This window comes from Helianthus annuus, chromosome 14 (assembly GCF_002127325.2).
Source record: "Helianthus annuus cultivar XRQ/B chromosome 14, HanXRQr2.0-SUNRISE, whole genome shotgun sequence".
NCBI classification, from domain to species: Eukaryota; Viridiplantae; Streptophyta; class Magnoliopsida; order Asterales; family Asteraceae; genus Helianthus; species Helianthus annuus.
The window spans coordinates 14,504,122-14,576,210 of record NC_035446.2 but is presented as its reverse complement, the minus strand read 5'-3'; the positions used below and the strand labels follow the sequence as shown (position 1 = coordinate 14,576,210).

Genomic DNA, 72,089 nt, shown 5'->3' with positions numbered 1-72,089 from the left:
AAGAGTTTGCCCAGCTGCAGCTACACCAAATCAAGCTGGCGACAATCCTGCTCAAGCTCGTTTTTCACCGGGGTCTTGCCACAACTGTGGCAAGATGGGCCATTTCCGAAGGAATTGCCCAAAGCTAGTTGTTGCAAATCTGACCCACAACTGAGCAGTTGGTTGATTTAAAGATGTTGCTAGTTTGAATAGTTTGTATCTATTGCTTTTGTGTCTTTTGTTGAACCCTGAAACAATTTGTTTTGTTTATAAATAAATTGTTGTTCACAATTCTGAAATACAAGTGTAGTTACATATGTGTATGGCATTTCCCTATAATACCTACCTCAAGGAACTATGTTCTTTACAAACTACTCTTGTGATTCTCCCTTTCAAGTGATCGCTCATGATTTCCTCGAAAATTTTAGGTACTTGTTTCATTCTAGGAGACGAAGTACAGAAAATAAAGTGACATTATGAGAAATCCTGCTGTTTACACATTTGTATCTTTAAATCCTTGATTAGATAACTAAGGGTAAAAGTTTCCCCGATCTCATACCCATTACATTCTGTTTTTTTTTCATAACAACATACATAGTATAAGTTTTCAAAACAACCTTCATGATTTCAAAATATTCCATATAGTTTGAAAACATTTTTAACATAGTATATTTACTTAATATATATCAAGTGCATGATTTCAAAAACATCATTCATGTTTTCAAAAACCTTATACATAATTTCAAAATTCATCTCGCATGATTTTAAAACATTTTTATACTTATCTAATACACCTACTTTATGATTTCAAAAGTATTATGTAAGGTTTCAAAAACATTAAACACGTTTCAAAAAGAACCCCATGCATAGATTTCAAAAACATTTTTCCCATACATTGATTTAACCTTCAAAATCTGCTTCATATGTCACATTGACATATCTAGCAACTCAACTTCATAAGCATTCTACCTCGTGTATCGACTTAAGCACGTCTAGTGCAAGGTTTTGAAACGCCTCCCGCTTTTCAAATCCCAAAATCCATATAGGATCTTCTTACCTTCACAATTAGATCCTTGTGGATGCTTTTTCGTTCAAATCGGAGTCCTTAATTGGATTCTTTATCTACCTTAATTCGAATATTACGATTCCTTGTAATCGAAATCAAATTTTCTTTTTAAGATCTTCCTATCAGATTCTTAAAATTTTTAAAGTGCCAATCGAAATCCACGGATTTGATACCTGGTGTGCTTTAAATACATGTGCACAATTAACAAACAAATTAACAAAATGATAACAAATTAACGGTTAAGATAAACAATGTTGTGATCATGTGATTATGTGTTATGTGTTTTCTTTTGTGTTTTTGTTTTCATTATCCAAATCCTCGTAGAATCTTCCATATCTTCATGTGAGAAATTCACAGTAGGATATCCAAAGGTACTACACTAAATCCTTAATGGGCTTCTACCTAATCATTAAGACCCTTCGATTATATAGTACCGTTCCATGATTCAAAAAGACCCTTTGAGTGATCTGGTCAAAAAGATTGATTCAGGAAGAGGTATATGTCTGCCAACCTCCTGGTTTTGAAGATCCCTTTTATCCTGGTCATGTCTATAAGCTCAATAAAGCTTTGTATGGCTTGAAACAAGCACCAAGGGCCTTGTATGAAACTTTCTCCAATTTTCTAATATCCATAGGCTTTACAAGAGGTAAAAGTGATGAAACACTGTTTTTAAATTGGAGAGTAAAAGATTTAATGATTACCCAAATTTATGTTGATGACATCATTTTTGGAAGCACATGTAATTCCATGTGTGAAGAGTTTGGACAACTCATGACAGCAGAGTTTGAAATGAGTGTTATGGGTGAACTTCAATGCTTTCTTGGTCTCCAAGTTAAGCAATTGCAAAATGGAACTTTCATTCATCAAAGCAAATATGTAAAAGATCTTTTAACAAATTTGACATAAATGATTGCAAACCATGTAGTACACCCATGGCAACCACAAAGCTTATAACTGATGATGAAAAAGATGTCTTGGTTGATCAAATGTTATGCAGAAGTATGATTAGGTCTTTATCGTACCTAACTGCATCTAGGCTAGACATCATGTTTGCAACATGTTTCTGTGCCAGATCCCAATCAGCACCTAGGAAGTCTAATCTCATTGATGTGAAAAGAATATTCAGATACATAAAAGGTGCTCCCACACTTGGTATCTGGTATCCTGCTAATGGGAATGTCAAGCTTTCAGGTTATTCAGACAATCACTTTGCTGGATGTAACACCACAAGGAAGTCTACATCAGGAGGGTGTCAATTCCTAGGCAATTGCTTAGTGTCTTGGCAAAGAAAAAAGAAATTAGTTGTTTCAACATCCACTGCTGAAGCTGAATACGTTGTTGCTGCAAGTTGTACAACCCAACTGTTGTGGCTTCAAGACCAGTTACTGTATTTTGGTATAACTGCTCTAAAGACTCTCTCATGTTGGATAGTCAAGCAGCTGAAAATATCATCAAAATCCAGTATCCCATTCAACCACCAAGGACATTGACATCAGACATCACTTTCTGAGGATTGCTATGAAAAAGGTTTGATTTCTCTGCATCATGTTCCAACTAAAGATCAATTGGCAGATGTGCTAACAAAAGCATTAGACACATCTACCTTTGAAAGTTTGATCTCAAGAATTGGCATGCTTAACTTGGATTAGAAGGCAAAAACTTCTTTTCCCTGAATAAAAAGCATTAAAATGTTTTCAGAAAATCAAAAATTCATTCTTAGCTTAAAATGAAAAATTTTCATGAATCCTTAAAAGTTTGTCCATAACCACTGCTTGTTTTAAACCTCTGATTGGTTGCAATTTCACCCACTGCTGAAAGACAACCTCTGTTTTCATTTCCTTTGCTGACCACTATTGACCAAACAATTGATGGTTTCAAACTCTGATGTCTATCAACTGATATACTAAAATCAACCACTATTCTCATATACATTGTACCCAACCACTGTTGTTGCCCAACAGTGGTTTCCAAACAACTGTCACCCACTTTTTCATCAGAGGTTACCACGTGGGCAGATGTTAACCGTCTGATCTTTGAAATGGCTGCCACGTCAGCATTCACTTTTTCCCTTTTATAAAACCCTATTAAATCCCCAAACAGAGCTTTTACTCGCCGTATCGAATTCAAAATTCTTCAAAGCGGTTACCATCTTCTTCACTTCTTCTTCAACCTCTCAAAAATTCTAAACTCCGATCATGGCTCTGATCATCAAACACCCTAATAACTACCTTCCCACTTTCGAGAAAACTGATAAAAACACCAACTTTCACTCAATAATTGACATCATGTCATCTTCAAAATACAAAACACTTCTCACTGCTGATGCACCAATTTACCAAGACACACTCCGCGATTTTTGGGCAAATGCCGAACTACAAGAACAAAAGAAGGAGGTCTATGGTATAACATCAAAAGTTGGAGGTGTATTGGTTACCATAACCCCCACTACTGTATCAGAAACATTTCAGATGAATGACTTGGTAGGTAAAACTTCTTTCCCAAAAAATGAATTTGAAACAGATTTGATTAAGAGGGGTTATGATGGATAGTTGGATAAAGCTACAATGTTTAAACCAAATTTTCCACCACCAATTAAATTCCTATTCCGTACCCTTTTAACATGTCTCTCAAATAAAATCACTGCTTTTAATGAAATACCTCTGAAAATTCAGTACTTGGGGTATACAATTATGACAAACACTGATTTTAACTACTCCCAAGCACTATTTACTGACTTGGTTAATAATTTGAAAAATATAAAAAAATGGGAAAAATGCTGCCTTTCTCATGTTTCCAAGATTTTTAAGCTACTACCTGCAAACACATGTTCCTCAAAAAGCTTATGAGCAAGGTACAACTTTTAAAATGAATAGTCTATCCTCTGAAACTTTTACTCGCCTTATGGCCAAAGGGTCAAATGTTTCCAAAGCAAAAGCAAAGGGGTCTGAGCAAATTTTAGATGAGTCCACATCTGCTCCTCAAACCTCTGTTGCTGAGCCCACTGCTCATGGTGATCACAGCAGCACAACCATTGCTGTGAAAACCCCACCGTTAAAACCCAAAAAGACCAAATCTAAATCCAAAAAGCCCTCCAAACCCACAAAAATGGGTCCTCTGGAAGATGAGATCCCAGAGGTTAACCCTGTGACAACACAAGTGTCCCTAGAAACCATTGTTGCTACTTCCTCACAACAAGTGGAAAGATCTCAAACCTTTAAACCAAACTCCTCATGATTCCTCACAAAAGGAACATGTTGTATTCACAGGGACACCACAATATGATGCCATACCCTCATTTGAGAGTATGCTTAAAAGCCCTTCTCCCGAGGTAATGTCTCTTTCAACACCACTCCCTTCATCTCCTATTCCACCAACCCAAGTACCACTGTTTGAAGCTATTGACATTCAGACTCATAGCAGCCCCTCTCACCAACACATTACTAAGAGTATCACTTCAACAACGGCTGTGTCTGAACCTGTTTAATTAGCTAACCCACAAACAGTTAAGGAGGTTACAGCACTTGAATTTCATGAAATTCTTGTTGGTAGTTCAAGTGGAGCAGCTACTACAAATGTTGAATCCACTGATTTACATTTGGACAATAGTTTCCTTTCTAGGATTCCCTTGAAGTCAACCACTATTGTGGCTACTAAGCTAACCACTGCTGCTGAGGGAAGTCTCTAGTACTGAGAAAAAGGGGAATCTGCTTATGATGATTTGGAGTCTACTCCTATCACCAAGGCAGATACAACCACCTCTGGTGGGAATTCAGATGATCCTATTAAGTTAGGTGATGAATTAAGATACAGAAAATTGATGGCTAGAATGTCATCCTTTGAAAACATTGTTGGCGAAATGAAGGATATATTGAAACAAGTGTTGGAGGCTTCTAAAAGTCAGCCTAGTCATCAGCAAATCATCGTAGAGTTGTGGAATTCTATGCAACCAATCTTAGTAGCTCAAAGGGAATTAGCTAAACTTCAACATAACTCACAGATGGAACTGATTAGAGTTATGGTGGAGGCTAGGTACAAGGATACTCAGGCAGATATAAGGGGTATCAAAGAATCCCTTGCAAAACTAACTGGCACCTCCCCTACACCTGTGTTTGAAAAAGAAGATCAAGATGATGCCAAAAAGGGGGAGAAAGATTCTACGAGAAAACTTGATGTTGACCCAAAGCAAAACCAAATGGTCAGCCAAAACAAAAGCCAGAGTTTGCCAAATACACTTCTGCACAATCTTCTGAAAAAATTGATATTGGAAAGAAAAAGGGAGTTGATGAGACCCTTAATAAACAAACAGATGAAGAGATTTCCGCAAAGCAGAAGAAAAAAGATATAGCAGAAAGCAAAGCAGATGTTTGGAAGAAGGAACAGGAGGATAAGATGAATATGGAAAACCAAACATAAAATATTGGTAATTCTGATAGAAGAAAATCTTTCAGAAACAACATACCACCATTGGCCACATTTCCCAAAAGGCCTCTATCCACTGTTGTTTCTAAAAAGCAAACAACCACTGCTACAACCAAACCCAAACCATCACCACAAAAATAACCTCAAAAGAAGCAGAAAACAACTTCACCACCACCATCTTCCACAAAGCCAACAGATGTTGATGCTACAAAAGCATCAGCAGATGTTAGACCATCAGTTGTTGAGACCCCAATGGTTTCAACAGCTGTTAGCCAATCCACTGCTCCCATTCATTTTGATCCTCCACAACCAACACAACCAACACCAACACCCCAAAGATTCCCTTCACAATCAACCTTCTCACCAAACCACCTTCTCCATTAAAAACTCATCCTCCTCCCAAATTTGCCTATACAAGAAAAAGGAAATTTGTAGTACTTGAAGAAAAAAAAAGAAATTCCATCACCAATTCCTTTATCATATGTTCCAATCTTTCCACCCTCATCATCCCCACAAACAAACCCACTCAATCATCTTACATGCCACGTGACATTCCTTTGGCAACTCAATATCCTCTGGAACTGCTTGCAGTCCAAGATGAAATGATACAATTTTATAAGGAAGAGGATCCATCGAAAAGAACCTTCCCATCTCTATTAGGCTTTGGAACACCTCGGAATCTGGATGAATACTTAAAATTGAAAGCCAAGCAAGCAGAGGTTCTAGCTAAAGAAGAGAGTAAAGGGCTAGGGGACAGGAGATACCAAAGTTTGTTTTAACATGGGCTTAGCAAACTCAGGAAACCTGAAGACTTTTCTAGAGACTTGAGCCAATCCATGTCAGAGTTATCACCAAATGCTGGTCTTTAAGAGGAATTAAGGGTTGACTACTTGATCTCATCATGAAAACCAAGCCCTACAAAGCTAACAAATCTCAATTCAAAGTTTGGTCTCTAGATGATCTCAAAGAAGAAATTAACAGAATTACAATGATGAATAAAGATCCTAAGATGAAGAAAATTGCACCAAATTGGAACAAGTACAAGCAGGTTGATCAAGATGAGGTATTAAGGTATAAAAGAAGGAGAGTAGTGGTTGAACTGTAGGATATGGGTCTGCAAGTTCAATTGCAAGATGGTCAAAGCAGAATGTTGATGAGACCTATAAAAGGCTAGAAGAGCTCAGAAAAAAAGACCCAAATGTTCCTAAGAAGCCAGTGTATACTGAAACCACTGCTGATAGGCCTAAACAGACCCATGCCCCTAAAAAGTTGTTCTCATCCTTTGCTTTACCCATAAGTGCCTTAAATCAATTAAAACGGAAAATGCAGATGGATGAGGAAGATGAGAAGATGCATGCTGAACATAGAAAAGAGGCAATCAAAAACCAACTTCAATTTGGAATAGATGATGTTGCTAACCAATTTGTTGCTCAGATAACTGAAACAATCAAAAAGTTGGCAAGTAGACCTCCATCCCCAAACGCATCTCACCATCTGATCCAAAAAATACTAAAGTGGAAGTCTGACAAAGACACCCACTTATTGACTCTGCTCAGATCAGATGGTAAAGTTGAAAAGCTATCAAGGAAGGATGCGTATGGTCTGAATGTAGATTACCTTCAAGATTAATTGAACCTTCAACAAAAAAGGGATGAAGAAGACACAGATTCCTTGGATTTTGAACTTTAATTCAAAGGGCAAATCCAGGAAATGTTGATGAGGAAATAAAGATCAGAGAATAATAAAGGGTTTTGGCATCATCTGTTCTAGGGGGAGATTGTTGGCTCATGTGACCCTTCCTGAAGAACAGATGATACAAAGTCAAAACCACTTTGCAACAACTGATCCTGAATAATAGTGTTTTGATCTCTATTCCCTCCAATGGCAGTGGCATCCAACATCTGATGATCTCTAAAGTCTGCTAAAATTTAAAGTCTATTATGTACAAAGCTCTGCTGAAGATTAAAGTCTGTTGAAGACCAATCCTCTGATAAAGTAAAAAAATCTGCTGGAAGTCAAAGGACTGATCAGCCTTTTTGGAAAGCTCTGCTAAAGCTCCATCAGTGGTTAAGCCCATCAACGGATAACATCATCAGTAGTTTGTTAATCAGTGTTTAATGTAACAGTGTATTGTAATGGCAATGTTCACAGATTGTTAAGATTGTTAGCTTTCTATTGGGATTCAACCCTACAAAGGAACAGCTGACTAAAGCCAAAACCGGATCAGAGCAGTGGATCCAAAATAAGCAGTGTTTGCACTAAAGCTTTCCCCTTGACAGTGACTCTAACAGTTGATGCACTAAAGTACTGCTCTTACAACAACTGCTGATCTTAAAGACTGATGCTGCTAAAGTATTGAAGCTCTATTTACTGATGTCTCCTAAGTACTGCTGAAGACCAAAGTGCTGCTTATTCAAGGACTGGTCACCTTTGAAGAAAGCACTAATGTTCAACATCAGTGCTTAGACTACAATAGTGAAAAGTGAAGCAGTAGTTTACCTATGTTTTGTAATTTACTTATAATCAGTTGTTTAGTCATCAGTAGTTGTATGTAACAGTCTTTAGAGGTTGTTAGGTTGTTAGAGGTCACTTTCATGGTGACGTCAGCTAAGATGCTTCAGTGTTTTGATTTGTACTATAAATAGAACATTTTGTACTATTCTATTCAAGGAGTTTTCTCCTTCAACCCAGTCATCTTGTACGATCAACCATTGAGCTCATGCTGAGGGGGAGTTTAGTATGTAAACATGTATGTAATCTTTTGATTTGAATCTTTTGACTAATGAGAAGCATTTGTGTACGAAAAACTATTTTCCTTTGATTGTGTTTACAAAGTTTGTTTCCATTTCCGCTGCATCTAATCTCATTTTACCTTCAATTATGACAATTGGTATCAGAGCTTGGAAAGTAAAATTCGATCTTACCGATGAGAACCCAGAGCAACTGCCAGTGACAACACAAAAGTCACCAGAAGCCACTGCCACTGCTGCTACTTCCTCACAGCAGTTGGTAGAAAGATCTCAACCTATGCCTCAAACTCCTCTTGCTTCTTCTCAAAAAGAACAGGTTGTAAGCCAAGGGACACCACAATATGAAACATATGATTCACTTGAACATATGTTCAATAGCCCAGCTCCCGGGACAAATTCTCTTTCAACCCCCATCCTCACTTCACAAATTCCACCATAAACAAAGCTTTTGTTGGATGCTCTTGATTTAAACCAGACACAAACCAGTCCTTCTCAATCACCTGTAAATGAGAATATACCCCCACAAATGACTGGGCCTAGTGTTTCAATCATTGCTAACCCACCAACAACACTTGAGGAAGTTATACTGCAGGATGTACAAGTACTTCCTGTCAGTAATTCAAGTGAAGCAGCTACTACAAGTGTTGAACCCTTTGGTTTACACTTGGACAGTAGTTTCATTAATCAGACTTCCTTGAAGGCAATTTCTTCATTGGGAACCAAGGTGTATCCAGTATTCACTGGTTCACTAAAATTAGTTTCCAGGCCTGAAGAAAGAAGTCCCCAGTACCAAGAACAAGGGGCATCAGTGGATGACTTTTGGAATACATTCCCTAAGTCAACCATTGTTACAACCACAGAAAGTGGGAAATCAGATGATCCCATTAAGTTGGGTGATGGTTTAATGTACCGAGAATTGACGGATAGAGTTGACAAGCTTGATACATATGTTGCAGAAATCAAAGAGATGCTGCAACAGTTGTTGAAATCACAAAAGGTACCATCCACTGCTGCACCAACTCCAACAGCTGCTCCATCATCTGTTACTACTCCAAATGAGCTTTGGAGTTTGTTTCAACCTTTGCTCATCCAACAAAGACAATTCGCTGATCAACAACATGAGATCCAAGTTCAAAAGATCAGAAATATTATGGAAGCAAGGTTTAAAGATACTAAGGTAGATATCAAGGCAATCAAGGCCCATTTATTAAACACCACTGGCACTGCTCCTCCCTCTATCATCTTTGTGGACAACCCACCACCAGCTGATGCCAAAAAGGGGGAGAAAATGAAGTAGTTGAAGAAAAAGGGATATGAAGATGGTCTGTGCATTGCACCAGATAATTCAAGTATGCTTGCAGACGTCCCTTTGCTAGATGGTTCCAAAAAGATTGATGCAACCACAAATGCCATTGCTGATGCAAAAGCAAGGGTAAAAAGGGATATGGAGGCAAAGGATAAAGCTAGGTTTGACCAAGAGAAGAGAGTTTTTATGGAGTGAATGAGCAAGGTACTTCAAAGCCATAGGATGAAGAAAGTCCTAACGTTAAAAGAAAGCAGCCCACTAGACAAGTGAGGCAACCCAAACACATACCATCCAGACCCACAAAACATACTCCTAAACCTACCAAAAGCTCCACACATCAATCTTCCAAACCAACAGATGTTAAAACTTCTGTTGTATCAATAGTTGTTGGTACTTCAGTGGTTTCAACATCTGTTACCCAAACAACTGCCACCATCACTTCAACACACACATCAACCACTGCTCCCACTTCAACCACACCACCACCAAAAACATCATCATTACCACATTCACCACCTACTAAAAAGCAGAAGACATCAGGTGATACATCATCTGTTGTAATGACAACAGTGGTTGAAACACCAGTTGTTTCAACAACTGTTAGTCAGCCACCTACCACTCAAATCACCACCACTCAACCCACCAAAACACCACCAACCTCACCTAAACTCAAAAGGAGAAGGGTAACCAATGTTGTCCTAGATGTTGACTCTTCACCATCACAAACATCCACTGGCCCTTGTCACTATTCCAAACCCTGTTCCACTCTCTTCAGCACAAGTCTCAAATCCAAACACTGCTATTGTTCCTGCAGGAGTCCAGTACCCATTAGATCTTCCAGCAGTTAGAAAGGAGATCAAATCCTTTTACTTTGAAGGTGACCCTGCTAAAAGGAACCTGCCATCTGTTCAGGAATATCCAAGGCCTAATAACATTGAAGAATACTTGAAGTTAAAAGCTCAACAAGCAGAGGATATCTCCAAAAGAAATATAGAAGGAAAGTCTGGCAGAGAAATTCAAAGATACTACCAATATCTGCTAACCCAAGTCAAAACTTTGGAGCAGTTTTCAAAAACTCTTTGTCAGCAATTATCAGAAAGAGGTGATGAAACCTTGAGGAAAGATTATCTTGATAATATCATGGCTTACAAAAAGTACAAGGGTGAAAGGTACCAGTACAAAGATTGGACCACTAGTGAACTAGAAAGTGAAGCAGCCAGAATTTAAAATATGATAAAAAACAAGGTGAAACAGACTCCACCTGTCTGGTCAAAATACATGAAAAATTTACCAGACAAGGTGTTAAGGCTGAAGAGAATAAAAGAAGAACTCATTACTGTTGATTTTGGATCAAGGAATCAGGTGACAAGGTGGAAAGAAGAAAAGGTCATAGCCAGCTACAAAAAGTTGGAAGAACTAAGGAAGAAAAATCCTAATGTTCCACAAAAGCCTATTTACCCTGAAGCAGTGGTTCCAGCTGAGCCACAAAAGCTGCAAATCAAGAAATCCACTGCTCCACCTGCTGCCATCCTTTATCAAAGAAGGAAACAAAAGCAGATGGATAAAGAAACAGTAGCTGATAAAGCAGCAGGGGATTATCTTGTAAAATAGGCCTTAAATAGATGATAGCAGAAAAGCTTCAATTGGCACAAACTTCAAACACTGCTCAACCTGTCATTACCAGGCCACAATCTCCAAATTCCTCATCAAATAAGAATCTCCCAAGAAACCCACTGGATTCAAAAATACTAAAGTAGAAAACTGACAAACAGACCCACGTATTGATTCTGATCAAATCCAGTGGTGAAGTGAAGAAAATATCAAGGGAACAAGCACTGGGCCTAAGTGTTGAAGATCTGCAAGATATCCTTGATCTTACACTGTGCAGGGATGAGGATGATACAGATGTCTTAGACTTTGAATTACAACTCAAAGGACAAATAAGGGAACTGTTGATGAGGCAATAAAGATTCACAATAATGAAGGGTTTTGACATCATCTGTTCCAAGGGAGATTGTTGGGATTGAACCCTACAAAGGAACAGTTGATTAAAGCCAAAACCGGATCAGACCAGTGGATCCAGAATAAGCAGTGTTTGCACTAAAGCTTTCCCCTTGACAGTGACTCTAACAGTTGATGCACTAAAGTACTGCTCTTACAACAACTGCTGCTCTTAAAGACTGATGCTGCTAAAGTACTGAAGTTCTACCTACTGATGTCTCCTAAGTACTGCTGAAGACCAAAGTGTTGCTTAATCAAGGACTGATCACCTTTAAAGAAAGCACTAATGTTCAACATCAGTGCTTAGACTACAATAGTGGAAAATGAAGCAGTAGTTTACCTATGTTTTGTAATTTACTTATAATCAGTTGTAGTCATCAGTAGTTGTATGTAACAGTCTTTAGAGGTTGTTAGGTTGTTAGATGTCACTTTCATGGTGACGTCAGCTAAGATGCTTCAGTGTTTTGATATGTACTATAAATAGAACATTTTGTACTGTTCTATTCAAGGAGTTTTCTCCTTCAGCCCAGTCATCTTGTACGATCAACCATTGAGCTCATGCGGAGGGGGAGTTTAGTATGTAAACATGTATGTAATCTTTTGATTTGAATCTTTTGACTAATGAGAAGCATTTGTGTACGAAAAACTATTTTCCTTTGTTGTGTTTACAAAGTTTGTTTCCATTTCCGCTGCATCTAATCTCATTTTACCTTCACTCATTTGTTCAATTATGACAAACAAACACAATCATCACAGTCTCCGATCCTAACACTGTCACTGTCTAGGTGACGTCAACCAAGATGCCATAGTGGTTAGGATAGTACTATAGATAGACAATGCCTATACTGTTCTATTAGCTCTTTCACACACACTTACATTTTGTACGAACTAGCACTTGTCAACTCAGGCTGAGGAGAGATAATATTCATGCATGCATATCAATCATTGTGTAAAACAATCTTTTGATTAAAAGCATATATGATGAAAGTTGTTCTTTCCTTGTTTGAGTTATAAACTTTTTCTTTCATTTCATCTACAATTACCTATCTGTTTATCTTCTTTCATTGATCATTTTATAAAACCAACACAACCAAGTAAACTCAGATCCTAACACCATGCCACATCCACACAAAGTGCATCAACAAACTCCCCTTAGATGTTGCTGGTGATGGTTCATTTTTCACGCTGTAGGATCTTCAAAAGTCTTCATGTGTCACAATCAGGAGGTGCATCAACAAACTCCCCCTTGAATGTTGCTCAATGGTCAACTACAACTTGATCATCTTGATGCTCGGATTGCATTCATTTCGTGTCGTCACTCTATAGCTTGTCATCTGACATGTTCTCTTTGCCTTTAGCTGGTCTGAATGCCACATCTGCATACACAATAGAGCTAAACGCATAATGAGAACAGCCGCTAGGTATTTAATCAATCTTAGAGAATTTTCAAATGAAAACCTCATTTAGAGTTGATTTCAAACAATATGAACTGACGACACACATGAGACCAACTCTCAATCAACTATTAACCGACAACATTTTGAAATTTTCAAAATTGTTCAATTTTAGATCTTTAACTTTCAAAACTTGTTAACTTCGACCATTTATGAAGATGCAATTGTTTTCTGGCTTTTAATCAAGTTTTAGGTGGGATAGATTCAAGTTCCAATATCAGTCAATCAAAAATAAGATAGAATCAAAATCTTTTTGGCTTTTATAAAATTAATATTAAAACACACCTAAAAACTTTTTGGTATTTTTTAATTTTCCAAATGTAAAGACGGAAAGCAATCAATGAATAATTACAGACATTCTTCTTGCGAGTTTTGAGGGTTAGAGAATAATATTAGGGTTATGAATTAAGTAGTAAGAACCAATTACAATGATGTAAAATCTGGTTGTTTGTTTGTTGGATTTAATTAATGAATTACTAAATTGAGTTGTAAATAGTTGGTGAAAACATTGGTTCCTCCATATTTTAGATTCAAAGAAAACGTTAATTACGTGTTTAATCGTGACGATCACATAGACTTGATTGTTTAATTTGATGAACAAGTTGTGATTACCTAAAGACTACTTACTTGGATTGTAAAACAACGGAAGGTTATCATATAAGCAATCAACTGAATTTACCAACCCTATTCCCTATCAAATATATCCCAATTACTAGCACTCTCGGGAGTTGAATAAATCAGAAACAAAGTTTAAATAAAATCGATCATTACATCATTCAATCAAATCAAATGGTAACAAGCATCAAATGCTTACATTACTGTGTTCGCAAACAAGTTTAAACACATAAAAAACTGTTTTCTTGCAAGAATCCCCACCCGGAGGAAACCACTAACAACTTAGCCGCTCATCTCGTTCGATTGATTATCAAAAGCTTGATTAATGGCTAAGTTCATCTTGATTCTCGTTGATTGAATAAAAGGAATAATGAAGATTGAGAGATGTGTCTTATGCGACCAAATTCGTCCCACCACTCAACCCACCAAAACACCACCAACCTCACCTAAACTCAAAAGGAGAAGGGTAACCAATGTTGTCCTAGATGTTGACTCTTCACCATCACAAACATCCACTGGCCCTTGTCACTATTCCAAACCCTGTTCCACTCTCTTCAGCACAAGTCTCAAATCCAAACACTGCTATTGTTCCTGCAGGAGTCCAGTACCCATTAGATCTTCCAGCAGTTAGAAAGGAGATCAAATCCTTTTACTTTGAAGGTGACCCTGCTAAAAGGAACCTGCCATCTGTTCAGGAATATCCAAGGCCTAATAACATTGAAGAATACTTGAAGTTAAAAGCTCAACAAGCAGAGGATATCTCCAAAAGAAATATAGAAGGAAAGTCTGGCAGAGAAATTCAAAGATACTACCAATATCTGCTAACCCAAGTCAAAACTTTGGAGCAGTTTTCAAAAACTCTTTGTCAGCAATTATCAGAAAGAGGTGATGAAACCTTGAGGAAAGATTATCTTGATAATATCATGGCTTACAAAAAGTACAAGGGTGAAAGGTACCAGTACAAAGATTGGACCACTAGTGAACTAGAAAGTGAAGCAGCCAGAATTTAAGATATGATAAAAAACAAGGTGAAACAGACGCCACATGTCTGGTCAAAATACATGAAAAATTTACCAGACAAGGTGTTAAGGCTGAAGAGAATGAAAGAAGAACTCATTACTGCTGATTTTGGGTCAAGGAATCAGGTGACAAGGTGGAAAGAAGAAAAGGTCATAGCCAGCTACAAAAAGTTGGAAGAACTAAGGAAGAAAAATCCTAATGTTCCACAAAAGCCTATTTACCCTGAAGCAGTGGTTCCAGCTGAGCCACAAAAGCTGCAAATCAAGAAATCCACTGCTCCACCTGCTGCCATCCTTTATCAAAGAAGGAAACAAAAGCAGATGGATAAAGAAACAGTAGCTGATAAAGCAGCAGGGGATTATCTTGTAAAAATAGGCCTTAAATAGATGATAGCAGAAAAGATTCAATTGGCACAAACTTCAAACACTGCTCAACCTGTCATTACCAGGCCACAATCTCCAAATTCCTCATCAAATAAGAATCTCCCAAGAAACCCACTGGATTCAAAAATACTAAAGTGGAAAACTGACAAACAGACCCACATATTGATTCTGATCAAATCCAGTGGTGAAGTGAAGAAAATATCAAGGGAACAAGCACTGGGCCTAAGTGTTGAAGATCTGCAAGATATCCTTGATCTTACACTGTGCAGGGATGAGGATGATACAGATGTCTTAGACTTTGAATTACAACTCAAAGGACAAATAAGGGAACTGTTGATGAGGCAATAAAGATTCACAATAATGAAGGGTTTTGACATCATCTGTTCCAAGGGAGATTGTTGGGATTGAACCCTACAAAGGAACAGTTGATTAAAGCCAAAACCGGATCAGACCAGTGGATCCAGAATAAGTAGTGTTTGCACTAAAGCTTTCCCCTTGACAGTGACTCTAACAGTTGATGCACTAAAGTACTGCTCTTACAACAACTACTGCTCTTAAAGACTGATGCTACTAAAGTACTGAAGCTCTATCTACTGATGTCTCCTAAGTACTGCTGAAGACCAAAGTGTTGCTTATTCAAGGACTGATCACCTTTGAAGAAAGCACTAATGTTCAACATCAGTGCTTAGACTACAACAGTGGAAAATGAAGCAGTAGTTTACCTATGTTTTGTAATTTACTTATAATCAGTTGTTTAGTCATCAGTAGTTGTATGTAACAGTCTTTAGAGGTTGTTAGGTTGTTAGATGTCACTTTCATGGTGACGTCAGCTAAGATGCTTCAGTATTTTGATATGTACTATAAATAGAACATTTTGTACTGTTCTATTCAAGGAGTTTTCTCCTTCAGCCCAGTCATCTTGTACGATCAACCATTGAGCTCATGCGGAGGGGGAGTTTAGTATGTAAACATGTATGTAATCTTTTGATTTGAATCTTTTGACTAATGAGAAGCATTTGTGTACAAAAAACTATTTTCCTTTGATTGTGTTTACAAAGTTTGTTTCCATTTCCGCTGCATCTAATCTCATTTTACCTTCACTCATTTGTTCAATTATGACAAACAAACACAATCATCACAGTCTCCGATCCTAACACTGTCACTGTCTAGGTGACGTCAACCAAGATGCCATAGTGGTTAGGATAGTACTATAGATAGATAATGCCTATACTGTTCTGTTAGCTCTTTCACACACACTTACATTTTGTACGAACTAGCACTTGTCAGCTCAGGCTGAGGAGAGATAATGTTCATGCATGCATATCAATCATTGTGTAAAACAATCTTTTGATTAAAAGCATATATGATGAAAGTTGTTCTTTCCTTGTTTGTGTTATAAACTTTTTCTTTCATTTCCGCTACAATTACCTATCTGTTTATCTTCTTTCATTGATCATTTTATAAAACCAACACAACCAAGTAAACTCAGATCCTAACACCATGCCACATCCACACAAAGTGCATCAACAAACTCCCCTTAGATGTTGCTGGTGATGGTTCATTTTTCACGTTGTAGGATCTTCAAAAGTCTTCACGTGTCACAATCAGGAGGTGCATCAACAAACTCCCCCTTGAATGTTGCTCAATGGTCAACTACAACTTGATCATCTTGATGCTCGGATTGCATTCATGTCGTGTCGTCACTCTATAGCTTGTCATCTAACATGTTCTCTTTGCCTTTAGCTGGTCTGAATGCCACATCTGCATACACAACAGAGCTAAACGCATAATGAGAACAACCGCTAGGTATTTAATCAATCTTAGAGAATTTTCAAATGAAAACCTCATTTAGAGTTGATTTCAAACAATATGAACTGACGACACACATGAGACCAACTCTCAATCAACTATTAACCGACAACATTTTGAAATTTTCAAAATTGTTCAATTTTAGATCTTTAACTTTCAAAACTTGTTAACTTCGACCGTTTATGAAGATGCAATTGTTTTCTGGCTTTTAATCAAGTTTTAGGTGGGATAGATTCAAGTTCCAATATCAGTCAATCAAAAATAAGATAGAATCAAAATCTTTTTGGCTTTTATAAAATTAATATTAAAACACACCTAAAAACTTTTTGGTATTTTTTAATTTTCCAAATGTAAAGACGGAAAGCAATCAATGAATAATTACAGACATTCTTCTTGCGAGTTTTGAGGGTTAGAGAATAATATCAGGGTTATGAATTAAGTAGTAAGAACCAATTACAATGATGTAAAATCTGGTTGTTTGTTTGTTGGATTTAATTAACGAATTACTAATTTGAGTTGTAAATAGTTGGTGAAAACATTGGTTCCTCCATATTTTAGATTCAAAGAAAACGTTAATTACGTGTTTAATCGTGACGATCACATAGACTTGATTGTTTAATTTGATGAACAAGTTGTGATTACCAAAAGACTACTTACTTGGATTGTAAAACAACGGAAGGTTATCATATAAGCAATCAACTGAATTTACCAACCCTATTCCCTATCAAATATATCCCAATTACTAGCACTCTCGGGAGTTGAATGAATCAGAAACAAAGTTTAAATAAAATCAATCATTACATCATTCAATCAAATCAAATGGTAACAAGCATCAAATGCTTACATTACTGTGTTCGCAAACAAGTTTAAACACATAAAAAACTGTTTTCTTGCAAGAATCCCCACCCGGAGGAAACCACTAACAACTTAGCCGCTCATCTCGTTCGATTGATTATCAAAAGCTTGATTAATGGCTAAGTTCATCTTGATTCTCGTTGATTGAATAAAAGGAATGATGAAGATTGAGAGATGTGTCTTATGCGACCAAATTCGTCCCCAAGATGTACTTAACCAAGTTAGGGTTTTAAAATCTATTAATACCCTTACACACCCAATCTGCGTGTGCCCTTGTCGTCTACACCCTAGGCTACGGTTCTAAGACTGTAGCTTACAGTCTATATATGCTGTTGAAAATCAACATCGCTACCGTACATGTGACATTCGTGCTTTTGTAAACATTGTACGATTCAAAACAACTTCATTATCAATAAAATATTGTGTTTTGTTTTCAAGATTTTGTATATTCATGAGATTATTGCACGTTTTAAGTTCTTGTTCGATTTCAAGCTCTTAAACTTTTTCTAGAAAGTTATACGTAAACTATTATGTAAACATAATCCGTTTAACGCAACGAACACTCCGGAATAGTGACATAAGCTAAACATACTCTAAATACCCTTAACATAACTTACAAATAAGTTTTGGAGGGTTCGGTATGTGGAAAACCTGCTTATTTGATCACATGGACTAAATGCGTCAAACTGCAAAAGTATGCCAATTCGCGTATTTCTTAATACGTGTTACGTGCGCACATCCAAAAATTTTTGTAATCATTAAAATATTGTATTTTAGTGATAAGAATGCAAATATATCTATCGTTACGCAATTTGGATCGTTTTCACGTTCGTTTGAGCGTTCGTCGTAATCAAGCGAAAAATGCGACCGTACAGCTGAACAAACCGACATCCATGATATTTACGAGCATATTTCAAGTCCCTTATGCTTTAACGTCCTTGTAAAGCCTGAAAAATGGGTTAACAAGTGTTAAATGCGTCAAAAATAAGTTTAAAAGGCTGCAGGGACCATTTCTGCCAAGAACTAAAATTCAGCCTGAGCTGGCTAGCGGGGCACGACAGGGGACCCCTCCTGGGTCGCGGGGCACCAGTGACAATTCTGGATAGATTGTTAAATTCAGCTGCAGCCTTGGTTTTCATTCATTGTTTATGCAATCTTGTGGGCGTTTTGATTGATCATCAAGACTCTAAATCCTGTCCAAAGACTTGTTTTGACCTCATAAAGTCTTGGGCAACACTCTAGCCACTTAGCACCATCCTACACATCCTAGATTGCTATAAATAGCATGGCCCTCAAGCATTTAAACTTGCTAATTTGCTTTCTTCTTCTCTAATCACTCTAAGTTAGAGTTGCTACCAATTTGGAGGCCTCCCATCTGAGTTTTCTAGTCTTCTTTCATCCTAAGAACACAAGTAAGTGTTCTATCCAGTCTTGTTTATTTTTTTTTCAGCTATTATAAAGCTGAAAGTCAAACAGTTTGACTATCGTATTGTAACAGCCCATATTTTGGTTGTACCCCTTTGACAGTTATTTCATTTCGTAAACACTTGTACTCCGAGGTTCGATTACCGCTAATGGGTTAAACTATATTTTAAAACGCAATTTACATCGCTTATTTATCTCAGTTATTGCAGTTAAATGCTTATTACATAAACGCTTATCGCAACACAAACTCGAAGCATGGACTTATTTGTATTATTTGTGTGTCTACTTGTTTAGTATGTTATATGTGTGGGACATTCGCTTAAAACGCTCAAACGCTCACTCACTCAAAACACTCCGGTGTGGTAAATCGAGACACCGAAATGCAATGCAACACAACGTTTAATATCTCGCTAAAATATTTAACATACTAGTACTAACTAACGCACCAAAACGCACCAAACAAGCATCCTACATGCGAAACGGAAGCGAAACATGCCAAACAGGCGGCTTCGTACGAAGGCACCTGCCCTCGTACGAAGGCACTTAGCCTCGTACTAAGGCAGGCCTTCGCACGAAGGCACCTGCGCGCATGCTCCTCTCCTATAAATACCCAAGCCCTCCTCATTCATTCTAACTTGCTGCCTTTTGCTCCGAAAAACTGCCAAATTGTTTTCCAATTGTTTTCAAGTAAGATTTATCATTTTTACATGATTACACAACGTTTTACAATATGTTTTTACACAAGATTCACTTCGATTTCATCCAAACTCTTCTATTTTCATTCAAACTTCATCTTTTTCACTTTATTCATAAAGAACTTCATTCTTTTACAAAACCCTTCATCTTTTTCATCAAATCTTCTCATTTTATCACGGATCTACAGATTTCACACTCACCAAGTGTTATATTGAAGTGAAAACCCTTTAAAACCACTTTTAAACTTGATTTTTACACAAAAACGGACCAAGCCGACAGATATTTCGTTCACTGGATAGTGGGACGAAGTGGTGTTGTAACCGTCTCGAATAGGACTCGAAAATACATCTGATTCAGGCGAAAACACAGCTCCGAACATCAAAAACAACCACATACGCGAAACAGACTGGTCGGTACAAAGTCAGGCTTCGTACGAAGGCACTGCCTTTGTACGGAGGCACCAAGGCACCAGCTTCATACAACCCAGCCTATTTTCCCTCCTGTGACTTGAACCAAGACCTCTCCGGCTTTATGTTTAATCAGTAGCTTAAGGCTGGAGGGATGCACACTCGATTTCCCGAAGAAAGACGTGAAGAACACTCGATTTTGGACAACGGAAGCATCACTTGTGCGAAGACTTGCTTCGTACGAAGGCACGCCTTCGTAAGGCGCAGCTTCGTACAAAGCCTCTGTTTCCCACCACACACTTCGATTTCGACCGTTTCAGCACTTTGGAAGACTTATTCTATCCTCATACGCAAGCTGATCCGGCGCTCCCTTCAATCCATTTCAGATCATGTTTACCTGCTAAGCGCGCACAGTGAGTATACTCAAACCCTTTTTCGCTTAACGCACTTTTGGATGTTACATACGTTCTTTATCAAAATACATAACACTTAAACACTTTACAACCGCTAACCGCACTCGCATGATATACGTGATTAGTTAAATACTTGTTGTTATTTTACACGGTGATGACTTGCCCTACCGCCCTTAGCAACGAAAGTACTATAGTTTGGACTTAGCACCTATTGTGCCAGCACCTGTTGTGACAACCGGTGATTTACGGCTCCCTAATTTCACGATCAACAAACATTAGGGCGATAATAAATAGTGTTTAAGACGCAAATTAACTTAATTAGGGCTTTGGAATGTCTAGGAACATCCAACCGGCTCTACAATTCGTATTTGTCGGCGTTGTTAGTATTTCGTACGGTTTCAGTTCATTACCGTTTAATATTCCGCAGATTTCCCGTAGACCGTCATACACGTATTGTAGAGCGCTATTTATATACGACTCCATGATGTCGTTTCCAAGACGTGACTCGCTAGCTTTGCACATTGAAATCCAGGTGAGTTCATAACCCTACTTTTTTTACAGTTTTACATTTTTCTAAATGTTTTCGGGGTGGAAAGACATGCACGTTTTGCAAAAACAAATAAGGTTTTCGGTGATCAAGAAATACATATTTTCTAGACGTACACGTTTTGCTAAGACATAAAGTTTTTGATGAACAAAGGTTTCATATTTCTAAACCATTCTACAAACAAGTTGTAACTAACGCAAATGGTATACGAGAAACTTATGCAAAACACACCAGTTTTTTACAAAAACATAAACAGTTACGAAACATGCATGAGCTACAGATACTAGTGACGAGGTTGGTCCTAGTTACAAAGGGGACTGGAGGTCCCATATACAAACAAGAGGACTGGTTAGTCTTGTACAAGAACAACGGAGACTGTGTGTCCCACATACAACAACCCAAAACTTGCATGCACCTAAGGCCTTCATCTTAAGGACTGACGAGTCCAACACACAGACTCATGCTGGCATGTTTGTCATTGTCATGCGTTGACATTGACAGCCACACAAGTGTTACAAACATGAAACTTTATAGATACAAGGTTATCCAAACATAACGTTTTACACATACAAGGTTTCACAAATACAAAGTTTTCATTTAAATGCTAAAGAAAATGAATTTTTATTTCATTTTCTAAAACAATACTTTAAAAACCGGTTATTCAAAAAGATTTATTTCAAATCTTTTACATATGAACTATGAACTCGCTCAACTTTATGTTGATTTTTCGCATGTTTCTTTCTCAGGTTACTTTTTCAAATTATGGCACGGTTGGAATAGGAGAACCATGTGAATTCGAGTACTTAGTGGGCGTTCATTTATAGATGTCTTAGCTTATTTGCTTCCGCTGTGCAATGAAGATACTGGTCCAGTCACACCAAGCTCTGATATTTCGGGGTGTGACACCTGTTTAGTCAGGGGCTGTTAAGGATCACATACTTTATTTCACTTGTTCGCTTCGGTGAACATGTGTCGTGCATACTCTACTCACAGTCATGTGGTTAGCTTGTATCATTGTGATAGTTACTTGATTTGCCTGTTACGTGTTACATGTTTGTTATGTGTAAACACTTTTATGCTATACTTATACTAAACTTGTGTACTCACCTTTACATTATTGTATTGACTTTATTTTAACGTCTGTGACAGTTTGATGGATTATTTGCTGCAAATGGATAGGAAGTCTAGAAACCCACAATAAAAATCTTGGTTGTCGGATTGGATTATGTTTGAGAGACTGAAATCCGTATGACTTTTTGTGGAATATTTGTTTGATAGTATGGGATATTAAACTTGTTAAATATTATCGCTAAATTAGTCGTTATGGATTATCTTGAGCAATCTAGTTCGCCTAGTGTCGCGCCCTGATGATTCCGCCATCGGTTGGGGTGTGACACGTATGACTTTCGGTTTTGACCTTGAATTGGTCAAGTCAAAGTTCAATCAAACTTTGAAACATGATCGTAATCACGATGGTTATAATCCCTTGCGATTATACCTACTGATTACCACGTTTACTAGTCGAAGTGACGACTCAAAATTTCGGTCAGAACACACAATTTTTATTACGTGCATTTACGAAGGAACTATTTTTAGGTGTCAAAACCCTTTGTTTTGATACTAAATCAGATTTTCAACTTAGTTAAACATGTTTTGACATGTTTAACTCGTCACTTCGATTATTATATGCCAAAAAATGACCAAAATACCCTTTTTGCTCATAAATCCGTTTTAAACATATGCAACCAACTTATTGACATATAGACTGATTTTGCAACTTAATTAAACATATTTTGGCATATAATACTTATCATAACTCATACTTAACCATCTGAACACATATTTGCGCAAATAACACGTTAAAATAGCGTAAACTACCTTAACGGGTCATAACGGGTCAAAAGCACTTAGGATTTCATTCAAAATCAGAATGTAGACCTTGTTAAACCATTTCATATGAGTTTCAACACTCATTTGGTTTACAAGATCGCATTCTATCCGATTCCCCAATTTATGTCCCGACTTATTAACATAGTTATTCAATATTAGGTGCCACTTGATTCCTTGATTCCCCGAGCTTTGTTAGTTCACTTGATTTAAGGATACTTTGCATTCTCAAATGAGCACATAGCTCCCCTCTTTTATGTTATGCTGAATGTTTTGGTGTGACTCATATGTGCTAAACCGTTTTCAAGTTTTCAAAATAAAGCCTATGGTTTATATAAAACACGGCGATTTTAATAATGTGAACGAACTTGTTGGTGCGTTAATTCATAACACGAATGACATTCATTAACATTGATCAAGCCGACTAGTAGTATGTTATGGTACCATAGGACTGACAATCCCGTTATCGGGCTATCCACTGGATTTGGTGGATAGTTTGGGGTAACGACAGAATCTGTTATTTTAACAAACCCTTTGGTGGTTTGTTAGTCGATTTAAAGATACCTCATGGGTGGTATAGACGAGTCACACAGGTTTGAGTGTATTCAATAAGAAAGACCAAAAGTTTTCACAATTAAAACAGGGACGATTCACTATTGATTTATAACACGGACGATTGACGAATGGTTTTATAACACGGACGAATAACGATTGGTTTATAACAAAGACGAATGACGATTGGTTTATAACACGGCCGAATAACGAATCACACGGACGATTTGCGCGATTGGTTTATATTAAGTGATTAGATAACGAGACGTGTGTAATGTGATAAAAGCATGGTGGATACGCCGCTGGTACTTCCTATATATAAGTGCTTTTATCATATTACATGTCGTAGCGTTATCTAGATCACTTGGACAAATGTTTTCAAATGATGACATGCAACGATGTTTACTTAAAGATATAAACCATACAAGTTTTCTTACAAGACGATTTACTACTTGGTTTTACAAAAACAAATGTTTAGTCAAGAATCATGGCAACGAGGTTTTCATAAACTTTAACCAACATGTTTTATTTGGTTAGTTATTGTCACACACCGACCACGTAAAACAACAGAACGTGGCGGAAACGTCGGGGAGTGTTGTAACAGAATCATTGTTTCACAACCATGGATAAAATAATTTTATTTTATTGAATAAATGAACTCATTGTTTTAATACAATCAAATAAGTACAACTATTATCTTTCAAGTTTTAAAGTCGCTAAGGCACGAGTCCATCCTAAGTGTAGCATATATCATTAATCATCACAGAGCAGTACCTGAAACATGTGTAAAAATAGGTACGTCAGCATAAAAATGCCTGTGAGATACATAGGTTTTATTGATTTAGGATTCATAACTTATAAGTTTAAAGAAAAGGTTTTAATAAAAGTAGTCATGATCCTTGAAAAAGGTTTTCTTTTATAAATCATTTATAAGAAATCAGATGATATAAAATAATAATACATAGGAAATTAAATAAGTAGAATAAGTTTGTATAAAAATATATTGTTTGAAAAACAATATTTTGATAAAAAGATTTATAGTATATATAAAAATATACTTTGATTTAAGAAAGTCGAATAAATAATATATTAGAATATATTTCAGTTCCAAAAACCGTTAACCCAAGTGTACTAATTAACGCCACGGTATGTAATGTGATGAAAACACTTATATATAAGAAGTACCAGCGGTGTATCTACCATGTTTTCATCATATTACACCCGTCCCGTTATCTAAACACTAACCAAAACCCAATTGTAAACAAATAGTATATTAAATATATTTTAGTTGTTAAAAATAATAATTTTCAGTAGTATATTAAAAGTATACTTTGGATTTATAAATAACATATTAAATTATGTTTTTGGTTTGAAAATAACATATTAAAACTATGCTTTGGATTATGAAAATAACATATCAAACTATGTTTTAATGATTAACAAAATATATGTTGGATTTTGTACAATATCCCATATGAGAGCATATCAAACTATACTTTTGGGAGTATAACTTAATATACAAAAATAATGTGATTTAAGAATTCATTCAGACCTAGTGCATCAAAATACACCTTTGAGACTATAGAAATACCACAAAGGCAATCCCTATTTGGATGGAGCAACAAATTGGTTTTAGATATTCCATGACAACAGGAATGGGGTGTCAAATCCTATAGCGCTATATCATACTACCAACCGGCCTGATGAACCAAATAAGTACTATTCCAAACATTTATTTTATAATCTTTAAGAAAATTTTAGAGTTTAAACCATAAATAATCATTTAGTTTGTACAAAGATAAGTACTAGTATGTATAATCAATTATCCTTTTGAAAACAGGAACATAACAAATAGGTACACATGTTTCACCCCAAAACAGTTGAACACAGTAAAAGAGGGGACTATGTACTCACTTGAGAGTGCTTAGGAGTCTTGAACAACTACCAAGCAAAGCTAGAGGAGCACGTAATCAAACGGCACCTAATATTGATAACTACTTAAATAAACCGAACCTAAATCGGGAGATCAGATAGTATGAGGTCTCGTGAACCAAATGAGCGTGGAAACTCATATGATATGGTTTAACAAGGCCTTCATACTAAAATGAAACCTATCCTAAGTGCTTACGACCCATTACGACTCGTTTAGGTAGCTCACGCTACTTTAACGCGTCGTTCGCGTAAAACGCATTCGGAACGCGTAACTAGTCCTATGACAAGTATTATATGCCCATATATGTTTAAGTATGTTACATAATCAGTTACGTGACAAAAATTTAGGTTACATATGCTTAATTACCAATTATGTATGAAAAGGGTATTTTGGTAACTTACCAATGGCATATAAACTACATATCATACAACTACCTAAGCTAGGTGACCATAAGGTATAACCTCGGAAGGTTATTCCCTATGCTACTACGGTCACTAAACATGTTTGGTCGGATCCTAATGATCGACCAAATCGGTCATGTTCGAAAGTCTAAGCGGGTGTTTAATCCGCTTGACTTTCGACTCTACACAAGCACTAAACTAAAAAGTGACGAGCTAAACATGCTAAAACATGTTTAGTTAAGTTAGAAAACAGGTTTAGTATCAAAACAAACGGTTTTGATACCTAAAAGTAGCTTGGTTACACAATACGCGAGAATACGCATTCTGGCCGAAGCTACGACTCGTCACTGAGCCTAGATAACGTGGTAATCAGTAGGTATAGTCACTAGGGACTATAACCATCGTGATTACGCTCACGTTATGAAGTTCAAACGAACTTCACGTTGATCATAAACTGGTCAACCCAGAAAGTCAAACGCAGTTTGACTTTAACGACAGAAACGAATGAAAAGAACGAAAGAATACTTACAGAAGGTCCCTGCAAGCTCTTGACCCGATTTACCCTCAGGTATGAAGTGTTCACTCCAACTTAGAGGGCCAAAATCAGATCAAGTGTGCTTTGGGAGTGAAATGAGAGGGGGTATTTATAGATTTCCATGAACCGTTAAGACCGTTTATCGAAAACCGAGCTTCAATCTCAACCATCCATGTGGGCACATGGTTTACAAATACAAGGGGCACTTGAAAACCATCAAAATTGGCCCATAGATTGATCAAAAACCATTTGCAAGAGCTGGAATGAGCTGGAAATAGCTGGAAACACATTCTGCTGGTCTGGGGATGGCTTACGGACCGTAAGCAAAGGTCCATACGGACCGTAAGGACCTTGCAGGTCAGCAACTTTCAAAATTGGCAATTTTAGTCCCTGCAGACCCAAAACTTGGTTTTTGATGCATTTTTGACACGTTTAAGCCCCGTTAACCCCATTTCAAAGATCTAAAATGAAGTTAAAGTATAGGGAACTTAAAATGTGCTCAAAAATATCTCAGATTTCGGTTCGTTTGGTCGTATGGTTACGTTGTTCGGTTAATTACGACGGGAGTCGTAACGGACGCATAAACGATCCAAATTAAGCGACGAATGAAATTTTATCATGCCAATCACTAAAACATAATATTTTAATGATTAAATAAATTTTTGGATGTCCGGGTGTATTCAGAACGTAAGATATGAGCGAAAATGCAAACTTGTGCACTTTTTGACGCTTTTAGTCCCTGAATGACCAAAAGTTTACACCAAACACCTCAAAGCCTATTTCTAAGCTATGTAAAGGATATTTAGGGCATATTAAACTTATGATCAAGTTCCGGAAGGTTCGTTACTATACAAATCGGTATAGTTTCGTAGTTTGACATAATTAGTCCCTGGGATCGAACAAACTTGATTTCAACACACCAAACCCTCCAAAACTTGTTTCTAAGTTATATAAACGTTATTTAAGGTATGTTAAGCCTATTTCACTATTCCGGAGTGTTTGTTGCATTAAACTGGTTATATTTACGCATCAAAGCGCGTATAACCTTCAAGAAAGCGATTTAAAGCTTGAAATCAGACAAGAAATGATATGTGCAAACGATACACATATTTTTACAAATCCCAAGTATGAAGTACAATATTTCATTGGTTTGACATTTGTTTGATGGTTGAAGTGACACAGGTGTCACAGTTATATTGCAATACCAAACACTTTTGATACAAGATTTTTTACTTATCGACTCTAGTAGTTGTACGAGGTATTGCAATGTGTATACAAGTCATGAATTTGACACACTCACAAAACCTGTGTACTCGCTAGCTTTTTATGTTGACTCTCTTTTTACATATGTTTCAGGAGCTGTTGTTTGATATGATGCATGCTTAACATAGGATGGACGTGGGCTTTAGTGACTTAAAATCCGAAAGACTTAATGTTTAAACTTGTTTCTTTTACTTCAAGACAATGTTAAAAACTTATTAATTCAATAAAACATAACTTCAATTACCATGTGTTGTGAAACAATTTATCCTGTGACGTGACTCCCCGACGTTTCGCCGCGGTTTGTTGTTTTACGCGGTCGGGGTATTACAGTACACTACACATGCAGTCCGTATACTACGTTGTGAAGCTGCTGGAACAACTTGTTTTGCTGATGTATCCCAACCGTAGCTTACGGTGCTATTTGCGTCTCCATTTTGGCTACAATGTCAACTTTTAAAAAATTACACACAGGCCCCTGGACTTTGTTATTTCGCGTCTTTGAGCTTCAAAACTATCTCTCGGCCCGAATCAAGTCCCAAAAAACGTGAAGTGTCTTGATTATCATATTTTCTTGTTCTGTTTCATCACTAAGCGTTCCAAACTTCACCGATTTACGCAATTAACCTGTGAAACCATAAAAACTCGTAGTTAACACATTCAATGTGCATAGTCGCTTAAAACACAATAAAACACCTATTATAACATACTTAAGGCTCGTGTTTTACTCTCCATCAATAATATTGGCTTGTCATATCTACCAGTGACTCATTTTCCATACACATGAAGCTGTCAAATTCCTTTTTAAGCAGAACATGTCTCAGTTTTCCTGATGCCGCATTTCCTTGACCTCTCACCTTTAACGCATCCCATAAGCTCTTAGTTGTTTTGAAGCTCTGATGTGTATAAAATGCAATATATAAATTACATCAAATGAGGCATAAAACTAACCCTTTTTTAGTACTAATGTTGGAAAAAGTGTGCTTTCGTCTTCCTTTTGTATTTTCAGGATTAAAAGAGCTTAATTCAACAAAAGAAGCAAAAACACAGCAAAATCTAACATAAATACAAGAAAACGAATAAACGTGGCATGCCTGACCCCTCGACAGCATCTTCGCAAGCAAAACAAGACTTCAGAAGGCTGAACACGCGGCGTGCCCATTGGACACGGGGGCGTGCCCAAGTATCCGCAGAAAAGAGAAAGTTGTAGAAGCTTCTATTTCCTGACATGGGGGCGTGCCCAGCGGACACGGGGCCGTGGTCAGCGCTAAGATTCTCAGAATCCAAGAAAATCTTGATATTACAGATACGCTTCTGTACACGGGGCCGTGCCTAGTGGACACGGGGGCGTGGTCAACTAATGCAGACAAACTGCAATTAATGAAGAAAGAGAAAGTGGGTGGACAGGGGGTCATGCCCAATGGACACGGGGCCGTGTCCGGGCTTCTGTGCAGGATATAAATAGGGGTGCTTGGTTCACTTCAAAGGCATCCCTTGACAAACCACCTCTCTCCCACTTCACCCACACTCCACCACCACCACAACACCATCATCCACCACCATCATTCATCATAGAGTGTGTGTAGTAGTCTCGGGATCCAATATTGATAGTAGAGTTCTTGACAATCAAAGGCCATGTTTGCCTAAGTCTCTTACATCACTTTGTGAAGACAAGCATTTAGTGTAATACTTTTTATTTTTAATCTTTTCGCACTTTTTATTTGGTTATGTATTAATGACTTTAATAACTAGTTTCTTATGTTGAAGGTGAAACTTCCTTATCATTTGTCCGTGGTGTCTTGGCGTTATTTTACTGTCTATATAAAATAAAAGATTTACACCATTCATATCTCCACGGTCTATATGGAGATATGTTGGCTACCTGGTCAGGGGTTAAGGGAATGGTTTGGTAAGGTTCTTGCCTTGTTTAGTGTATAGATCCTGCAAGGACCTAGGTCAATCTTACTAGGACCTCCTTCAATACCCACTGGTATTGGATGGCGGGGATGTGAATGGCTTGATCGTCTCATATGTAAACTACTATTAATACATTAACCCGGCTACTTGGGATTGTATCCCTGTTGACTCAAACCACTTAGCCGAGGGTAACGTCACCTTCAAAAGAGGGGCCTACCACATTACGCATTAATAACTTAATTAATTATCTTTCAATAATCCAACCCTTTAGGATTGTATCCTTGCTGACTCAAACTACTGGGTTGAGGGTAACGTCACCTTCAAAAATGTCATACCCCAACCACGTAAAACAACAAAACGTGGCGGAAACGTCGGAGAGTGTTGTAACAGAATCATTGTTTCACAACCATGGAATAAATAATTTTATTTTATTGAATAAATGAACTCATTTTTTTAATACAATCAAAAAAGTACAACTATTATCTTTCATGTTTTAAAGTCACTAAGGCACGAGTCCATCCTAAGTGTAGCATATATCATCAATCATCACAAAGCAGCACCTGAAACATGTGTAAAAATAGGTACGTCAGCATAAAAATGCCTGTGAGATACATAGGTTTTATTGTAATTAGGATTCATGACTTATGAGTTTAAAGAAAAATTTTTAATAAAAGAAGTCATGATCCTTGTAAAAAGGTTTTCTTTTATAAAATAATAATACATAGGAAATTAAATAAGTAAGTAGAATAAGTTTGTATAAAAATATATTGTTTGAAAAACAATATTTTGATTAAAAGATTCATAGTATATATAAAAATATACTTCGGTTTTAAGAAAGTTGAATAAGTAATATATTAAAATATATTTCAGTTTCAAAATCGTTAACCCAAGTGTACTAAATAACGCCACGGTATGGAATGTGATGAAAACAATAATATATAAGAAGTACTAGCGGTGTATCTACCAAGTTTTCATCATATTACACCTGTCCCGTTATCTAAACACTAACCAAAATCCAATTGTAAAACAAATAGTATATTAAATTTACTTTAGTTGTTAAAAATATTAATTTTCAGTAGTATATTAAAAGTATACTTTGGATTTATAAATAACATATTAAATTATGTTTTTCGTTTGAAAATAACATATTAAAACTATGCTTTGGATTATGAAAATAACATATCAAACTATGTTTTAATGATTAACATAATATATGTTGGTTTTTGTACAATATCCCATATGAGAGCATATCAAACTATTCTTTTGGGAGCATAACTTAATATACAAAAATAATGTGATTTAAGAATTCATTCAGACCTAGTGCATCAAAATACACCTTTGAGACTATAGGAATACCACAAAGGCAATCCCTATTTGGATGGAGCAACAAATTGGTTTCAGACATTCCATGACAACAGGAATGGGGTGTCAAATCCTATAGCGCTATATGTGACACCTGTGTCACTTCCATCATCAAACAAATACCAAACCAATGAAATATTGTATTTCATACTTGGGATTTGTAAAAATACGTGTATCGTTTGCACATATCAATTCTTGTCCGATTTGAAGCTCTAAATCGCTTTCTGGAAGGTTATACGCGCTCTGATGCGTAAATATAACCAGTTTAATGCAAAAAACACTCCGGAATAGTGAAATAAGCTTAACATGACTTAAATAACCTCCACATAACTTAGAAATAAGTTTTGGATGGTTTGGTGTGTTGAAATCAAGTTTGTTCGATCGCAGGGACTAATTGTGTCAAACTACAAAACTATACCGATTTGTATAGTAACGAACCTTCCGGAACTTGATCATAAGTTAAATATGCCCTAAATATCCCTTAAATAGCTTAGAAATAGGCTTTGAGGTGTTTAGTGCGCAAAAATAAACTTTTGGTCATTCAGGGACTAAAAGCGTCAAAAAGTGCACAAGTTTGCATTTTCGCTCATATCTTTGGTTCTGAATACAACCGGACATCCAAATATTTATGTAATCATTAAAATATTATTTTTTATTGTTTGGCATGATAAAATTCCATTCGTCGCTTAATTGGGATCGTTTTTGCGTTTGTTGCGACTTCCGTTGTAATTAACCGAACAACGCAACCGTACGACCAAACGAGCCGACATCCGAGATATTTTTGAGCACATTTTAAGTTCCCTATACGTTAACTTCATTTTAGAGCTTTGAAATGGGGTTAACGGGGCTCAAACGTGTCAAAAATGGGCCAAAATGCATGTTTCTCAAGTGTAGGGACCATTTTGCAATTTCTGGAAAGTATCAGACCTGCAAGGTCCTTACGGACCATATGGGCATGGTCTTACGGTCCGTAAGCATGTCCCAGATCAGTAAAAATGTTTTCCAGCTAGATCCAGCTGTTCCACACACTTGCAAATGGTTTTTGATCAATCTATGGGCTATATTTGATGGTTTTCAAGTGCCCATGGTATCCAAATACCATGTGCCCACTTGTACGGATGAGATCGAAGCTCGGTTTTCGATAAACGATCTTAACGGTGCAAGGAAATCTATAAATAGCCCACCCATTTCACTTGCAAACTCACACTTGATCTGATTTTGGCCTTCTAAGTTGAAGTTTATACTTCATACCTGAAGGTAAATCGGATCAAGAGCTTGCGGGGACCTTTTGTAAGTATTCTTTCGTTCTTTTCATTCGTTTTTATCATTAAAGTCAAACTGTGTGTGACTTTCTGCTTTGACCAGTTTATGGTCAACGCGAAGTTCGTTTGAACTTCATAATGTGAGCGTAATCACGATGGTCATAGTCCCTAGTGACTATACCTACTGATTACCACGTTATCTAGGCTCAGTGACGAGTCGTAGCTTCGGTCAAAATGCGTATTCTCGCATATTTTGTAACCAAGCTACTTATAGGTATCAAAACCGTTTGTTTTGATACCAAACCTGTTTTCTAACTTTGTTAAACATGTTTAACTCGTCACTTTTAGTTTAGTACTTGTGTAGAGTCGTAAGTCAAGCGGACTAAACACCCGCTTAGACTTTCGAACACGACCCGTTTGGTCGATCATTAGGATCCGACCAAACATGTTTAGTGACCATAGTTGCATAGGGAATAATCTTCCAAGGTTATACCTTATGGTCAGCTAGTTTAAATAGTTGTATGATAAGTAGTTTATATGCCTTAGGTAAATTACCAAAATGCCCTTTTCATACATAATTGATAATTAAGCATATGTAACCAAAATTTTTGTCACATAACTGATTATGTAACATATTTAAACATGTTTTGGCATATAATACTTGTCCTAGGGCTAGTTAGACGTCTCGAACGCGCATTGCACGCGCGACGCTTTAAAGTAGCATAAGCTACCTTAATGGATCATAATGGGTCGAAAGCACTTAGGATAGGTTTCATTTTAGTAGGTAGGACTTGTTACACCATATCATATGAGTTCCCACGCTCATTTGGTTCACGAGACCTCATACTATCCGATCTCCCGATTTAGGTCCGGTTTATTTATGTAGTTATCAATATTAGGTGTCGTTCGATTCCGTGCTCCTCTAGCTTTGCTTGGTAGTTGTTCAAGACTCCTAAGCACTCTCAAGTGAGCACATAGTCCCCTCTTTTACTGTTTTCCAACTGTTTTGGGGTGAAGCATGTGTACCTATCTGTTATTTTCATGTTTTCAAAAGTATAATTGATTATACATATCTCTAATTTTTCAAAGATTATGAAATAAATTTTGGAATAGTACTTATTTTGTTCACCAGACCGGTTGGTAGTATGATATAGCGCTATAGGATTTGACACCCCATTCATGTTGTCATGGAATGTCTGAAACCAATTTGTTGCTCCATCCAAATAGGGATTGCCTTTGTGGTATTTCTATAGTCTCAAAGGTGTATTTTGATGCACTAGGTCTGAATGAATTCTTAAATCACATTATCTTTGTATATTAAGTTATACTCCCGAAAGTATAGTTTGATATGCTCTCATATGGGATATTGTACAAAAACCAACATATATTTTGTTAATCATTAAAACATAGTTTGATATGTTATTTTCATAATCCAAAGCATAGTTTTAATATATTATTTTCAAACCAAAAACATAATTTAATATGTTATTTATAAATCCAAAGTATACTTTTAATATACTACTGAAATTTTTTTTAACAACTAAAGTATATTTAAAATACTATTTGTTTTACAATTGGGTTTTGGTTAGTCTTTAGATAACGAGACGGGTGTAATATGATGAAAACATGCTAGATACGTCACTGGTACTTCTTATATATAAGTGTTTTCATCGCATTACATACCGTGGCGTTATTTAGTACACTTGGGTTAACGGTTTTGGAACTGAAATATATTCTAATATATTATTTATTCGACTTTCTTAAATCAAAGTATATTTTTATATATACTATAAATCTTTTTATCAAAATGTTTTTCAAACAATATATTTTTATACAAACTTATTCTACTTACTTATTTAATTTCCTATGTATTATTATTATTTTATATCATCTGATTTCTTACAAATGATTTATAAAAGAAAACCTTTTTCAAGGATCATGACTACTTTTATTAAAACCTTTTCTTTAAACTTATAAGTCATGAATCCTAAATCAATAAAACCTATGTATCTCATAGGCATTTTTATGCTGACATACCTATTTTTACACATGTTTCAGGTGCTGCTTTGTGATGATTGATGATATATGCTACACTTAGGATGGACTCGTGCCTTAGCGACTTTAAAACTTGAAAGATAATAGTTGTACTTATTTGATTGTATTAAAACAATGAGTTCATTTATTCAATAAAACAAAATTATTTATTCCATGGTTGTGAAACAATGATTCTGTTACAACACTCCCCGACGTTTCCGCCACGTTTTGTTGTTTTACGTGGTCGGGGTGTGACACTATATCATACTACCAACCGGTCTGGTGAACAAAATAAGTACTATTCCAAACATTTATTTTATAATCTTTGAAAAATTAGAGTTTAAATCATAAGCAATCATTCAGTTTGTAAAAAGATAAGTACAAATATGTATAATCAATTATACTTTTGAAAACATGAAAATAACAGATAGGTACACATGCTTCACCCCAAAACAGTTTGAAAACAGTAAAGAGGGGACTATGTACTCTCTTGAGAGTGCTTAGGAGTCTTGAACAACTACCAAGCAAGCTAGAGGGAGCACGGAATCAAACGACACCTAATATTGATAACTACATAAATAAACCGGACCTAAATCGGAAGATTGGATAGGATGAGGTCTCGTAAACCAAATGAGTTTGGGAACTCATATGATATGGTTTAAGAAGGCCTACATACTATAAGGAAACCTAACCTAAGTGCTTACGACCCATTACGACCCGTTTAGGTAGCTTACGCTACTTTAACGCGTCGTTCGCGTAAAACGCGTTCGGACCGTCTAACTAGTCCTATGACAAGTGTTATATGCCTAAATAGGTTTAATTATGTTGAATAATCAATTAAGTGACAAAAGTTTGGGTTACATATGCTTAAATATCAATTATGCATAAAAAGGGTATTTTGGTAATTTACCTAAGGCATATAAACTACTTATCATACAACTACTTAAACGACGTGACCATAAGGTATAACCCCGGAAGGTTATTCCCTATACAACTACGGTCACCTAAAATATTTGGTCGGATCCTAAAGATCGACCAAACGGGTCTAGTTCGAAAGTCTAAGCGGGTGTTTAGTCCGCTTGACTTACGACTCTACATAAGCACTAATCTAAAAAGTGACGAGTTAAACATGTCGAAACATGTTTATTTAAGTTAGAAAATAGGTTTGGTATCAAAACAAACGGTTTTGATACCTATAAGTAGCTTGGTTACAAAATACGCGAGAATACGCATTTTGGCCGAAGCTACAACTCGTCACTGAGCCTAGATAACGTGGTAATCAGTAGGTATAGTCACTAGGGACTATGACCATCGTGATTACGCTCACGTTATGAAGTTCAAACGAACTTTGCGTTGACCATAAACTGGTCAAAGCACAAAGTCAAACGCAGTTTGACTTTAACGATAAAAACGAACGAGAAGCACGAAAGAATACTTACAGAAGGTCCACGCAAGATTTGAATCCGATTTACCCTCAGGTATGAAGTATGAACTCCAACTTAGAGGGCCAAAATTAGATTTCAAATTATGGGTTTTGCAAGTGAATGAAGGGGGGGTATTTATAGGATTTCTAGAACCGTTAGGATCGTTTCTTGAAACCCGAGCTTCGATCCGAGCCCTACACATCATACCCACTGATTTGTGAAACCATGGGCATCCAAAGCAAGCACATAGAATCAAAGAAACCAGGTGCTAAGGTGTGGAACAGCTGGATCAAGCTGGAAAACAAATTCTAGTCTCTGGCACCAGCTTACGGACCTTAAGAGGTAGTGCATATGGTCCGTAAGGCCCCTGCAGGTCAGCAAAGTTTGAAAAATGGCTAAACAGGTCCCTCCACCTCCAAACTTGGTTTTTGATGCTTTTTGGCATGTTTAAGCCCCGTTAACCCCATTTTAAAGCTCTAAAATGAAGTTAAAGTATAGGGAACTTGAAATGTGCTCAAAAATATCCCGGATGTCGGCTCATTTGGTCGTACGGTTGCGTTATTCGGTTAATTACGACGGAAGTCGTAACGGACGCAAAAACGATCCAAATTAAGCGACGACTGGAATTTTATCATGCCAATCTCTAAAACATAATATTTTAATGATTACATAAATTTTTGGATGTCCGTATGTATTCAGAACGTAAGATATGCGCGAAAATGAAAACTTGTGCACTTTTTGACGCTTTTAGTCCCTATTGATCAATAAAGTTTATTTCTGTGCACCAAACACCTCAAAGCCTATTTCTAAGCTATAATAAGGATATTTAGGGCATATTTAACTTATGATCAAGTTCCGGAATGTTCGTTACTATACGAATCGGTATACTTTCACAGTTTGACACAATTACTCCTTGCGATCGAACAAACTTGATTTCAACACACCAAACCCTCCAAAACTTGTTTCTAAGTGATGTAAAGGTTATTTAAGGTATGTTAAGCCTATTTCTCTATTCCAGAGTGTTTGTTGCATTAAACTGGTTATATTTACGCATCAGAGCGCGTATAACCTTCTAGAAAGCGATTTAACGCTTGAAATCGAATAAGAGTTGATATGTGCAAATGATACACATATTTTTACAAATCCCAAGTATGAAATACAATATTTCATTAGTTTGGTATTTGTTTGATGATTGAAGTGACACAGGTGTCACAAAAAGATGGGCCTACTACTATAACTAAGATAATCTCTTAAAAAGTGCAAAAGTTTAGAAATAATCAAAGGTTACACTAAAGGCGAGTCGGATCCAAGTGATTCATCTTGTCTATTTGTTTTTATTTTACTTTTATTTTCAGCATTTTTAGTTTTTATTTTCATGTTTACACCTTTTTCTAAAATTTTGATTTGATTAGACATTGAGGATAAACCGATATTAAAAGCTCTTGTGTCCTTAGACGACCTCGGTATCTTACCAACGCTACACTACGCTCACGATGGGTGTACTTGCCCATATGTGTGTTTAGTGTTAGTAAAATATCGTGTTTTATAAATTTAAAACTTGACCAAAGTGTTAAAAAGGGCTAAAAATATACATAAAAATATATAACGCTACACACGCATCAAGTTTTTTGGGCCGTTGCCGGGGACACAAGGATTTTAACAAAGTTAGGAATCAACGGCCTAATCGTTTTTCTTATTTTTCTTTTTTTTTAGGATTTTTCTTAATTTATCAGCTTCTGGAGAGCTCCGCACGGGCCGTGCATGATGAACACGCCCCGTGCCACATTTTTGGTACTAGCAATCTTGTTTAAGTCGGACAGTAGCTGAACACGGGGCCGTGCCCAATAAACACACCCCGTGCCCAAGTTTCAGCTACTGAAAACAGAACCGTAAGATCCCGACGATTGGTAATTTCTTACATAACCATGAGCAATACTGTTTTTTTACTACCGCTCCTCTTATGATACGTGGTGTCAAATATGTGGCGGAAATCATGAAGATTTAAAATGTTACTTTTTAAATTACACTCCCCACTATATAGACACATTGTTTTCCTGTAGCCTTAAGAGGGGCGAGAGTAAAAATAATCCCTATATCTCCCTCGAATGCTCTCAATCGTCCCTTCTAGATGGAATACTTCTTGAAGAATTATTTCAAATTGAAGAACTTATTCTTAATTGGATAAAAGAGCTTGAGATGGACATAACTGATTCATCTCAAGACAACACCCAAGAAGAATTATTGGGATCACATTCGGATAAAAACAACATCGTCGCTCCCGAAATCACCTCTAACTCTTGCGAAGACTTGAGCGATAGTCGTCCCTGTGTCGATTGTGCCGTGAAAGACTCCCCATCGACGTCCGTCGATGCATACATAGACCTGAGCGATTCGACATACACCTTCTTTAACGAGAGTCCGGGAAAGGGTTGGACTTGTCCACCTACATTTAGCATAGGAATCACCCTCACCAATAACCTCTTGCGTTCTCGTCTAAATCTAGAGCAACTTAGGTATCTCAGGCACTTTGGTGTTGTTCTGTCCAGTAAGGAACCACCCAATTCGGACAAAATCCTTAAGAATAGTCAAAACTTCATAAACAACCTCTAGACACGGGGTCGTGTCCAGGTCAGCACGCCCCCGTGCCCACCAAAAGATTCCCGTCTGACTTTTGGTCAGAATACGGACAAAAAGTGTCAGAATCTTATCTGCACACGGGGCCGTGTCCAGCCGACACAGGGCCGTGTCCGGCGTGCTGTTATTTTCTATAATCGCAGCAAGATTCATGCACACTTAGACCATTCCAAAGACAGAGGTTTGGTGGGATCTTCACACATACCATACTAGGTATATTCTAAAGAAGGTTCTCAACAACCATCTTGTCTTTTCCACTTTTGTCCATTACCTTCTTCTTCATTTTCCCTCAATACCTCCATTAGAGCTTGAAATCACCATAGATTCAAGCTTTATTGTGATATTTGTTAGATTTTTATTCAAGGAATCTTGTTAAAAATAAGTTTTACAACACTGTTTTAAATTATTTCTGCTTAAAAATGCTTCAAAAGTCAGAAAAATAGTTTAAAGCTCCAAGGTTCCTTGTTCCAAAAATCTACAGATAGGTGAACACGGGGTCGTGCTCAGTGAACACGAGGCCGTGTCTGAGTTACTGTTTCACTAAAATGAACTCTTTTCGGTTTATTTTCGTAGAATGTCAAGCCAAAACAGTGGGACCTCTTCAGCACATTCTAGAAACAGTCGAAGGGAACGAAGGTCGTCAATCGAAGCAACTCTTGTACGCTATGTGATGGCATTGCGAGAGGCTCTCGACGAAATGACATCCGTGGAAGAGGTCCTGATTGACCGTATAAATTATCTGACGGTGGGGCTGGAAAATAGTTCCAAGAAATCAACCTCTTGCACCAGAGGTTGAACATTCTTGTAACACCTCCCATGGAACCAATCCTTCCCAAAGAGGATTGGAACTTAGCACTCAGAGTGATTAACCCCACCGGGTGGGATGACATCCCCGTGGAACCTCCTCTTAACAATTTACAAGAGGTTCCGGTGGAAGTTACACCCCTCAAAATGATGATGCCAATGAGCCTGCCTTTCTTCTCCCTCGGGAGATAGAAGAATGGCTCAACGACGTGTGAGGGACCATACCCGAAGGAGAAGTTCTTCAAGCCTCACTCAACCGACGGAATTACCTTTGTCGGAAATTTTTCTTTAAAAATAAATTATAGGCTAGGACTTCTTTGCGGTTTGAGATTTCTTGTGTTTCTTGACCTAGTTACCTAAGTTTTATGTTTAAGTTTTTATTAGGACCTATTGTAATTCTCTCTATGGTAATGAATGATGGTTTTCGAAATTATTTGGTGTTTGGATGATGTTGTAATGGGTAAAACACACTCGGGATGGTGAAGGATACTAAGGGAAGCTTGAACCAACACCCCATGCACAAAAACAGAACCACCCGACAATTTTTCTTCATTACAACAAGTTCAGCACGGCGCCGTGCCCAGCCAACACGGCCCATGCTCAAGGTTCTGCAGAAAAATGCCCAGTTCAGGTAACTGGACATGGGGCGTGTTCACTGAACACGCCCCCGTGCCCAGCCTTCTGTTACTTTCTGTTACTGGCGATCTGAACACGGGGCCATGCCCGGACACCACGGGGCCGTGTCCAGACGCCCAGTAACATAAATTTTTGTTTTAACACACCTTTTTACACATTCAATCAACCTAAAAACTTATTTTTGGGACACATTGGGGACAATGTGTAATTTAAGTGTGGGGGGGATGCTAAAACCTTGAATTTTGCAAGTCCTAATCACAAGCCTTACACAAAACTCTATTGGAACCGCTAAACACCCCAATTTTTTTTCAAAAACCTTTCGTTTTTTTACTTGTCTCGGTTTAAATTGGGAGTAACAAGTTCTAAAAAGGTTATATTTTTATAAATTTACAACCAATAGCGTCGTGATAAAAAGAACCAACATAAGAAAATTATGAAACAGCATGACAAATCTAGTTAAAATTTAATTATATATACTTGATCCTATTAAAAACCCATTCCCACAAAAAGTGAGTTTTGAGTCTTTATTTGAGCATATAAATACACATCTTTTAAACTAAATGCTCATCTTTCGTTTCTTGTGTGAATAGACGCTTGGTTTCTTACGACTCTAGAACTTGCCACGACGATACATTCCCGGTCCTTACCAACTTAAACCCAAGTAAGTAAATGATGGAGGCATTAGGACTAACCCTTTTTTTTTCTTTCAACACCATTATTTTTCTTCTTTTTTTTAACCACCTACCCAAAATCCCCCTAGTTAACCCCTTTGAGCCTAAACTTTTTCATTTCTAAACCCACAAAACAAACACCCTTTACCCACCAAAACCCTTTTTATTTTAAACCCTTTATTTTAGTAAAAAACTCGGTTTTCTTGTGACACTCTTATCAATATATATATATATATATATATATATATATGTATGTATGAACCCTAGCAATAAACAAACAAGTTCATCAAAAAGAAACTTGGTTTGAAAACCCTTCATTGGAATAAAAAGTCACAAAAACAAAAAGTTTTACGAAAACCAACGCTTTTTACGTCTTTCGCCTTTTCTACTAAACACTAACCCAAAACCACCTACCTTTAACCCAAGCCTAACCCTTCCCCCAAAGTCCTCTTGATATTTACAAAGGTTTATAGTTAAAAAGAAGGAGGATTGATTGCTTGGCAAGCATATGGTAGAAGTAAGTACCATGCCGGTCTCGAGTGTTTCACAAAAATACATCTTCGGCCGAGTGTTGAGTGATCTCCCGTGAGATATGTGAACTTGTATATAAATGGAATTTTAAAGAGGCTGTTATGCCCAAATAAGTAATTTCTCTTATGTAATGTTCTAAATAAATTATAACGAATAGGATTGTAAATAACATAAAAATAAAGCCTAATAAAGATCTTGGAATACCGACACTCAAGACAAGCCCAAAACTTTCTCTTCTACCCATTCTATTTGGGAGTGTAAGCCATATTATAAAGAGTTTTGCTTGAGGACAAGCAAATATTCAAGTGTGGGGGTATTTGATGTGTATAAAATGCAACATATAAATTACATCAAATGAGGCATAAAACTAACCCTTTTTTAGTACTAATGTTGGAAAAAGTGTGCTTTTGTCTTCCTTTTTTATTTTCAGGATTAAAAGAGCTTAGTTGAACAAAAGAAGCAAAAACACAACAAAATCTAACATAAATACAAGACAAGGAATAAATGTGGCATGCCTGACCCCTCGACATCATCTTCCCTTAAAACAAGACTTCAGAAGGCTGAACACGCCTCGTGCCCATTGGACACGGGGGCGTGCCCAACTATCCGTAGAAAAGACAAAGTTGTAGAAGCTTCTATTTCCCGACACGGGGGCGTGCCCAGCGGACATGTGGCCATGGACAACGCTAAGATTCGCAGAATCCAAGCAAATCTTGATAGTACAGATACGCTTCTGCACACGGGGCCGTGCCCGGCGGACACGGGGTCGTGGTCAACTAATGCAGACAAACTTCAATTAATGAAGAAAGAGAAAGTGGGTGGACACGGGGTCGTGCCCAATGGACACTGGGCCGTGTTCGGGCTTCTGTGCAGGCTATAAATAGGGGTGCTTGGTTCACTTCAAAGGCATCCCTTGACAAACCACCTCTCTCTCACTTCATCCACATTCCACCACCACCACAACACCATCATCCACCACCATCATCCATCATCTATCACAGAGTGTGTGTAGTAGTCTCGGTGTTGGGATTGAACCCTACTAGAGGAACAGATGATGTAAAGCCAAATCTGGATCACAACAATGGATTCATCATAAGTAGTAGTTTGCACTAGGCTTTCCCTTTGAAAGTGGTTATAACATCTGATGGCCTCTATTCATTGTCCGTATACAACAACTACTGTAACACCTGAGCAAAATCCGCAACAACCTTGAATTCTCACTTCATTTCTCTTTGCTTACTTATCAAAATTTCGGGACGAAATTTCTTTCAAGTTGGGGATGATGTGACAACCCGAACCCTCAAGGTTAGTTACGTCTTAATTTCATGATTCTTAATTTCGTTAAACTTAGTAACTCTATTATATAATACGTACGGGGTCACAATAACCAACCGAACATCAAATGGACCGATTGTTGAACTTTGGGCCGGTAGTTAAACATCAGATTGGGCCGACTATTGTCGGTGCAGCCTTTGCAAAGTGGCGATCTTTGATTGCCTGTTGGACTGATTTTGCAAGCCCAATATGAGTAGAACCAAAGCCCAATCGGAAGTTGTGTTGCCCAAAACAAACCCAGTATCGAACACTTTGGATATTTATATTGTGTATTACCTATCATTTACCTACATCACTAAACAAAACCCTACAAGTCTCATACGTTACTTACGGCAGGAGAAAACCCCCCTCACCACGGCCGAAGCTTCTTCTGATTATCAATCCGCAACCGTGTTTATCACGCATTAACTTTCTGGTTAGTTTCAATGGAATTATCCTATCATCGATTCATCGTGTTTATTTGATAGGGCTAGTCTTATAATTGTTATGAATCTGGATTCGCTGCTAGTTTTAGTTGGACATTAGCCATAATATGTTGCGGGTCGATTATATAATACGGCTAGGTTGTTTGATCACGTTAATGTATAGCGAATAACGTAACGGTAGACGACATGATCTATGTTAAATGATGCCTAGGATGTCCTGTGAACACATGCTTCTTGTCAACGTAGAATGATAATAGCGTACGAAATAATATGCATATGTGTGAATGTGGTCTGCTGTTTATGAGTATGTGCATAGTCGGTAAAATCGTGATGTTGTTTTACTGTTGCTTAATCACGTTTTGTGGATGGAGAATAGTGGGTGAATTGTGATCATAGGAACACGTTGACTTAACACTTGCAAAAAGGGGGGGGCGGATCAAATAAAGCTGGGCCGATTTCCTTTAAACACTGGGCTATCGACCCAGTTAATCACCTAAAAAGGAACTTAGGTTCCATACCTTATGGGCCGGCTTATGATAAGGAACTACATGCTTGTGGGTGGGTATCATGTTTACAAACTGCATCATTGTACTAACTGTTAACGAGAATTAGGTGATAAAGGCTGGTGGTATATGCATAAACTGTTAACCCAATCTTTATAATAAAGGAGATGGTTTCAAATATATGTGTTTAGTAAAATGTTAAGGACTTGAGCATGAAAATATGGATTGCATGAAGTGTGGCTGTATCATCGATTATGTGTAGACATGAAGTCAAAAGTGATAGGTAGTAGCAGGTTGAAGTAATAAAGGGGGTGGGTTAATCATTTCAATCGGTTGGGGGGTCCAATAGAGTTGGAATTACATGGCTACACAAAACTCAATGTTTGATTATGATTTTGGTGGCCATGTGAATATTGGATAAATTAAATGATGTATGCATGGGATGTATTCATTAGTCAACTTGGTTGATTATTTTGGCAGTAAGCATGTGATGGCCATACATGTTGTTAGTGGTTAATTTACTTATTATAAGGACCCATGTTAGTTAATTAAAATAGTTGGGCCATTTTATCGACACATAGGTAACAGGCCGATTCAAATGTTAGCCCACTAAGCACACCGGTTCAATAGGATAGTGATTGGAAATAATAGCCGGCCATGATCGTAAGGAGCGACTGAATGCAATTATTGTTACACGGCTTGTTCCCTTGTTATGTCAATCCATGATATTAAGTGTCAGACATTAGTGTGATTCTAATTAACATGTCGGTCATTAACAAACTGCTTGAGAAGTCATTTCCGTCTGCATGTGAACCGTGAATTTCATTGAATTTGTGCAACGGCTATGTATTATTTGGAAACCACCACTTAAATGCAAACTATGATTACAACTTGTATGTAAACAACATGAACGCAAACTGACTTCGTACGCATGAACATTATAGGCTTCGACTGTTGTGGTGTGTGTGAGTAACTGGTCATACCGAGCAAAACTAAGGTGAGTTCACTACATTCGAGCATGCGTCCCAGTGGTTGGGGACAGTCAGTGGGTATCCCATGGGGGGATAAGTCTTTGGGTAAAAACGGGTATATTGGTTAATATTCTCACCTATCATCTTTTGTAAGTCCCTCATCGGGTATTAGTTAGTAGCGCTACTTAGGTTTGGCACCCTCACCCCGCGCCTGTAGAGGACGGAGGTGAACTAATGACCCAGTCTGGCCCAGTACTAGATAGGAGTACGTGGGAAGGGCAGTCGTGTATTTCAGGAGCCGTCATTGTTCGGAAATGAGATATTAACAATATTACTTGCATTGGTTATTGAACTGTTTTACATACAACGGGTAACAAACGTTTTCTAAAAACTGTGAACTCGCCAGCTTTGTCTGATACACGTGTTACATGCTCGCAGGTCCTTAGGTACTTGGAACGCAGGAACTTGCTGGCTGGAGGGCGCGAGTGGTCATGGTTGCTTTGCTGAGTTATTTCACGAACATTTATTTACTTTGGTTGTGTGAAACATATACTTTGTGATACGTTAATGCTTCCGCTGAACTTATGGTTTTTGAACAACTTATGTTTGAGATTTCGGTATTATTAAAAGATGAAACTTTGTTTCAAACAGGTGATTCAATGTAATTGGTGGCTCATTGCTGGTCGTCACACGCCTAACAGGGACACTCCCTAGGTGGTAATTTGGGGGTGTGACAGTTTGGTATCAGAGCCACTGGTTATAGTGAATTTGGTTTTAAAAATGATTTATAAAACCAGACTATAACTGAACTGACACGATACTGACCATGACACTCAGCTCCAGGCAGCAAGGTTCGTCTCTTGTTTACTATTGCATAGCATAGTTAGCACATACTCATGATTAGTATCACACCTGAACGCGCACTTGATATTACAATACGAATTACCATGCTATCTGTCTATGCTACATGTTTTAAGAGTAGGACTCTACTTGAATTTACATGCTCTATGTTGTGATGTCGTCGGTCGTACTGCATGAGTTTGGGGAAATCTTTTAACATGAGTAGGGAGGAACTGAGATAAGCATGCAAATCGGGTTATTATTATGGGTGCACACATAATAACAACGTGGGGTGCATGCGAGTCCCAGTAAATCTCGACTGGTGTGAAAAAGGAATCCCACGTTGTTAGTCAATCTTGTGTTAGAACCTCGAAAACTGTGAATACTATAGCAATATTTGACGTCCACTTGAAATAGTCTGTTAATTCGTTCCTTCTTCCCATACTTGTAGAATCATGAACGGACGTGGTGGAGGTCGTCGTGGTGGACGTAATGGAGGCCGCGGTGGTGGGCGTGGTGAAATCCATATGACCCAAGCTGAGCTAGAAGCATTACTCAACGCTCAGGTGGCTGCAGCCTTGGCAGCTTACCAGGCTGGTCAACCGGCGCCACAAAACCCGCCTCACCCACCGGTCTGCAATTTTAAAACTTTCATGGATTGCAAGCCACAGACCTTCAGTGGCACTGAAGGGGCTGTGGGACTTATACGCTGGTTCGAAAAGGCGGAGTCAGTGTTTGCGATATGTAACTGCCCAGTTGGGGATAGAGTAAAGTTTGCAGCAGGCACGCTTCAGGATGGTGCCTTGACCTGGTGGAATGCCCAGGTCCAACTGCTAGGTATTGAGGCGGCGAACGCCACTACGTGGGATGATTTTAAAGAGCTAATGAGGGAGGAATACTGTCCTCGAGATGAAATAGCGAAGTTAGAGAATGAGTACTACCATCTGACAATGGTGGGGTCTGAAATCGAGGCGTATGTGAAGCGGTCATATGAGTTAGCTGATTTGTGTCCAAACTTGTCCCGACCCATGCCACGAAGAATCGAGTTGTTTATTAAGGGGTTACCTCCACGGGTGAAGGGTTTAGTTACAGCAGCGAACCTCAATAACCTAACCCAGATTGTTAGGTTGGCACATAAAATCGTTGACCAGGAGGTGGAGAGCGACTCATTGCCACCTCGTATTTCTAGCACTACCACAGCTGCCACTACTTCCACTGCATCTGCTGCTGATAGCAAACGTAAGTGGAACGATACGGACAAGGGGTCCAACTCTGCACAGCCCCAGAAGAAGACGGATACTGGCAGCACCCGCAGTTCCAGTCAGACAGCATCAGTGAATCAGAACGCGAGTAACAAATCAGGGCAGGGATCATACGCAGGGAAGCTACCCTTGTGCAGCAAGTGTAACTATCATCACAAGGGACAGTGTGCTCGTGTTTGTCATCGATGTAATCGACCAGGGCATATGGCTAGGGATTGTAGGGCCACTTTTCCAGCTCAGCAGCAGTCATCACAGCAGTCGGGTAGACAACAGACTCAGCAGAACCAGGGTACTCAGAAGGGGTGTTTTCAGTGTGGGGCTGAGGGGCACTTCAAGCGAGACTGCCCTCAGCTGAAGCAGAACACAGGGGGTAGTAACGGGAACAACAATGCGGGTAATGTCGCGCGTGGGCGCGGGTTTGTGTTGGGAGCTGGTGAAGCGCGGAATGACGGCAACGTGGTTACTGGTACGTTTTCAGTGAATGGTGTTATTGCTTCTATTTTATTTGATTCTGGTGCCGACTGGAGTTACGTGTCTTTGGGGTTCAGTTCTCAATTAGGGTTAAGTCCTACACTTCTCGTAATGAAACACATAGTAGAAATTGCAAATGGTAAAACAATCGAAGCTACACATGTTCTACTGGGGTGTAAAATCGATCTTCTGGGTCAAGTATTCGACATTGACTTAATACCTATTACTCTTGGAAGCTTCGACGTGATCGTAGGAATGGACTGGTTGTCCAAGTATCAAGCGGAGATTCTCTGTAAGGAGAAGATCGTACGTGTCCCCCTTCCTGGTGGGGAATTTTTATCAGTTCAGGGTCATCGCAGTGGGACCCCGGTTAGCATTGTTTCAGCAATGAAGGCCCAGAAGTATCTGCGTAAGGGTTATCCTGCAGTTTTTGCTCTTGTCACTGATTCACAGTCAGATGAAAGGAAGATTGAAGATCTTCCAGTTGTTCGTGAATATCCTGATGTATTTCCTGAGGAACTCCCTGGTCTACCTCCACATCGTCAGGTGGAATTCCAGATCGACCTCGCCCCAGCGGCAGCCCCGGTTGCTCGTGCTCCTTATCGTCTTGCGCCAGGGGAGTTACAGGAATTGTCAAACCAACTCCAAGAGCTGCTGGATAGGGGTTTCATCCGACCTAGCTCTTCCCCTTGGGGAGCCCCAGTGCTATTTGTAAAGAAGAAGGATGGGTCTTTCCGGATGTGTGTAGATTATCGCGAGCTCAACAAGGTGACGGTTAAAAACCGTTATCCTCTGCCTCGTATTGACGACCTGTTTGACCAGCTGCAAGGGTCAAGCTTCTATTCGAAAATCGACTTAAGGTCGGGATATCATCAGGTGCGAGTTAGAGAAGAAGACGTTCCCAAAACAGCGTTTCGGACGCGATACGGTCACTACGAATTCTTGGTTATGCCATTCGGGTTGACCAACGCACCAGCGGTCTTCATGGACCTCATGAACCGCGTGTGCAAGCCATACCTTGATGACTTCGTTATCGTTTTTATCGACGACATTCTAATTTATTCCAAGAACAAGGAAGATCATGAGCGGCATCTGCGCCTCATCTTAGAACTCCTGAGGAGGGAGCAACTGTACGCAAAATTTTCGAAGTGTGATTTTTGGATACGGGAGGTACATTTTCTGGGGCATATAGTTAATGAGTTGGGCATACATGTGGATCCTGCCAAGATCGACGCCATTAGAAATTGGGCGGCACCAAAGAATCCTTCAGAGGTGCGGCAATTTCTCGGTCTAGCAGGGTACTATCGTCGTTTTATTCAGAATTTCTCGAAGATTGCTCAGCCACTCACCTCATTAACACAGAAAAAGGTAGTTTACTCTTGGGGAACGAAACAGGAGGATGCTTTTCAGCTTTTGAAACAAAAGTTATGCAGCGCGCCGATTCTATCACTACCAGATGGTACCGAAGACTTTGTGGTTTATTGTGATGCTTCGATTCAGGGTCTCGGTTGCGTGTTGATGCAACGCGAGAAGATGATAGCTTATGCTTCTCGTCAGTTGAAGGTACACGAGAAAAACTACACGACACATGACTTGGAGCTAGGAGCAGTGGTTTTTGCACTGAAGATTTGGAGGCATTATCTATACGGCACGAAATGCACCATCTATACTGATCATAAGAGCCTTCAGCATATCTTCGACCAGAGAGAATTGAATATGCGTCAGCGTCGCTGGGTAGAGTTGTTCAATGATTATGAATGTGCTATCAAGTATCACCTGGGTAAAGCTAACGTGGTGGCGGATGCTCTTAGCCGCAAAGAACCAAAACCGAAGCGTATTCGTGCCCTACAGCTTACTATTCACTCTGATCTGCCTGCTCGGATCCGTTCAGCTCAGATTGAGGCATTAAAGGAACAAAATATCGAGGCTGAAGGATTACGAGGTCTACACAAGAAGAAGTTCGAGCAACGGTCTGACGGTATTTACTACTTCATGGAACGGATATGGGTTCCTTTATTTGGTGATCTTCGAGAGCTTGTGATGGACGAAGCACACAAGTCACGATATTCTATTCACCCAGGGTCCGATAAGATGTATCAGGACCTCAAGGTTTTGTATTGGTGGCCGAATATGAAAGCTCTCATCGCAATATACGTGAGTAAGTGCTTGACTTGCGCTAGGGTCAAAGCAGAGTACCAGAAACCTTCGGGTCTACTTCAGCAGCCGGAGATACCCATGTGGAAATGGGAACAGATCGCTATGGATTTTGTTACGGGGTTACCGAGAACGCAGGCTGGGAACGATACTATATGGGTGATTGTCGACCGTCTCACCAAGTCAGCACACTTCTTAGCGATCAAGGAGACAGATAAGTATTCGCAACTCGCAGCGGTGTACCTTAAAGAGGTGGTTTCTAGGCACGGAGTGCCGACTTCTATTATTTCCGATCGAGATCCTCGTTTTACCTCGGAGTTATGGCAGGCTATGCATAAGTCGTTCGGCTCGCGTCTCGATATGAGCACAGCCTATCACCCACAAACAGATGGTCAGAGTGAACGCACCATTCAGACACTAGAGGATATGTTACGGGCATGCGTTATTGATTTTGGAAAGGGGTGGGAGAAGCACTTGTCGTTAGTCGAGTTTTCCTACAATAACAGCTACCACACCAGTATCAAGGCGGCACCATTTGAGGCACTGTACGGGAGGAAGTGTCGTTCACCTCTTTGCTGGGCTGAAGTGGGTGATAGTCAGATCACAGGTCCTGAGATAGTACTCGAAACTTCAGAGAAAATCGTGAAAATTAGAGAACGTATGGCAGCTGCTCGTGATCGTCAGAAAGCCTATGCAGACAAGCGCGCCAAGGAGGTAGTGTTTGAAGTGAATGACCGAGTTATGTTGAAAGTCTCACCGTGGAAAGGGGTTGTGCGCTTTGGGAAACGTGGCAAGCTGAATCCACGATATGTTGGGCCGTTTAAGGTTCTGGAGCGTATTGGTAAAGTGGCTTATAGATTGGAGTTACCTACTGAGCTGGGTAATGTTCACGATGTATTTCATGTGTCGCAGTTGAAGAAGTGCTATGCTGACGACCCATTAACGGTACCTTTTCAAGAGCTAAAGATCGACGACAAGTTGCAATTCGTTGAAGAACCCATCGAGATCATGGACCGTGAGGTCAAAGTACGTAAACACAGTCGTATTCCCATCGTTAGAGTTCGTTGGAACTCAAGACGTGGACCGGAGTTTACGTGGGAGCGCGGGGATCAGATGAAACTAAAGTACCCTCACCTCTTTCCCAAAGACAAAGCAGAGTCAAGCAAAACCGGTGAATCTCGGGGCGAGATTCCTCTTCAAGTTGGGGATGATGTAACACCTGAGCAAAATCCGCAACAACCTTGAATTCTCACTTCATTTCTCTTTGCTTACTTATCAAAATTTCGGGACGAAATTTCTTTCAAGTTGGGGATGATGTGACAACCCGAACCCTCAAGGTTAGTTACGTCTTAATTTCATGATTCTTAATTTCGTTAAACTTAGTAACTCTATTATATAATACGTACGGGGTCACAATAACCAACCGAACATCAAATGGACCGATTGTTGAACTTTGGGCCGGTAGTTAAACATCAGATTGGGCCGACTATTGTCGGTGCAGCCTTTGCAAAGTGGCGATCTTTGATTGCCTGTTGGACTGATTTTGCAAGCCCAATATGAGTAGAACCAAAGCCCAATCGGAAGTTGTGTTGCCCAAAACAAACCCAGTATCGAACACTTTGGATATTTATATTGTGTATTACCTATCATTTACCTACATCACTAAACAAAACCCTACAAGTCTCATACGTTACTTACGGCAGGAGAAAACCCCCCTCACCACGGCCGAAGCTTCTTCTGATTATCAATCCGCAACCGTGTTTATCACGCATTAACTTTCTGGTTAGTTTCAATGGAATTATCCTATCATCGATTCATCGTGTTTATTTGATAGGGCTAGTCTTATAATTGTTATGAATCTGGATTCGCTGCTAGTTTTAGTTGGACATTAGCCATAATATGTTGCGGGTCGATTATATAATACGGCTAGGTTGTTTGATCACGTTAATGTATAGCGAATAACGTAACGGTAGACGACATGATCTATGTTAAATGATGCCTAGGATGTCCTGTGAACACATGCTTCTTGTCAACGTAGAATGATAATAGCGTACGAAATAATATGCATATGTGTGAATGTGGTCTGCTGTTTATGAGTATGTGCATAGTCGGTAAAATCGTGATGTTGTTTTACTGTTGCTTAATCACGTTTTGTGGATGGAGAATAGTGGGTGAATTGTGATCATAGGAACACGTTGACTTAACACTTGCAAAAAGGGGGGGGCGGATCAAATAAAGCTGGGCCGATTTCCTTTAAACACTGGGCTATCGACCCAGTTAATCACCTAAAAAGGAACTTAGGTTCCATACCTTATGGGCCGGCTTATGATAAGGAACTACATGCTTGTGGGTGGGTATCATGTTTACAAACTGCATCATTGTACTAACTGTTAACGAGAATTAGGTGATAAAGGCTGGTGGTATATGCATAAACTGTTAACCCAATCTTTATAATAAAGGAGATGGTTTCAAATATATGTGTTTAGTAAAATGTTAAGGACTTGAGCATGAAAATATGGATTGCATGAAGTGTGGCTGTATCATCGATTATGTGTAGACATGAAGTCAAAAGTGATAGGTAGTAGCAGGTTGAAGTAATAAAGGGGGTGGGTTAATCATTTCAATCGGTTGGGGGGTCCAATAGAGTTGGAATTACATGGCTACACAAAACTCAATGTTTGATTATGATTTTGGTGGCCATGTGAATATTGGATAAATTAAATGATGTATGCATGGGATGTATATTAGTCAACTTGGTTGATTATTTTGGCAGTAAGCATGTGATGGCCATACATGTTGTTAGTGGTTAATTTACTTATTATAAGGACCCATGTTAGTTAATTAAAATAGTTGGGCCATTTTATCGACACATAGGTAACAGGCCGATTCAAATGTTAGCCCACTAAGCACACCGGTTCAATAGGATAGTGATTGGAAATAATAGCCGGCCATGATCGTAAGGAGCGACTGAATGCAATTATTGTTACACGGCTTGTTCCCTTGTTATGTCAATCCATGATATTAAGTGTCAGACATTAGTGTGATTCTAATTAACATGTCGGTCATTAACAAACTGCTTGAGAAGTCATTTCCGTCTGCATGTGAACCGTGAATTTCATTGAATTTGTGCAACGGCTATGTATTATTTGGAAACCACCACTTAAATGCAAACTATGATTACAACTTGTATGTAAACAACATGAACGCAAACTGACTTCGTACGCATGAACATTATAGGCTTCGACTGTTGTGGTGTGTGTGAGTAACTGGTCATACCGAGCAAAACTAAGGTGAGTTCACTACATTCGAGCATGCGTCCCAGTGGTTGGGGACAGTCAGTGGGTATCCCATGGGGGGATAAGTCTTTGGGTAAAAACGGGTATATTGGTTAATATTCTCACCTATCATCTTTTGTAAGTCCCTCATCGGGTATTAGTTAGTAGCGCTACTTAGGTTTGGCACCCTCACCCCGCGCCTGTAGAGGACGGAGGTGAACTAATGACCCAGTCTGGCCCAGTACTAGATAGGAGTACGTGGGAAGGGCAGTCGTGTATTTCAGGAGCCGTCATTGTTCGGAAATGAGATATTAACAATATTACTTGCATTGGTTATTGAACTGTTTTACATACAACGGGTAACAAACGTTTTCTAAAAACTGTGAACTCGCCAGCTTTGTCTGATACACGTGTTACATGCTCGCAGGTCCTTAGGTACTTGGAACGCAGGAACTTGCTGGCTGGAGGGCGCGAGTGGTCATGGTTGCTTTGCTGAGTTATTTCACGAACATTTATTTACTTTGGTTGTGTGAAACATATACTTTGTGATACGTTAATGCTTCCGCTGAACTTATGGTTTTTGAACAACTTATGTTTGAGATTTCGGTATTATTAAAAGATGAAACTTTGTTTCAAACAGGTGATTCAATGTAATTGGTGGCTCATTGCTGGTCGTCACACGCCTAACAGGGACACTCCCTAGGTGGTAATTTGGGGGTGTGACAACTACTGTCCTTCAAACTACTGATGAAGCCTTAAAGACTATTAAAGATTAAACACTGCTTGTTCAATCTATTGATGCTATCTAATTACTGCTGATTAAAGAACTGCCCACTCAAGGACTGATCAACTTTGAGGAAAGCACTGATGGTCAACATCAGTGCTTAGCATGCAACCATGGAAGGAGAAAGCAGCAGTTTAGTTTATCACTTGTATTATATAAAATCAGTGGTTAGGATAACAGTCTTTGATAAGAACGGTGGTTAAAGGTTGTTAGGTTGTTAGATGTCACTTTCATGGTGACATCAGCTTAGATGCTTCAATGGTTTGTTTTGCCTAAAAATGGAACAGTACTATGTACTGTTTCATTTGGTTGACTGAGTGAGTTTATCTCCTCCAATCCTTTCATCTTGTGCGATCAACCAGTGAGCATCATGTTGAGGGGGAGTTGTAGTATGTAAGCATATATGTAATCATTTCTGTTTTGCAATCATTCAACTCATTGAGAAGCATGTGTTTACTGAATACTATGTTCCTTTTGATTGTTTTTAGAAAGTTTGTTTTATTTCCGCCACATTAGATCTCTGTTTTACATTCATCCATTATTTAATTATTACAAACAAACTCAATTATTCCAAACTTAGATCCTAACACTCGGGATCCAAGATTGATAGTAAGAGTTCTTGACAATCAAAGGCCATGTTTGCCAAAGTCTCTTACATCACTTGGTGAAGACAAACATTTAGTGTAATACTTTTAATTATTAATCTTTTCGCACTTTTTATTTGGTTATGTATTAATGACTTTAATAACTAGTTTCTTATGTTGAAGGTGAAACTTCCTTATCATTTGTCCGTGGTGTCTTGGCGTTATTTTACTGTCTATATAAAATAAAAGATTTACACCATTCATATCTCCACGGTCTATATGGAGATATGTTGGCTACCTGGTCGGGGGTTAAGGGAATGGTTTGGTAAGGTTCTTGCCTTGTTCAGTGTATAGATCCTGCAAGGACCTGGGTCAAGATTACTAGGACCTCCTTCAATACCCACTGGTATTGGATGGCGGGGGTGCGAATGGCTTGATCCCCTCATATGTAAACTACTATTAATTCATTAACCCAACTACTTGGGATTGTATCCCTGCTGACTCAAACCACTTAGCTGAGGGTAACGTCACCTTCAAAAGAGGGGCCTACCACATTACGCATTAATAACTTAATTAATTATCTTTCAATAATCCAACCCTTTAGGATTGTATCCTTGCTGACTCAAACTACTGGGTTGAGGGTAACGTCACCTTCAAAAGAGGGGCCTACTACTATAACTAAGATAATCTCTTAAAAAGTGCAAAAGTGCGGAAATAATCAAAGGTTACACTAAAGGCGAGTCGGATCCAAGTGATTCATCTTGTCTATCTGTTTTTATTTTACTTTTATTTTCAGCATTTTTAGTTTTTATTTTGCATGTTTAAACCATTTTCTAAAATTTTGATTTGATTAGACATTGAGGATAAAGTAGTATTAAAAGCTCGTGTCCTTGGACGACCTCGGTATCTTACCAACGCTATACTACGCTCACGATGGGTGCACTTGCCCATATGTGTGTTTAGTGTTAGTAAAATATCGTGTTTTATAAATTTAAAACTTGACCAAAGTGTTAAAAAGGGCTAAAAATATACATAAAAATATATAACGCTACACACGCATCAAGCTCACAAACTGATGATAGATATCTTTGTTTAAGGCTTAGGTTAAAATTGGAAAGGCTTTCTTCTCCAAATCATATGCCTTCTTCTTGTCGGACGTAAGATCGGCAAATGACGCAGGACTTGAGCCGACTTCTTCTAGTGCCTGATCGAATTCCATAATAAAACACAACCATAAATCCATATTCTACCCAAGAATATACATATGGAACCTATCCTGCCATCCGGGATACTCGTTCATATTCATGGGCTTTGGCGGGAAGTTACTACTTCTGGTTCGTTCTGGCTCAAAAGAAGGTTTTGAGTACTTTGATTTTGATTGGCAACAAAAGCCCATTGACTGGCCATAATTAAACCCGCTTATGATAGGATGGATGAGGGCGAGGGTGTGGGAGACTGAGCCCATGGAGGTGATAAACCCTTTTGCGTATATGCATTGTCCGTATATGCATCAGGAGTCCAACGCCAAAGGTGTGTACTCATTTTGACTGAAATCAAATAACTTATACACTCACTGTTAACTTAGAGAGATGAAAATGTGAAATGGTGTGAACGAAATAAGAAAAAGTGATCAAAATAGGAAAGATTGAAATGAGGGTAACGAAATAAGTTTGTTTCGAAATATGGGATTTTGAAATAGACTTTGTGAATTGTGAATTGTATTACGAAGATAAGACTTGTGAAAGTGAAACAACTATTTTGTTTGGGAGTAAAACCACACACTAATTAATTTCAAAATAGGACAAAAGAGAATTTAATAATTTCTGAAATAAACACAAGTGAAACAAAATGTTTTTCGAAATAGAAGTGTTATACCAGCACAATTTGCAATTCGAAATAAAGTGAAGGAAATATGGATATTGAATCAAAATAGGAGGGGACGAAATAGAATTTCAAATGTTAATCTATTTCGAAATGGACGTGATGACTTAAAACAGGAGGATTCGAAATAGGCTTGTACTGTTATGTGGTTTTCGAAACAGGGGGTTTGAAATGTATTTCGAGGAAAAATGGGGATTTCAAAATAAAGTGTTCGGCAATTTCGAAACAGAAGTGTTTGTGAATTTCGAAATATGCTTGTGTTACAAACGAAAACCTATTTCGATGGAAATTGTAGCACTTCAATGTGTCTCGATGGAGATCATTGTATTTCAATGTAAACAAACAAAGCTCAGTATGCAGACAAACAAAATGGTTGGAGACAGATACTGTTATATGAAGGTAGACACAAAAGAGGAATTCTGATATTTTGCAGGTCAACCAATGAAAACTCTTCACTGGAAAGTACTATTCCTGCTAGAATTTCCGGCCAAATGCTATAGAATTTGGTAAAATAGATCTTATTTCTTATCTATCATTCACATCCCTCGAGGGAATATACATAGAAGGCATGGAGTGGCAATAAAAATCACCCAAAGAAAAAGCCTTGATTAAGGCTATACAATCAATGTAAAAACAGAAAGTGGACCAATAAAAGATACGAAAATAAATCATTTTCCATACTCCCTCTCAAGTAGAGCATGCGGATCACAAATGCCCAACTTGCCAAGTAGCGAATGTAATTGCCGAGATCCTAACAGTTTCGTGAACAGGTCTATGATTTGCGACTTTGTGTCAATATATAGAGGCTCCACATGTAACAACCCGCACTTTCGTGCGTTGTTACTACTCGATATACTCGTTACGCCTAGCACCAGAGATTCGGATCATAATGTACCCACATCAGTTACATCACAATATTGCAATATTTTCGCATATTCTATCACTATCACATCACGATATACTTGCTAACAACCACGAAGATGTCAAGTGAGGACCAATTCTACCCTCCTTGATAGCCGTGATGTGTCGCAGTGCAACTCATTACTTAAAATACATCTAACATTCACGATGGCATTGAGAGAGGACCTATTCTACCCTCCTCAATGACCGTGAAGCGTCGAAAGGAAAATCGAATAATTGAAACGAAACTCAGTTATTGTATCGCAACTTGGAAATATGGATACGTAAATACGACCCAATGCAGCTAATTATAATTAATATGGATGAGAAGGTATAACCAAACTATCGCAACGCTTAACGATCGAAACGGGACACCTAAACTAAGCTCGCCAAAGGACATCCGAACGGACGGATGGGCCAACCGAACGGCTAGGCCAGCCGAACGGCTGGGCCAGCCGATCGGATGGGCCATCAGATCCGACGGCCATCCGATCCAAAACATCATTTCACCTCCCTTCCTCTCCTGGTCTATAAATACCCCTCAGTCACATCAAGAACACTTGATATGACTGCTTCTGTTCGACCAGACGCTCCAACCCCTTCATCTCTCGATTTCTCGCGATTCTGGTAAGTTTTCGACTCAAAACTTGTACTTCTTTGATCTATACGCACTCCACCACCTTTCTATCTTTCGAATCTCAACTTTTAACCGTGAAATCAATGAATTTGAGGTGTTCTAGGGTGTTGTCATCATGAAGTTCTTATGAACTTCAAGTGTTGGCCTCATTCCACCAAGAACAACTCAGATCCGAAGGATTTCCACAAGAATAAACAACATTTTCACGACAGATCTACACATAACCATGAATAAAAGGATTAAAAGATGGTTTTCCAACGTTCTTTCAACTCTCTTACACTCAAAGCACTCAAGACCGGTAGATCGGAGCTCATACCGATCTTCTACTCATTTCTAGTGTTGTGTTGGTCCAAGATCTGATTTCTAACGAAGAGAGGACCAGTTTCGGGTTAAACATGGAAAAATCATCGAGAACGGCCAGATCTGATGAAACGGGGTGATTCCCGGCCGTTAGAACAAGTCGGGCTTGATGGAATTTCAGTTGTTTGGCACATCACAGCAACGTCCCGACCCAAAACCACCGAAAAATCTTCAAAACTTTGTCGAATACAGCTGGACAGGCCAGCCGATCGGACAGGCTAGCCGATCGGACAGCCCAGCCGATCGGACAGGCTAGCCGATCGGACAGCCCAGCCGATCGGACAGGCTAGCCAATCGGACAGCCCAACCGATCGGATAGCAGCACATCCGAACAGGCCGGCATTCGATCAGATTATCATTCGTTTCTTGTTTATCCCGTTATCCTTTAACGCGCTATCAAACGCTCATGTAATCAGTCTGTAATCAGGGTTTTCTCAGACAATTTCTTGCCAAATCCAACCAAGCCGTGTTAGCTTGCCGAATACGCACTGTGAGTATACTTGAACCCCTTTTGATCGCATTTTGGGTGTAACATACGTTCCTAACAAAACAAACTTAACAAACGAATTATTCAATCAATGCATTTATCACTTTCGAATGACTGTTATGCATAGATATACGTGATGCTAGTTGCATATGTGCTAGGACTCATACTCGTGACGTCCCACCAAGACTAGTATAGTACTATTGCACCCGGCGAGGTCTAGTTATGCCATCGAAGAATCGAGCATCGAGGACTTAGCTGGTAGTATCAGTTTTGTGAGTGTATATGTCGTGTATTACGTTTATGCATGTGGAAATTCGTAGCACTTTTTTATTTTATTACGCTACTACATGTCAAACCTGTATACTCGCCAATACTTTAGTATTGACATTATTTTAACGTATGTTGCAGGTTTAGTTGCAGTCTACCTCAAATCAAGCTAGGAAGTCTAGAAACTCACTTAAAAGTCTATGTTGTCAGATTGTATTGTTCGAGAGGACAAGAAATATGTGATACCTTATGTGATTGTATGGTTTATTAGTATGGGATAATGAACACATTAAATACGGTCGCAATATAGTTGTTATGGATTCTCTTGAGCAATCTGATTCGCATAGCGCCATGCCCCGATGATTCCGCCATCGGTTGGGGTGTGACACGACATCATTTGATTCGACTCGTTCTCTTACAAAATAACAATCCATTTCTACGTGCTTTGTTCGTTCATGGAACACCAGGTTGTTGGCTATGTGCTTTACAGCTAAGTTGTCACAAAATAACTGAGTTGGGTTACCTTGTTCAACTTTAAGTTCCATTAGAAGCCACCGCAACCAAAGGAATTCACTAACAGTTGTTGCCATGGCTCTGTATTCTGCTTTGGCCGAGGACCGTGATATGACGGGCTGCTTCTTTGATTTCCACGAGATTGGAGATCCACCCAAGAGTAGTAGGTAACCGCTTCTCAATCTTCTTGTATCTGGGCAACCGAGCCAGTCTGAGTCGGTATATCCTACAAGATTTGTTCCCCCTTCTTTGGAGAGAAGTATTCCTTGACCCAGGGTGGCCTTCAAGTACCGCAAAACTCTCATCACTGCTTCCATATCATTTGCTCGTGGATCCGCCACAAATTGACTAAGAACGTTGACTGAGTAGGTGATGTCGGGTCTAGTTGCTTGTAGGTATAAAAGTCTACCTACTAGCCTACGATATTGACTGGCATCAGCCCAAACTTCTTCATCGTCCCTTGCAAGTTTAGTGTATTGTTCCATGGGAAAGGCACTTGGACGGCACCCTATCATCCCACTATCTTCAAGGATGTCTAGAACATACTTCCGTTGGCTCCACACTAGTCCTTTTCAGCTACGCGTTCCTTCTATACCCAAGAAATACTTTAAAGGGCCTAGGTCTTAGATACTGAACTCTTTCTCAAGGAATGATATTGTTTCTTTAATCTTCTCAACATCATTTCCGGTGAGGATAACATCGTCCACGAAAATGAGAGCCGCGACAAAGGAGTTTTTGGTCTTGAAAATAGCAGTGAGTGATCAGATTGAGATTGTTTGAAACCAAGTTTTTGTAGAGATGTGGTGAATTTTGGTACCAGTTTATCGACACATGTTTTAGACCATAGAGTGATTTCTTGAGTCGACACACTTTGTTTTCTTTTCCCTTATCGAACCCTTGCGGTATCTTGATGTAGAAAGCGTTGTTGACATCAAGTTTGTTAATCACCCAATTCCTTTTTGTAGCAACCGCGAGTAGAGTACGAATGGTGACGAGTTTTGCCACCGGTGCGAAGGTGTCATGGAAGTCGATCCCTTCCATTTGCATAAACTCCTTTGCGACCAATCTTTCCTTATACCTTTCAACTTCCCCGTTCGCTTTATATTTTAGTTTGTACACCCACTTTGATCCTATCGAATGCTTTCCTTTTGGCAAATATTTAAGGACCCATGTGTCATTTTGTTCGAGTGCTTGTATCTCCTATTTCATAGCATCTCTCCAATTGGGATTCTACGCTGCTTCTTTAATGGACCTTGGCTCATCATTAGAACTGATGGCCGCTAGAAAAGCCTTGTGAGAATTAGTGAATTTATCATAAGAAAGGAAATTAGCAATGGGGTGTACCGTGGAGGAGCCTTGATCGAGGACGGGTGGCGATTGGTCTTTGGATGGTGGGAGATGAACCACATAGTCATTAAGATGCACCGGTCTATGTCTGCTTCTTTTTCTCTAATCTGTTCATTGATCGGGACGTGACTAACCTCTGTCTCTTCATTATGTATAGTGTCAAGATGTGGCAAAGAAAAAATCTTTGGTTCTTCTTCTATCTGAGCACTAACCTTGTCTTGTGGGAAGATGTTCTCAACAAATTTGACATCTCTTGAAACTACCATTTTCTTATTTTTGATATCAAAAACTTTGTACCGCTTGGTTCCGTATGGATAGCCTAAAAATATCCTGGGTCTCCCTCTTAATTCAAACTTGTCGCCTCTTGTTTCTGTGCTTCGATAGTAGGCAAGACAACCGAAAATTTCATGTGATTATAATTAGGCTTTCGGTTGTGAACCACTTCATGAGGTGTCTTGTTACTGATTGTTTTGGATGGTAGCTTGTTTATGATATAGGCAGCGGTAAGAATACATTCTCCCCAAAAGGTGGATGGTAATTTTGCCCCAAACTTTAACGCCCTTTCCGTTTCAAGCAAGTGTCGATGTTTTCGCTCAACCACCCCGTTTTGTTGCAGGGTGTGAGGACATGTGGTCTCAAGGAGCATCCCTTATTCATCATAGAAAGACATCATTCGGTTAGATGTGAATTCTCCTCCGTTATCACATCGAATTCTTTTAACGTTTTTATCAAACTGAGTTTTGATCATTTTATGGAAGCTAAACAAGCAATCACTAGCATCCGACTTGTGTTTCAAAAGGTACACCCAAAGCGATCGAATTAAATCGTCGACTATAGTTAAAAAAATAATTTGCTCTCGTCAAGGAAGGTGTTCGATATCTACCCCATATATCACAATGCAAGAGTTCAAAGCATTCTTTTGTTTTAATATAACTAGTAAGAAATGGGAGTCTGGTAAATTTTGCCTTGGCACATGGATCACAAGTTTCACCATTTATTTTTGAAGAAACAAAATCAAGACAAGAGAGTTTATTATGGGAGGCATGCCCCAAACGTTGATGGCTAAAGGTCACACTCAACAGCCATTGCTATCCTCTCGCTTCCCACCATCTTCATCCGATATAGACCTCATTCGCACCTACCCGTCCCAATCAATTTCCTCAAACTCAAGTCTTGCATAACAAAGAAATCCGGAAAAAATGTTACGGTACAACCGAGATCTTTAGTTAACCGGCTATCAGATAGTAAGTTACAAGTGAAATCAGGCAGATATAGAACATTTCGAATCTTTGATCCATTTGGCATAGTACATGACCCTCTACCCTTGACTGATATAGAGTTGCCATCTGGAATGGTAACCGGTAATTCATGTTTTGTTTCAACATTATCATAAAGAATTTTAAGCACATGGGTTATGTACTCGGTGCAACCCGAGTCAAGAACCCATGGGGTACCTTCGTCGAATCTACCTGCCATGTTAGCCATAGGTTGATTGATTTCAACATTAGGCATACTCTTCGTAGTGAACATGTGTATAAACTGTTTATATTGCTCATCGTTCAATCCCGGTATTGGGCTCATTCCATTTTGTGCGACATCATTCACGGCCGATGTGGCTTCAACGTAGGCTGCCTTTGGCCTTCCTTTTTTCGTTTTTCCTTTCCCGGGCCACCATTCCGGGTACCATATTCGTTTGAAGCACCCGTCTCGATTGTGTCCATTCTTCCCACAAACATCAAAATGTTCAAGCTTGTCATCATTCGCCTTCTTGTTCCCTTTAGATGTGTTTCGGTTCTGTATACTAGCAGTCCCGTCTTTTTTCACGAAAGCTTGAAACGCGGCGGCGTCAGCGGCTGTTCTCTTTCCCACGGAAGCACCCTTTTGTTGCTCATCTTCTGAAAAAAGGTGATAAGCTTCTCCTAAGGAGGGTGTTGGTTTCATGGAAAGGATCGGCGTTCTAATAGTTGAAAATTCATTGTCCAATCCAAGAAGGAACTCGTACAACCTTTCTTTGTTTCTGGATTCGGTTAACTTTTTGCTCATGCCACACGTGCAACCAGTACAAGAAAACTTAGGGACAAAAAAGATAGTACCTATTTCGTCCCACAAAGTCCTTAATCGAGTGTAGTACGCCGACACGGAAGATCCATTTTGCTTCGTCGTGGTCAAGAGCTGCTTCAGTTCGTATGCCCTAGGAGCGCTATCCTTTCCAAAATGTTCCTGCTGGTCCTTCCATATTTCTTCCGCAGTGTTTGTGTATTTTACGCTGACCCTAATCTCTTTATCCATGGCTGTAGTTAGCCATCCTCTGATCATGGCGTCACAACGAAGCCACAACATGTGGTCATCATGTGTCTTCTCTGGTTTCGTTATTGTTCCATTGACGAACCCTATTTTGTTTTTCGTAAACAAAAAGGTCTCCATCTCTTGAACCCAGTCGAGATAATTGTTATCAATTAGGGCCTCGTTCACATGCATTTGCCTGAGGTAATAAGACAGATGAAAGTAGTAGGGTGAGGTGTGATCAACACCAGAATTGTTGGCTGATTTCTGGGTGACTTCTTTGTTGTCGGCCATGGGTATGATGATCGGCGGTTTTAGGGTTGTGTGTTTTGATCGTGTTAGGAACGACGCTCTGATACCATATAAAATTTGGTAAAATAGATCTTATTTCTTATCTATCATTCATATCCCTCAAGGGAATATTTACAGAAGGCATCGAGAGGCAATAAAAATCACCCAAAGAAAAAGCCTTGATTAAAGGCTATACAATCAATGTAAAAACAAAAAGTGGACCAATAAAATATACGAAAATAAATCACTTTCCATAAATGCTTCACCGGAAAATATGAAACTCAAATATTCAACTCTGAAACTCACTAAAATTCATGTTTTTGATAATCTGGAACTGTTTTGACAAGTTTTCAACCAAAATTATCAACAACCAACCCCATTTTAGCAATTTTTAGTCCATATTATCATAAAAGAAAGTGGGTTTTCAGTTTTTGTTCAAGAAACTTTGATAAACACCCAAAAACCACTCAAATCTCACATGAATTCTTGATTTTCAGCAAGAAATCGAGCCAAGGCTTTGATACCACTTGTAGGTTCCTAAAGGAGGATCTAGAGAACCTATTCCTTGTTGGTGAACACGCAAACAATCACGGAATCCTTGTTTATATGCAAATCGAAGCAAAGAACACAACTAAACACAAGAAAGATATAATCGTTAAAGCTCAAAGGTTTGATTTCAGCAGAGTAACACTACAATGTTCACAACCTCTCTGAAAGTGCTCTCTCGTGTTGAAACAGAGTGTGTCTTTGTCACACCCCAACCAATGGCGGAATCATCGGGGCGCGACACTGAGCGAAACAGATTGTCCAGAAGTTTCCATAACAACTATATTACCAATTATTTAAAGCAACATGTCCCATACCATGTCATAAAAGATAACATAATTATTACAGACAAGATCTAGTCAAATTATTCTGTTTCGACAACTCAGATTTCAATTACAGACAATTGTTTATTGGTTTCTAGAACTTTCCTAGTCTCGATTTCACAGCAAACAAAGCATATAAGCATCCTAAGCACCTGTCACATAAATTAAAGTAAAAGTCAATACACATAGTGTAAAGGTGAGCATACAAGTTTAATAGATATAGTAGAGTTCGAAATCGTTTACGCATAACCAGCACGTACACAGTGTAACATGAGGCATGTTAGTTATCGACATGAACCTATCGATACCAATGACTGCGGGTTGACTGCGCAAGGCAGTTCGTAATGCATGATCACCACTGTGACCCGTGTATTTAATTGTCCTTAACAACCCCTGAGTGAACAGGTGCCGAGTCCAAACTATAGTACTATCGTTGCTAAGGCAGGTAGACAGCATTCCATGTGTAAACATAACAACAAGCATTCATTAAGTCACGTATAACATGCGATAACGGTTAGCATTTAAAATATTGCGTAGTGTGTTCGATGTGATTTAGAATAAGTAACGTATGTAACACCCAAAGTATGAAAGCAAAAAAGGGATCGAGTATACTCACAGCGATGATGGATTAAAGGGAGCGCTTAGAGTGAGATTAGCCTGATCAGAACGATAGCATAACGATAAGAGATACGGATGGCAATCCGATCGGGTAGCCTGTTGATCGGGTGACAATCCGCTCGGACGGTCATCCGGTCGGGTGACCTTTCGAGTGGATTGTTTCCTCCTTTGGGAAGGATGTGGTTGTGTATGATGGCTTGACTTTTGAAGTTTTTGTTGTAGCATTTTGAAAACACAGAAGTGTCTCTACCCTTCAGGTCCATCGATCGAACGACCGTTCGATCGGCGACAATCCGGTAGGTTGGACACTTAGTGAGAACAAGTTCACAGCAGTTTGTCACTCGATTAGATTGTAATCCGATCGGGTAGCAGTCCGCTTGTATTGAACAAGTTTGAAAAGTGTTTAAGTGTTGAGTTCAAAACATCATAGGGTAGGATGGTTAGTCGATCGGGTGGTAACCCGATCGAACGGTTGTCCGTTCGATGGTCAAAACTCTTGAAATTTGAATCAAAGTTGAAGTGTGGGGCCTAAGGTGCAACCCGATCGGGTGGCAACCCGATCGGGTGACAATCCGATCGGACAGCAGTCCGATCGGGCGACACTCCGTTCTGGTCTCCCTGATCGTCTTCTTCCTTGGTTGTTTTGATAGTTTTGTAGTTTTATCAAAATGGTGTGACAACGTGCTAATCAACAGAACCCCATCTTGACTCCAGCAGCCCGATTAAATAGGAATCACCCAAGTTCAACCAGTTACCCGGTTCAAGACGGTTGTTCTTGGTTAACCCGAAATCGGTGGTCTCATGGATAGAATCCGGATCTTGAGCTAACACATCACTAAGATAGAGTAGAAGGCTAGAACAAGACTCGATTCTATCAGTTTTGAGTGCATTGAGTGTAAAAGAGTTGAAAGAAAGTTAGAAACCATCTTTCAATCGTTTTTCACCGTGGATATGTTTAGATCTATGCAAGATCTTTGTTTATTTGTGTGGAAATCGGTTAGATCTAAGTTGTTCTTGGTGGATTGAAGTCAAAACATGAAGTTCATAAGAGCACCATGATGACATCATCCTAGAACACCTCAAATCTAGTGATTTCACGGTTAAAAGTTAAGATTCAATAGATAGAAAGGTGTAGGAGTGCGTGTAGATTAAGGAAGTACAAGATTTAGGATGGGATCTTTTCGGAATCGCGAGGAATCGAAGAAAATGTGAGCAAGAGCGCTGGTCGGACGAAAGTTGTAGAAAAGGGTAAGTTTGTGATGTTGACAGGGGTATTTATAGGGTTTCCATAAAAGGAAAGGATGGAATGGGGCTGATCGATCGAGTTGGCAGCCCGATCGAGTGGCTGGTCGATCGAGTGGTAGCTCAATCAAACGGCTAGTCGATCGGCTGGTCACTTGGTTGATTAGCCACTTGATTCGAGTGTTTGGTGCGACGAGCTTTGCGGTTTCGATTGCGAGCGTTGCGATGCGATAGAGTTTCCTATTCAAATTATTTTTAATCCCAACTACTATATCTAACATAAAATCATCCTAAATAACTTGCATTTAGCGTTTGCGATTCGATTGCGATAACGTTTCGATTGCGTTTCGATTAATCACCACAACATAAACAACATAAATAAACATGCACAAGTAACGCATAAGAGGCACACACACGTAAACAATAACCAGAACACATAATTCGAGTTGCGAGCGCGATTGCGATAAGTGAATAAGCGGTAAAGAGATAAAACACCAACTTCGATAAGTAGCGAATAAACCTCGATTATTAATAAATACTCCACATACTACAACTAACGTAAAAGCATAAAAGACTAACTACAATTCAAAGAAGTCAAAACAGGAATTGAGCAAGGAGTGACAAATTGCAATTAGGAATCTTTTCTTCCTTTGACTTCAATCTTGACCTTGACTTTGACTTTCGAAACACGGGGTGTTACAGTCTTGCTGTCTTTATACCACATACAACAAGGTTTACAACGAAATACAAGTACAACACACGAAATACAACGAAATAGCTCGGACATTATCGAAATACCCTTGAAACAATTGAGACATCTTTGAAATACAATGAAATAAAGAGGCCCATTATTGAAATAGGCATTATATGTATATATATCGAAATAGAGGACGGATACCAAACGAAATAGGACTTTCAGTGTTTCGAAATAGACTTCAAGTCTATTTCAATATCCATACCATACGCTATTTCTATTATATGTAACCCATTACAAAATCCTTCTATTTCGATAGCTTTAATTCTATTTCGATGAAAATGTCTCATCTATTTCGTATACTCTTGTTTCAAATATTATATTCTATTCACATATTTTTAACAGGAGGATTGTTAAATATGTGTTCTTGATACGCGACGAACCGAACCGTTCCACATCCACACAGAAGTGCCTCAACAGAAACTTTGAACAGCCGCAACCCCCTGCCGAAGAAATAGAGTCTGTTAATATGAAAAGTGATGAAGTTGAAAGGCTGACATCCCTGAAATGTCAAACTACCATCCCACTTTCCAAGAAACGGTTTGATGTCGTCCCCATATTCCTGGAAACATTTAGGGGACGGGTACACAATGCTCAATGTCGTCCACGTGCTTCATAGCCAGCAACTATTCCAAAGTTGCCACTAAGGCATTTTTTCCAACTAATTATCGATGGCCTTTTACAAGCATATGGCCAACATTTTCTTAGATTTTAGTGATGGAACAACCATCGAAACTAGCTTTATCAACAAACGACTAAAAAGACTTGGTTGGAGTCTTTACTAACATCGATGAAGGGATATGGTCCCAAATGGCATGCATGACCATGTGCATACAAGACCATACTATTGACACTTAAACACTCAACTGATGCTAGGGTCTTCCTGCATGGGAGCATTCGTGCGTGTACATAATGACAACTTACGTAAAGGGCATGCGGTACACTCGGTAGCAGCATGCAACTAATCAGGTTACAACAGACTCTACAATTACAACGCCCAAGATGGAGGAATCAAGCAAGGGACAACAAGTACCAGAGGCGTCTTTGAGAATTCACGTACCCTGTTCGAGCTTAAAAAAATGTGCCCTTCGGTAATGTTTTATTATTATTTAAAAATAAAAATCAAATTAGTATTGAGCTCAATAAACCTAATGCCAAGTGGGCTAAATTCTAAACCATAAAAAAATATTTTGTAAACGGGCCTATATTGGAATTGGTATATGTTTACTATTTAAAAAAATAGCATATATATATTGGATTTCTTTTTAAATCACGTGCCCCTTGAAATCACGGGCCTTGTGCGTAGGTCCTCCCCGCACACCATCAAAGCCGCCACTGACAAGTACGAAAGGATGAATGCGTGGCACCAATCAGTCGTCGCCAGAAATTGCCACACGATCTCCGCTAACGGCTGATTACATGCCTAAGAGAAGGTACACTTGGACACTAATGGGTAGCCAGTCACGCCACGCCACACCACGTCACCTCCACCTTTGTAGACACTACCTGTATCGCAAGAGGTACCAAATGGATATTCTTAGACAATGACAACTGTACTCGGGTCCGTCAGCCCACAATCCTTTTCTCCTACCTACGGTTATAAATACCAGGCTCCTCTAAAGGTTTAAGTATCCAAACTTTAGCTCTATCACTCTTATCACTTAACTGTTTCCTTTCTCCATTGAAAGAACAGTACATCTTCTCACGCTCGAAGGTGGTTACGATAAGAATCCCCCACCTCTCCTTCTCGTACGAGCTTCTTGGTGTTCTTTGTTTTGCAAATTTAATCTCCAAGCAACCCAGTTGTTGATCAAGAAAAGATAAAGGATTAAAAACTTTTTCGAGACTACATCCCCAAGTCTACCGATATTTTATAGTACTTATCATCCTTTCCTTTTTTGATTCGATCACATGGCTGATTAAAACTGTCGCAACCCCCGCCCCCTATCTGTCCCGTGAACGGGCGGCCGCGAACAACAATTTCAGTGGTATCGGTGTTTATTAATTTGGCAGCGGAAATTACATCAGGACCGTAGTTAGGAAATATTTTATCAGAGTAAAACACCATATTTTATATAAATAAATATATTGGGATAAAACCCAAGTTTTTTTTACAAAATGATTTATGGGAATAAATCCTATTTTATTGAAATAAAACATCTTCTTTTATTTAGGTAACTTTTATAGCCACTTTTTCCAAGCCTTCTGTGCTGTCCAGCTGGCTTCTAGTTGGCTTTCACATTTTGTTACCTGAAACGCGTTTAAAAACATTTTGCCAGTGGAAAATACTGGTGAGGGAATCCCAGTTCAATCAAGAAGAGTATTATTTATTTGCGGTATTGAGAGCGATTACAATGTTTATATCTACACAATTACTCATTCAGTACTGTCAATCCTAACTTGGGGGTCATATTACACATTGGCTAACTCTTTGTCCAACGGTAACATGTCTCACATTTTGTATACAAAACCCCAACATACCGGCAGTAATTGAAGACTACAAAGACTCAATCACTGCTAATTATAATTAAAATAAATAAAGGTTTTGTAAAAACAGTTTGTAAAAAGGAGATTACTCACATTGCTGTTTATTTTTTTCTGTAAGGGTTTCCTGGTGATTATCTATAATTTACACAAATGCACACGTGTTAGTATAATAACCCTTAATATTTACATTAGTAATACCCTCCCCGAGACGGTATTCCAACGACTACGTCGGGCAGAACCTCGACAGCCGTTACGGAACCCTGGATCAATCGGGCAGCGTATCTAATAGGTAACGGGGTTATGATACTTACAACGGAGCAGAACTTCGTTATTTAGGGGGCATTATACCCGAGAATTATGCCTACTGTGTGAAATTTTGAGAGAAAGAAAAGATTGTGAGCGAATTCGACTGAAGGCCCGAGCTCCAAATTTATAAGAGCTGATTTTGGGTAGGCCCTAGCTTGTCCGACTCAGCCCTAGCTTTGACACGCTGCACGACACGTGGCAGCACCGGGTGTCGCCCCGTCTTGGAGCTGTCGCGTCCCGCTTAGGTCAAGGGGGTGGCTTACGCACCCCGCGAGAGACCACAAAAGTTCGTTTTAAATTAAATTTTATAAAAATAAAGGTATTCAGGGACCGTTTTCGCTTATGGGGTGTATTTTAGGACATATTGGGATATTTTAATATATTTTATGGTGTCAGTTTATTTTAGGGTTGTTATATCCTCCCCACCTTGTTTTAGAGCTCGTCCTCGAGATCTACTGGAATAAGTGCGGGTATTTCTTTTGCATTTCCGATTCAAGCTCCCATATATATTCTGGTCCTCTTTTGGAGTCCTATTTCACTTCGACCAGAACTAATCTTTTGTGCTTGAGGTTCTTGACTTTCCCGTCTTTAATCTGTAGAGGTCTTTCTATAAATTTTAATTGTTCATTTACCTCTATATCCTTAAGAGGTACCATCAGCGATTCATCAGGTAAGCATTTCTTGAGATTAGATACATGAAATACATCATGTATTCCTGCCATTTCCTCTTGCAGTTGTAGCTGATAGGCTACAGGTCCTATTCTTTTAATAATCTCAAAAGGTCCAACATAACATACCTAGGGCTTAGCTTTCCCCTTTTGATGAATCTTACCACTCCTTTCCAAGGAGAAACTTTTAATAACACTTTGTCTCCTACCTGATATTCTAACGGTTTTCGCCTGTTATCAGCATAACTCTTTTGTCGATCACGTGCTGTCTTCAGTCGTTCCTTGACTTGAATGATCTTGTCGGTGGTTTCTTGCACTATTTCAGGTCCGGATAATTGCTTTTCTCCAATCTCTGCCCAACAGACTAGAGTTCGGCACTTTCGTCCATAAAGTGCTTCGAATGGTGCAGCATTGATACTTGTGTGATAATTGTTATTATATGAAAATTCTATTAATGGTAAATGATCGTCCCAATTACCTCCGAAATCAATTACATAAGCTCTATGCATATCCTCCATTCTCTGAATTGTCATTTCGCTTTATCCGTCTGTTTGAGGATGATAAGCGGTGCTTAGATTCAACTTGGTTCCCATTGCTTTTTGGAAACTTGCCAAAAATGAGAGGTAAAACGGCTATCCCTACCAGAAACAATTGATAAAGGAATTTCATGTAATGAAACTATTTCATTTACATATGACTTAGCTAACTGTTCCATACTGAAAGTTTCCTTCATTGTTAGGAAATGAGCTGACTTAGTTAGCCTATCTACAATCACCTAGATTGTATCATTACTGTTTCTTGTTTTGGGTAATTTAGTAACAAAATCCATAGTTATTAATTCCCATTTCCATATTGGCATTTCTAACTGTTGCAGCAATCCTGAAGGTTTCTGATGTTCAACTTTGACTTGTGAACAGGTTAAACACTTAGAGACATAAGCTGCTATATCCTTTTTCATTCCTATCCACCAAAAATTATTTCTTAAATCCTGATACATTTTATCTTTCAAGGATGCATTGTATATTTAGATTTATGGGCTTCTTCTAATATACGATGACGTAGGTTTCCTAGTTTAGATATCCATATTCTTTTCTTATGGAATCTCTAAATTCCATCTTCCTTGTTCTAATTCCTTAATCATTCCTTTTAACTTTTTAGTATCCTCCTTGATTACTAATCCTTGTGCTTCTCTTATCTGATCATTTAAATCTACTTGTAGATTTAATTTAAGAGAACGTGCCCTTTTTGGCTTCTCATGATATTTTCGGCTTAAAGCATCAGCCACTACATTTGCCTTTCCTGCATGGTACTGGATATTGCAATCATAATCGCTAAGAATTTCCATCCAGTGTCTTTGTCTCATATTCAACTCCTTTTGCTCAAAAACACATCTTAAGCTCTTATGATCAGTAAAAATGGTAAACTTACTACCATAAAGGTAATGTCTCCAAATCTTAATAGCAAAAATTATGGCTCCTAATTCCATATCATGGGTCAAATAAGTCTCTTCATGATTCTTAAGTTGTCTAGATGCATAAGCTATAACCCTTTGGTGTTGCATCAACACACATCCATAACCTAACTTACAAGCGTCACAATAGACTTCAAAGTGTTCAGTTCCTTCTGGTAATGCTAGTATGGGTGTATTAGTTAATCTTTTCTTAAGAATTTTAAAGGCTTCTTCTTGTTTTAGTCCCCATTCAAACTTAGTGGATTTATAGGTTAACGTAGTTAAGGGAATGGCTATTCTAGAAAAATCTCGAATAAATCTTCTATAATAACCGGCCAACCCTAAGAAACTTCTAACCTCGGTTGGTGACTCAGGGGTTTTCCATTTGATAATTGCCTCGATCTTGGTGGGATCCACATGAATTCCTTCGTGATTGACTAAATATCCAAGAAACTGTACATGTTCTAACCAAAACTCGCACTTTGAAAACTTAGCATAAAGCTTCTCTTTCCTTAATAAACTTAGAAGTGCGTGTAAATGCTTTGCATGTTCCTCTTTACTCTTAGAGTAAATAAGAATATCATCTATAAAAACAATTATGAATTTATCCAAATATGGTTTACATATTCGGTTCCTCATGTCCATAAATGCAGCTGGGGCATTGGTTAAACCAAATGGCATGACAGTAAATTCATAATGGTCATACCTTGTTCTGAACGCGGTCTTAGGAATGTCCTCTTCCTGTACCTTTAGTTGATGATATCCTGACCTTAAATCGATTTTAGAGAAAAATCAAGCTCCTTACAATTGATCGAACAAATCATCGATTCTTGGTAATGGATACCGATTCTTAATCGTGACCTTTTTCAATTCGCAGTAGTCAATGCACATACGCATCGATCCGTCCTTCTTCTTAACGAATAAGATTGGAGCTCGGCGATGAACTTGGCTGTATGAATCCTTTCTCCAACAATTCGTCTAATTGTTTCTTCAGTTCCTGCATTTCGTGTCACACCCCGACCACGTAAAACAACAAAACGTGACGGAAACGTCGGGGAGTGTTGTAACAGAATTATTGTTTCACAACCATGGTATTTAAAGTTATGTTTTATTCATAAACAAAGGTGGAATACATTG

General features: G+C 38.7%; 1 protein-coding gene across 1 annotated transcript; it reads right to left on the bottom strand.

Annotated features, from left to right (window-relative positions):
• Nucleotides 1–16,698: 16,698 nt before the first annotated feature.
• On the bottom strand, nt 16,699–59,122 carry LOC110906436 (secreted RxLR effector protein 161-like). The gene is made up of 2 exons (XM_022151570.1): nt 58,648–59,122; nt 16,699–16,754 (listed from the first exon to the last, which is right to left on the bottom strand). The coding sequence occupies exons 1-2, from the start codon at nt 59,120–59,122 to the stop codon at nt 16,699–16,701; spliced, it is 531 nt and encodes a 176-aa protein (XP_022007262.1).
• Between the last annotated feature and the right edge of the window lie 12,967 nt (nt 59,123–72,089).

Excerpts from the sequence above, each read along its gene's own strand:
- LOC110906436 (XM_022151570.1), bottom strand. The coding sequence starts at position 59,122 with ATGGAACAATACACTAAACTTGCAAGGGACGATGAAGAAGTTTGGGCT. Across the intron at positions 16,755-58,647 it reads GGAACTTAAAGTTGAACAAG|ATGTGGCATTCAGACCAGCT; the intron begins GTAACCCAACTC and ends TTGTGTATGCAG.